General features: G+C 43.3%; 1 protein-coding gene across 2 annotated transcripts; it reads right to left on the bottom strand.

Annotated features, from left to right (window-relative positions):
• Positions 1-1,781: 1,781 nt before the first annotated feature.
• Positions 1,782-48,301, bottom strand: COL8A2 (collagen type VIII alpha 2 chain). Of its 2 annotated transcripts, XM_081334304.1 has the most exons (4): positions 48,165-48,301; positions 44,688-44,820; positions 24,766-24,946; positions 1,782-6,712 (listed from the first exon to the last, which is right to left on the bottom strand). In XM_081334304.1, exons 3-4 carry the CDS (start codon positions 24,923-24,925, stop codon positions 4,800-4,802), a joined length of 2,073 nt encoding a protein of 690 aa, XP_081190430.1. In that variant the 5' UTR covers positions 24,926-24,946; positions 44,688-44,820; positions 48,165-48,301; the 3' UTR covers positions 1,782-4,799. The 2 variants fall into 2 exon arrangements, with proteins under 2 accessions (XP_081190430.1, XP_081190431.1); XM_081334305.1 differs by lacking the exon at positions 44,688-44,820.
• Positions 48,302-61,567: the final 13,266 nt, after the last annotated feature.

Below are 61,567 nucleotides of genomic sequence, written 5' to 3'. Positions count from 1 at the left end.
ATTTAATAAATAAATAGATACTAAGGCATTTACTGTAGTATAAAGCAAAGTGAATTGGATGCCAGAAAAGGCACACTGGGTTGATCAGGTACACACCTTCCACTACACAGGTGGATTTGGAGATTCCTAGAGTGCTAGATTTGTTAGGACATAGCTGCTGTTAATCAAGCTTAAGCATTTGGCAGCTGAAAAGTGAAAGTCTCATTAGCAATCAGTCCTACTTGAGGTTAATATCACGCAGGGCAATCAAATTAATAAGCAGTTAAGAAACTATGGGGAATTTTAACAAACCTAATTGAGGCTAATGGCACACAAGGCAATCAAATTAACAGCTAATGGTCTATGGGGAGTTTAGCAGAGCCATTTCAATTAGGGAAAGGTGAAGGATTCAAGGGAAGGAGTTGAGAAGTGATTTATTTTACCCAGTCTTAAGTTATAGAAGGAGGGAAAAAAGGATAAAAACTCAATTGCCACAAAGCAAGCAAGTCTTATTGCTGCAGTTGAAAAGACAGACATGTGCACAGTTTGCCATTCATACACAGATGCATGCTAAATTGGACCATTGATACAGAAGCACTTTTGAAAATAACTTCTGGACTGAAGATGGAAAAAGGAAAGTAAATCAACCCACTCCCTATTGACACTGATGAAGTTACCTAGCTGAGTATTGAAACGTCTGCAAGAAAACAACCCAGCTCAGAGAGCACCAAGCACAGCCCCAAATTTACCTTTGCTTTGCAGCTGTGGAGCGCCTAAGCACAGTTTTGGTTCTCACAGATCGGGGTTAGATGGATCCTCCAACTGTCGTAGGGAAGAAGGATGGGGGAATCCTCTCAATGGAACAAAGCCACAAAGCTTGTGGCTCTCCTGGGCTTCCTGAAGGTGGGGATCTAGATCACTTCAAAGATCAACATCGGTGTGTGGCTTATCTCTCTGATTCTGGACTTATCAGATGAAATGGGCTGCTTTGAGGAATAGCTGCAACTAAGGCAATGTCAGATAGGAAATCTCAGCCCGAGAGAGGGTCGGAATGTGAGCAAGTGTTACCAGACTGGACCCTCTCCATTTTTGTTTAGGATAAAGGCTGGGAGGGGACAGGCACCTTCAGAGTTGCAGGATTCTGTTACTGTAACCCTATAATGAAAGCTGCTTTGGTGTAGTAATTAAGGCCCTGGACTAGGAACTAGGAGATTGTGAGTTCTAGTCCCATCTTGAGCACAATCCAACTGGGTGACCTTGGGCCAGTCCCTCTCAGCCCTCGGAAAGGAGCAATGGCACTCCAGTTCCCCTTAATTTCTCTTATTGAGGCAGAGAGAGATTCAAAGTGATGTTTTTCATTTCATTAAAAAAGCCTCCTTTCACAGAAGATTTCAGGCCAAAAGTATTGTTAGTCCATGTAGACCCGGGGCGGGGGGGGGGGGGGGAAAGGTGGTCAAGAGAATCATAAAGAGATTTTTAAAAAATTGGGACAAGCCAGGTCAGGTGTCTAGATTTGGCTTTCTCCTGGCCTGAACAAATTAATTACCAAAAGGTTGACTGCCCTGAAATTGTTTTTCACTCTTTGCTTTGATTAACCAAAAGAATCCCAAGGACTAGCCCAAGCGTGCAATCAAATCTGGCCTTTAACTAGAGAGATAATTGCATGACTGTTGGCTTGGAAGCCATCTGCTTTTTTTTTTCTTTCACAATGTATGGGCCTAAAGGTGGGTTGCTCTGTAGGCAAGTTGCCAAGATAGGTACCTATGTTTGCAGTTGATTACTGGAAATACAAATCTCTGTAAAATAAGATTTATTGAAGTTGGATCAATACAGTCAATTACTTTAATTTCGGTTCAGAAGTGAAGGCCAGTTTTCTGATCACAAAACAAGAGTGCATTTCAAAACAGATTTACTATGAACAGTGCATGTAACATAAGTATTTACAAAACAAAAAAATCCTCTATATAGTAGAAACAAAGATACTAGCACAATTTTTTTTTTGTTTAAGGACATCTCAATGGTATGTGAAGATGCAGGTTGTAAGGACGTTCCAGGCCTGCCTTTTCGGCGGATTGAAACTCATTTCCCACAAGTTCTCCCAAATGGGAAAACCCAATCTTTTCTGACAAAAAGATTAGATGCTGTATATGTCAACAAAGATAAACTAAGGATGGTTTGCTAATTAGCCTCCCCAGCCCACGCTTCATCGTCCTGCATGTGATGGCTGCTTTCTTTTTTTTGTTACGTTTATAATGCTTACATACAGAAAGGTCGTGCTTCGTATGAGAAAAGAATAACCAGGTTGTAAAACTTCGGAAACCTTTTCCCTATTTTTTTGAATTTGGAGAAAATGTTGTCTACTGACTCTGCTCTGGGTCCTGTCGGCACACAAATGAGAAATACAGGTAGTCCTTGACTTAACAACCATTCATTTCGTGACCATTCGAAGTTACAATGGCACTGAAAAAAAAGTGACTTATGACCATCTTTCGCATTTACGACCGTTGCAGCGTCCCTAATGGTCACGTGATCAAAATTTGAATGCTTGAATGCAACTGGCATGTATTTGTGACAGTTGCCACGTCCTGGGGTCACGTGATCGGTTTTTGCAACCTCCTGACAAGCAACGTCAATAGGGAAGCAACATTCACTTAACAACTGCTCCCGACCTTCGATCATTCCGCCGGGGCCTGAAGACCTGGCTCTTTGAGCTCTCGGGCCCAGGCTGAGGGGAAAATTTTAACTGGGGTTTTAATGTACAGGGTGAATTTAATGCTTTTTAAATTGGTTTTAACTTTTGTATGTTTTGATTTTTAATTCCCTGTAAACCGCCCTGAGTCCTCAGGGAAAGGGCGGTATACAAATGCAAATATTAAATTAAATTAAATTAACAACTGCAGTGTTTCACTTAACAACTGTGGCATGGAAGGTCGCAAGAGGGGGCAAAAATCCCTTAACAACTGTCTTAGCCTCAGAAAAGTTTGGGCTCATTTGCGGTCATAAGTCAAGGACTACCTGTATACATAGGAAAATAGATTTTATGTGCAGTAGAGCTATGCTATAAATAAATGATATTTCGGGCACCTAGAGAGAGCAAAAACCTGGATTTATGTGATTCTCTTCTGCTCTTGGAATACTTCATTGTTTTCCACTTCATATTTTGCTAAACGGTGACGTATTGTCTTTGAGCGAACGGGGGTTAGGAGTAGGACCGAAAGGCTGTTCTCCACAGGAAAATACACTTAAAACAAGAAGTCTAAAATTCAGCCTTTAAAAAAACAAGCCTCTAAAATTGGCCTCTGAATATTAGGCACGGAGAAAATGTGTCCCTTCAATTTTAGCCTGAGGGAAACCAAGGTGAAAATAAAGACGTTGCAAGTACTAGAGTGTGCTATTAGTATTACTGTCAACTTCAGGGATTTAGAAAACAACCAGATGGAATTAGAATCATTAGCCTGTTCTTCAGTTGTACCTAACCAGACAAATCAGTTCAAGGTTGCTTTTTTTTTTTTTAAAAAAAAAAGGATTAAAGAAAAAAAAAAGACAGTTGGTAGAATATTTTAAATAGCAGATAACCCAAATATTTTTATCCCCCAGCATTTTTCTTTTGCTGCTGTTTTTACAGTCCAAGGTGTGTTTTTCACTCTTGTCAACCTAGAATGTTTGTCAACAAATTCAGCCTTGATTGCAATTGTTGTTGCAGTTGAGTTGTTCAAATGTATATGTTTATAATAAATTTGAAAAACATACTAAGCTGTTCTGGCCATTTCTGGATCTGTAAAAAAAAATAGTGAATCAAATCCAGCTATATTCTCCATAATTTATGCAGAAAGGGATCCTTAGCGTATTTTTCATGTGCTACTATTGCTTCTGATGACAAAACCCTCTTTTTTTGTATTTAAAGGGTACAGATGGTTACTTTAAAAAAAAAACACTGCAAAAACCCCAAGGCTAAACTTCGCACCTTTTTAAAAAGGATATTGCACTACTCAAAATATCTTTTAAAACAGCTAATATTAAGAAAATATTACTTAGCACCACCGTGGAAATTACACTGAAGGGAAACCAAGAATTTGACTTTAAAACAAAGATATCATATATTTTAGGGAGTTTGCTACGGCCACCTTCGTCAACAATCTGCCCATTGTACAACTACTGCCTTACATCTGACGGACGTTTGACCGGTTTATTTTACCCATGGGCTATTAAAACGCATGATTTAAGGAGTCCTACTTTTTTCCAGTTGATTTTAGAAGTCTCTGTATGGCTTTGAAATAAGAGTTCCTTTGGCGTCCCTTTTCCCATAATAAACATCGAACGGGATGCTTTAAAGATACACAGAGCCTTGCGTAAAAGATGCTTAAAGCAAAGCATTTCACAATTTCATAATTCACCCTTCTGGGTCTTCGTTATGCCTCAGGCGACGACGGAAACCACATTTTAAAAGAGCTAAACAACAGAAGACGGTGCCTTTAAGCTGATTAAAAAAAAGAAAAGAAAATAAATCCCACAATGCTAAAGGTGACTGTTGTTGGCACAGCTTTCCCAACCCCTTCTGACTTTCAGGGGCCCCAAAGACATGATGGGCAGCATCTGTGGGCTTGCCATGCCATGCCGTCGTAAGGATAAATCAGATTCCGAATCCCCAGACGGTCCAGCAGCAACGGTTCTCTCTCCCGGATGCTCTCCTTGGCTGGGTCAAGGTGATCGTGGCTCGCACCATCCTTCCCAGTGACTTTCCTATTTTTTTAAAACATTTTTTTTCCAAAAAAGACAAGTTTATGACTCAAGGGGAGAAAGGAGCTACTCCCAAACAGCCGTTATGTGGGACAGAGAAGGAATCCGGAAAAAGAAGAATGGATGTATTCGGTGGAGTACAGACCGTTGGCTTGGTCTGATGGCATCTGGATCCAGACTTGGTCGTTTTCTTTGAGTTCGAGCACGGCGCTGCCCGACGCTTGGTCTAAATAGCCTTTTTTGTACTCGTCGTAAGTATAGGTGGCCGGCACGTTGTTTTTGTAAAGGGCCACCCAGACGTTGGTTCCTTTCACGTGGACGTGATAGGCAAAGTAATAGATGCCAGAAATGGGGCAAGTGAAGATGCCCGTTACTGGGTTATAGCCATTCTGCCCGTTGTACAAAGTCCTGTCGAATTTTACGGGCATTCCTGAGGCTGGGAAGGGTGAACTCAGGATGGCGGTGAAAGCCGGCAACATCTGGGCAGAGAGTTCCCCTCGCCCAAACTGGGGTTTCCCGGACTTGCCGTTCCCCAGCACTGCTCCCTCAACGTTTCCATCGGGCAAGTGGTGACCCTGATAATCTCTGGCAGGGGAGACTCCTGGGGCCCCGGGGGGGCCTGGGGGCCCCGGGAGCCCAGTGATCCCAGGGTTGCCAGGAACCCCCGGAGGGCCAGCAGGACCTATCATGCCTGGCTCTCCGACTCTGCTGATTCCAGGGGCCCCTGGGGGGCCAGGCTCACCTTTCAAGCCCATCAAACCTTGGGGCCCCATGGGACCAGAGGGGCCTTGTAAACCTGGTATTCCTGAAGGGCCTCTGAGGCCTGGTTGGCCCGGGATCCCAGAGTCTCCCTTTATCCCATGGGGCCCAGAAGGGCCTGGGGTCCCGGGAAGCCCCATGAAGCCAGCTTCCCCCTTGGGGCCTATTGGGCCAGGCATCCCTGTGGCCCCAGGGAGCCCTCTCTCCCCGGGAATGCCCGGCTTGCCCATAAAACCATTGGGCCCCTGGTCTCCCCGCAGGCCTGGGGGTCCTATAGGCCCACTTGGCCCTACTTCACCTTTTGCACCAGGGAGCCCATGCTTGCCTGGCAAACCCATGATGCCCTGAGGGCCAGGGCCCCCAACCAGGCCAGGGGGCCCCATCTCCCCTGGCTCTCCATCCATCCCAGGCTCGCCTTTGTCACCAATTATTCCTGTCACTCCTGGTTGCCCACGGTCCCCCTTTAAGCCAGGGAGCCCTGGTTTCCCATACCCTGTAGGGCCAGGCAGCCCGGGAAGGCCACGTAGGCCGGGTTCGCCCTTTGGGCCCAAAGGGCCTGGCAAACCCGGCATGCCAGCTACGCCGGGCAGTCCAGTGCCATCCACACCTGGAGGGCCACGAGGGCCCATGAGCCCAGGTTGTCCACTCAGCCCTGGTTCACCCGGAAGCCCCAAGTCCCCTTTGCTTCCCGGAGCCCCAGGCAACCCATCCAGGCCAGGTTTTCCAAGGCCGGGAGGCCCCGGGGGCCCTGCAGGGCCAGGTAGTCCCTCATTCCCTCGGGGGCCCGTCAGTCCAGGCTTCCCCATGCCATTCTCGCCCTTTGCTCCACGCTCGCCTCGCAGGCCGGGTTCTCCTTTGGGCCCAGGTTCTCCCCGGAATCCAGGGAGCCCCGGGTTCCCACTTGGGCCTGGTTTTCCATTCACAGAGAGTCCAGCAGGCCCAGGCAATCCCGGTGGCCCTGGCCAACCCCGGGGACCTTGCTCTCCTCGCAGGCCAGTCTCCCCTGCCGGCCCTGGCATCCCCTTCATGCCAGCCTTGCCCGGAAGTCCTGGAAGGCCCGGTTTCCCGATGCCAGAAAAGCCAGGGGGCCCAGCAGGCCCAGGTTGCCCATGAAGTCCTGGTTTGCCGGTGCCCGGTTTGCCTGGATAGCCTGGCGGGCCAGGTGGTCCTCTCGGGCCTGGCTTTCCTGGTGGTCCAGGTTCCCCCTTGAGGTCCATTGACAGCAGTGGAGGCATATCTGTGAAGAGATGAAAGACAGTCACTCAGGGCAGGCTGAGCATTTTGGCAGAAGTCAAGGCAAGCTTTGGCCTGCAGAGAGAGGCGGTCCTCAACTCTCTTCTTGACCCAGGAGGGCCCTTTGCTGCAAGTCTTGAGAGAATTTGCTGCCAAAGCAAAACTTTCTAGAGCAAGACGATTCTTCAAAAAGTTCTGAGGTCGTGGAAAATATTTAGAACCATTTTGAGCTCAAAACAGTGGCTTCAAGTGTGAAACGGGTCACAGGGACCTTATTTTATTGGAAGGTCCAACAAGGAGAAAACGTATGTAGTTCAAGATTGATCAGTTGGGTTCTTGATAGTCTCTGAACTCAGTTGTTTGATTGGTTTTGACCTAACCCAGTAATGAAACATTGGCAAGAAAATAACCAAGCTCTGAGAACATCAAAGACTCAACATATTGGAATTTTTCTGACACTGTTCTGATCTCAAAACATGTGGGCTTTAAGCTGAGAATAATCTTTTGAGTTTGAAATGTTTTACATACATAACTCTGAATTTGACGTATCTATAGACTTGAATCTCTCTCAGACAATTTGAAGGCTTAGCAAGATTTCTACATGGTGACATGACAACTCAAGACTCAACTCCCAAATGTCAACATTATTGGTTTCTCCATCTGTAAATGACAACATTCAGGAGTGTCACAAATTAGCTGTAGAAATCAAAGTCCCTTAAAAACAACAAGAATTAGCATGCCGGACAATGGTGTACAGAGGGGAATATTTTGTGTTTCTGTTCAGTAGTGCAAAATTGAAACTCATTTCCTGTAATGGCTTCTGTTTAAGAAACTTTTTAAAGAAAAAAATTGTAGAGGAATCTGAAGTTTCATTTTTTTCTAGGGAGAAAGGCAGGCTAAGCACAATAATAATAGCAACCATAATGATTTTATTTTTCCTTTTCCTTCGCCTCTGTATTCCTCTTAATCATAATGTTTCATTATAATGAATATATTATATCTTATGCTACAACTTCATAATGTTTTCAAAGGTTTGGCCCAGGCTAATTTTTAATCCTTCAACTAATATAAAACCACTTCAGTAAATCAAATGCCAACAGAAGGAGAGACTGTTGCCATTGGTGGAATTAAGTCCATCCAAGTTGGCATACGGAAGAGCTAAGAAAACTTTTAAAAATATTTTTTATGTAGGAAAAAGTCCCAAATGATCACTAAAATTATTTTTGGTTAGTGGAAATTTTGAGTTGAAACACTTTGCCCCATCTATGGCTCTAGTGAGGATCACATAAATATCCCCCCCAAAAAAAATCTTGGTCCATTTAAGTTCTTCCATATAATAACGCAGCCAAAACATGTAAGCTTAAGCAAGATTTTTTTTCTCTCTCTCTCATTTTGTGTTTGGAAAAACGCCTTCCCAAAGGAAATGATTTCAATATGTTCCTATGCTTTTTTGATATTTTAGAAAAGAATTCGCTCTCAAGATCATCCCAGCAGGGTGACGTGAGTGTGAAGGAGAAAAACACGTCAAATTTCAGAAGAACCCCATCTTCTGAAAAAGAATGGTGGACTTGCAAGGGCTGCATCCCAGAGTTATTGGCCAATTCTTGCCAAAGGAAAAAAAAAAAAAGAGAGAGAGAGAGAGAGAGAGAGAGAGAGAGAGAGAGAGAGAGAGAGAGAGAGAGAGAGAGAACAGGAGCAAAATCTGAATTTAGAATCTTCTAAATGCACAGGTGCATTTCTGTGATTCAGACTTGGTATCCTTCAAACGTGTCGGGTTCTGCTAGATTCAGTAGCCCTCATCCAGACAACCTTAGTTTGAGGAAATACGAGGAGGCAATATTAAGCTAGTTTCCTTTGTATCATCCTCATCTTTGGAGAGCCGTTCAGGTCAAAGAGCAAAGTATCGATGCTTCAGATTAAAAACCCAGTCGCTTTAGAGGTAATCCTCAAACGTACGACCACAACTGAACCCAACATTTTTGTTGCTAAGTGAGACAGTTGTTCGGTGGGTTTTGCCCCATTTTAATAACTTTTCTTGCCACAGCTGTTAAGTGAATCACTGCAGCTTTTAAGTTAGTAACCTGGTTGTTACGTGCATCTGGCTTCCCCGTTGACTTTGCTTGTCAGAAGGTTGCAAAAGGGGATCACATTTTATTTATTTATTTATTTTTATTTATTATTAAATTTCTATACCGCCCTATTCCCGAAGGACTCAGGGCGGTTTACAGGGCAGCATAAAATACAATATAAAAATAATATAGAATTAAAATACATTGAATTAATTAAGCCCAATTAAAACAACATTTAAAAAGCTAAAACCCCTTCAGTCCAGGCCTGATAGATCGAAAAACCAGGTTTTCAGGTCCCGGCGAAACGAACGCAGATCGGGGGCGGTCCTAAGTTCCACGGGTAAATCATTCCAGAGGGCAGGCACGTCCACAGAGAACGCTCTTCCCCTAGGAATAACCCGCCGGCATTCCCTAACCGGCGGTATCCTGAGAAGGCCCTCCCTGTGAGCCTTGGTGGAGCAGTGGGCTAATGCCTCCTTAAGTAACACCAGCTGCCTGCAATTAGTGCAGGTTCGAGTCCCACCAGGCTCAAGGTTGACTCAGCCTTCCATCCTTCCGAGGTAGGTAAAATGAGGACCCAGATTGTTGGGGGCAATAAGCTGACTTTGTAATAATGCCGCTTGGGGGTTTGTGTGAAAGCCCTAATAAGCAGGCATATACATAGAATGAAGGCTACTGCTAAGCTTGTAAGCCGCCCTGAGTCTTCGGAGAAGGGCGGGATGTAAATGGAATTAAAATAAAAATAAAATAAAAATGTGGGAGCGCACAGGACGAAGGGAGCTTGATGCCGGCAGCAGGTGTTCCCTCAGATAACCCGGACCCATGCCATTTAGGGCTTTATAGGTCATCACCAGCACCTTGAATCTCACCCGAAGGGCAACCGGAAGCCAATGCAGCTCGCGGAGTAGAGGTGTTACATGGGAGTACCGGGAAGCCCCCATCAGAACTCGCGCGGCCGCATTCTGCACATGACCCCGGGACGCCTCATCCTTCATAAATATGAGCCAGTTGCTAAGCATCTGAATTCTGATCATGTGAACATGGGGATGCTGCAATACTTCCAAGTGTGAAAATCGCTCATAAATCACTTTTTTTTGAACCGTCACTAACTGTTGTAAGTCAAGGACAACCTATACGCTGCAGGGATCCAGCTTTTTAAAAATCCTTACTGAGGGTTAAGCCTGCCTACATGATCACAGGGTGTTCCTTAGAAAAGAACCCACCTTCCTTGTTTTTATTACCACAGTAGCTGAGGGGAATTACTCTAAAACAGCATGGCTGAACCCTGGCACCTTGAAAAAGTGTGGACTTCGACTCCCAGAATTCCTTGCTGGCTGGGGAATTCTGGGAATCAAAGTCCACACATCTTCAAGTTGTCAAGGTTGAGAAACACAGTTCTCTATTAAACGATTCCCCATTGATTTGAAACAACCCTTTGCAAGGCCGTAGGGCAGGGGTCTTCAAACTTGGCCCTTTTATGACTTGTGGACTTCAACTCCCAGAATTCCTCACTCACTAACCCCTGCCCTAGGTCTTTTCTTTTAAATGCCGGGCATTTGGCAAAAATTAAAGAGACCCAAACAGCTTAAAAACTGCCTTCTTTGCTCTTTTCCTTGACAGCCTTTCCAAAGCAGGCAATCCCAAATGCTTTGGTGCTCTAGTGAGTTGGGGAGAGGTTGTTAAAGAAAGCCAAAATAAAGTTGATTGGTTTGAATTTGCTGGGATTCAGCCCAGGAATTAAAAGGCTTTATAGCCTTCTGAGATTGGAAGTTGACCATTGTCAAGCTACTTCTACAATTTTGCTAACAAAACTGCAGGGACCTGTCCAGGCAGTAGCCAAGAGTCAACCCTGATTCAAAGGCATTAAAAAAAGAAAGAAAAGAAAGAACCATAGCATTTGTATGCTGATCCCATCAGCCTACGGACAAGAAACGGTGAGTTCTAGTCCTGCCATAGGCATGAAAGCTACTTGGGTAAGTTTGGCCCAATCACCAGGCGACTGGGAGTTCTAGTCCTGCCTTAACCATGAAGCCTGGCTGAATGACCTTGGGCCAGTCATTTTCTTTGCTTAGCAAGGAGGCAAGAAAAAAATATTATATGCTCAAAAACGGAAAGGTTCTAGCACTATCCACAAGATAGGAAGGTGATGGAACTGGCAGACAATGCTAAATTGACTTGCTTGATTAGAGAAAAGATTTTATTTATAGCTGACTGGAAAGCCCTGATTTTTTTTCCCCCGTGAATTGGGGAGCCATTCATGTCAAAGAGCAAAGTATCAATGCTTCAAATTTAAAAAAAATATTGAAAAGTTATGAAATTAATTATGGCTTGATTAGTTAAGAAAAAGGTTAATACGAAGACTTTTTTTTAAAGCACATAATAAAAGGGAATTTTATATTTGTACTTATATTTGCTGTAAAGAAAATCGGAAGTGACTTCTTTTTTTAATTTCTTTTCCTTATTTCTTGTTTGCACTTTAGGCTTTTTCTTTGTTTTTCCCCCCTTTCTTTTCTTTACTTATATTCCTTCTTGTTAGCTTTTGCTTCCTTTTTTTAAACTTTAATTAAAAAAATATATATTGAAAACTAGTCTATTTCCACAGCATCCACCAGGTGGCAGTGTTACTCCAAGACAAAGACTGTGTTGCCCTTTTCAAAATCTCTGAATTGAGAAAAGATGGCCAGGTATAGCAGAAACTACTTTCCACCTTCCATCCCAAATAACATCCTTTATTTTATTGTATGAGAAGTGACCATCCATGTTTCTCCTGGCTAAAATGGACATATATATATATGACATAGTAGAGATTTATTTTTATTAGACATTTTAAGAAAAAAAGCAACAGGAATAAAAAGAGAAGCAAAAAGAATAAGAGAGTAAAATACAAATGAAGTTATGAATATATTTCATCGTTTTAAAAGATTGTGAATCCCTATTAAACTTTGAACTAAGAATGAGTAGCAGGAGCCGAGGTCCATATAAGACAAATCGCCAAATGAATGAGAATTAAATCCTTGGACATTTAGGAGCATAGGAAAGTCCTCAACTTATGACCAGTTGCTTAGCAGCCATTTGAAGTTATAATAAATCTCCCCACAGGGACTTATGACCCAGATTCAAAGTTCTGATGGCTGGCTCCTGGCCATGTGACTATGTGTTGGATGCTTGATCAGCTTGCATTTATGCCTCTTTCTAGTGTCCCACAATCACATAAGCATGTTCTATTATGATTTTACACACACACAGACACACACACCCAAAACAGGCATTTTCTTCTAGTTTTCGGTAAAACCACCCCATAGGAGGCCATTAGTTCACTTTATTTATTTATTTATTTATTATTGGGATTTATATGCCGCCCTATCTCCCGAAGGACTCAGGGCGGCTAACGTTCACTTAATGACCCCTGCTGCAAAAAAAGATTGTAAACTTGGGTAGGTGATCCATTTTACAACCATCACCAGTTAACGACTCTGATGGCCAGGCTTGCTTATGGTGATAATTTGGGGACTACCTGGCACTCTCTTTTTTGCCTTGCAGGAAAAATGCAATTTGTCTACCAGCTTCCTCCAGCTTTTCCCATCCTGGCCCCAGCTCCTGTCAACCTAGCAGTTCAAAAGCATGCAGATGCGAGTAGATAAATGGGTACCACTTCAGTGGGAAGGTAACAGCGCTCCATGATGACATGTTGGCCACGCGACCACGGAAATGTCTTTAGACAACGCTGGCTCAACAGCCTCGAAACGGAGATAAGCACTGCCCCCTACAGTTGGCAACGAATAGCTGAGTAAAATCCGCAGAGAGTCTTTTTACTTCCTAGTCTTTAAATTCCACCAGACACTGTGGAGGCAGAGGAATCCCAAAACTCTAAAGAAAAGTAGCAATGAGTAGGATTCAGCAGAAAGTAAAGGTGTAAAGGTGTTTCCCCTGTCCAGTCATGCTCATCTCTGTTTTTTAGCCGAAGGAGCCAGCGTTGTCCGAAGACCCTTTCCATGGTCATGTGGCTTGTATGAATGTACTCCAAGGTGCATGGAACACTGTTACCTTCCCACCGAAGTGGTACCTATTTATCTACTCACATTTGCATGATTTTGAACTGCTAGGTGGGCAGGAACTGGAGCGAATAACAGAAGCTCACACCATCGGGTGGTGTTTGGGTCTCAAGCTGGGCTGTCAGCTTTCCAGTTGACAAGCTCAGTGTCTTTAACCACTGAGCCATTGTGCCTCTACGATCAGCAGAAAGTAACAACGTCTAATTCTCAGAGAGAGACTCAGAATTTTTCCCTCTGTTGCCACTGGCAGGATAAGCACCAGCCAGGGGTGTTCTGCTTTTCAGTGAGGAAAAACCTACTGGAAAAAATAAACACCCTGGCATGGATAGATCCTTGAATCGCAGGCCAGCATCAGCCATTTTTTTCCCCCTTCTTAATCCTGCAGCACCGGAGTTTGTGTTGCTTTGTGATCTCCTTGGACAAGGATCAGATAAGAACTATGCCAGAACTGGTTCAGTGGAGCTTGTCTTGTGTAAAGGAGAAATGGTCTCCTTTTGTTATGTTTAAACTTTGATTTTCCTTTATTTTGTTTATGTTGGGCTATTGGGACCTGCTCAGGCCTTTTAAATGGGATTTTGTTACAGCTAAGAGTTGAGATGCGGAATGTGGAGATTTATGTATGTTAAGTAATGTTAACCTTTTAGGGCTCTGTTGAGATGTTTTATTGATAATCGGGTGGGAGATGACATGACTTATTTGATTTGATTTGCCTATTGTTCAAGAGACGGATTATGGGATGAAAAGTTTTATATTTCTTAATGAAGATGAGGAGCAGTGGTCAAGCAATTGTTTCCAGGTAATCCACAACTTACAACCATTCATTTAGCAACTGCTCAAAGTTACAAGGACACTGAAAAAAGTGACTTTTGACTGTCCTCGCATTTATGGTTGTCACAGCATCCCCATGTTCATTATGATCAAAATTTGGACACTGGGCAACCAGCATGTGTTTATGATAGTTGCAGCATCCCAGGATCATATGAATGCTATTTGTAACCTTCCCAGCCAGCTTCTGGAAGAAAAGTCAGCGCAGGAAGCCCAATTCATTTAATGACGCCCTGATTTATTGAACAGCTGCAGCAATTTGCTTAACAAGAGTGGCCAAAAGGACCATAAAATTGGCCACGACTCACTTAATGATGCCCAATTTTATGATCCCTTTTGACACTATTGTTAAGCAAATCACTGCAGCTGTTTAGTAAATCACGGCGTCATTAAATGAATTGGGCTTCCTCACTGATTCAGTTAATAACCACCTTGCTTAACAATGGAAATTCTGGACTCAGTTGGGGTTGTAAGTTGAGGACCACCTGAACACTTGCCATGATGGTGGAAAGTCAGTCTCATGGGAGGGAAGGTTGTGTGCTTGGGTATGTGTGCATGTGTGTGCATGTGTGTGTAGCTGTATGAAAAAATCTTTCTGTGCTGAGACATTGTTAAGTGAGGTTTGTCCCATTTTGTGATCTTTCTTACCCCAGTTGTTAAGTGAATCACTGCAGCTGTTAAGTTAATAACACAGATGTTAAGTGAACCTGGCTTCCCCATTGACTTTGCTTCTCAGAAGGTTGTGCTGTGGGCTGACTGAAAGGCTTTGCGGGAGCCTGGCCGGCGAGAGGGGAGTGGAAAGCTCGGACAGCTGCCGCCGGTTTGGGGTGGTGGGTGTAGACTGGGGGAAGGGAAGAAAAGGAGAAGGAGAAGTGGGTGGGGATGGTTGTTGTTGTTAGGGAGAGACCAGGTGAAGCCAAAGAGGATTGGAGTTTTAGGTGATTCCTCTCCTTTGGAGTAGTGGGAAGGAGAGGAAGAGAAAGAGAGAGAGAAAGAGTGGGGTTTTATTGCTTTCTTTTGCAAGGGGATATCCCGAGCAAGGGGAAGAGAGAGAGTGAGAGTGAGGAAGTTGCCTGGGGTGCTGAACCAGGTTTTAACTAGAAAGGAAGGGGGGAGGGGATTTGGCATAGAGAGAGACCTGGGACAACGGGTCCCGACAGAAGAGAAGAAGAAGCAAGCCGCTACCACTTGAGAGACCAGCAGCCATCCAAACGTTGATCGCTACCATCTGTGCATGCTGTAAACATTGTGGGGAGTTGCCCTGGCAGAGCGAGCTGTGACTGCGGGGTGTTGATTATCTCCGTGGTTTCTGCTGCTGCTTGCAGCCGGGCAGTTCTTTCTGCACACCCCTCTTGTTTCTCAAACGACTGCTACGGACTATTGACTATTATTGCTACGACTGCCTGAAACTGTTAAATACTGTTATGCACTGACCGCCGTGGTTAGGGGTCGGTCACCTTTGTTCCTGCAAACCCCCCTCTGACGACGAGAACTTGCCATCTCTTCACTCTGCCTGAGCCTCCGCTGAAAGTGGACATTCTGTCAAAGCCTTGAGAGTGCAGCTGTTGAGCGGGACTAAAGGGGGAGGGTTAGGAGGGCCTACGCATTGGCGGCCTCCGAGGGGGTAACTCTACACGTGGGGGCTCGTCTGGGATTCCCTACCTGCCCCCCTTTTCTTAGTTAAGGGAGAGATATGAGCCAGGGGAACAAAATGGACCCTAATGCAGTTATTAGGTGGTGCGAAGAGCAGAATAGTGAGGTGACGATGAGTGGTTGATGTTCCTGGCGAGGTTTGGTCAGAAGAGCGAATTTAACAGACATTGAGGGTCCTTGTCCCAGATCAGAGGGTGCATGTGATAGATACGAGGGCGTATCGGGATTGCCCCCATTTTTATGTACTGTTAGAATGGAAGAAGAGCATTCTGGAGTGCTTTCAGGTTGAAAAATTTGCAATTGACCCTTGAAGATATTAGAGCAGGGGTGATTTTTCCGACTGCATGGGGGGCACACCCTTGACCAAACCTTTAGGCCAGAAGAAAGAGAAACACACTTCCTTTACCCATGGGGATAACAGAAGGAGGGTCCGCACAGGCTGGGGGAAGTCTGACTTCCATTCAAAACCTGACAGGGGGCTATTGTATAGGGGCTGGATATAGGAAACTACGTACTTTCTCTGGGATGCAACTGTTGCCGGAACGGGAAGAGGAAGCCTGGATGGAACAGGCAATGCAAGCAGTTGAGGAATGGGATATACCGGATACCCAAAAAAGGCAACGAGTTAGAGAAAGTTTAAAGGGCCCCGTTGCAGAAGCTATTAGAAGTCTAACACCGAGTCGGGGACATTTTGCTGCGCGTGATTATCTCTCCTTGCTGAATGATGAATTTGGGTCTGCTGAGACGGTCTCTAGTTTATTGTTCCGGTTGGAACACACGTACCAGGAGAGGGTGAGAAGCTGTCTGAATATATAAGGCGGCTGAATAGATTATTATATCAGATGGTGGAAAGGGGGGGATTAGACCCAACCGAAGCAGAACAAGCCAGGATAGAACAACTCTCCCGGGGTGCTTTGGTTTTGGACCCGGTTTGGAACCAAATAACGGTTGAAGCTAGAGGGAGTGTTTGGGGGTATCATGAGCTTATAAGGGAAGTCCGGGTGACCGAGGTAGTAGAGGAGGCTAAGGAAGTGACAGCAGAGTTGCTGGTGGGATGGCCTTTAGGCCCAGGAGTAGGAAAGGTTAGGGAGGATGACGACCGGTTAACAGTGATGCAAGCTCAGATACTGGATTTAACCAAGATAAAGGCCTCCTGGACAGTAGCAGGTGTCCCACCCCTGAGTGGGGTTCGAGTTGGGCCAACTAATGGGGGGATGGGTTTGTCCGCTCCAGTTAATAGTTCGGCGAGACCAGTGGTTTGTTATAACTGTGGGAGTGTGGGGCATTATAGGTGTGTGTGTATGAAACCATATAGAAGATCGGGGAACTCAGCTCAGTCGGGAAACTGCCAAGGGCCCCAGTGAGGGAGTTAGCTGGGTGCCCGGAGATATCAGTCAGCCCTGACAAGGGGGATTCCCTGGGAATCCCCCATCAAAGATGGGAGTGACAGGAGTACACCCGTTAGTGAGAAAATTCCGTCGCTTTGAACTACCAGAAACTAGAGCAACAGGACTCCAGCAGCGGCCTTTGGGGAACCAAGTGCGGGTTGTTAAACCAGACACTGGGGCTCCCACTATTGGGGTTCCCCAGCAGTTAGTGGGCCCTTCTCCAATGGTGCCAGTGCAAATGGAGGGTATTTACGCTAAGGCCCTTCTGGATTCGGGTGCGCAAATCACCCTATTATATAGGGATTTTTATGACAGATACCTGATGTATATGCTGATACAGGAATTGGGTGATTTGAAGATCTGTGGCATCGGGACTGAAAAATTCCCATATGATGGATACTTGCCCATAAGATTGACGTTTGGGCCTCCGAGGGGGCAACGCTACAGTCGTAAAAGGGGATCTTATGATCCTGTCTTAAGTACCTGTCAGTTGCCAAGTGTCTGAATTTTGATGACATGACGGCGGGGATGCTGCAATGGTCATTAAGTGTGAAAAACGGTCATAAGTCACTTTTTTCAGCGCTGTTGTGATTTTGAACGGTCAGTAAATCTACTGTTGTAAGTTGAGAACTACCTGTTCATTTTTTCCTTTTTCTTTTTTTTTTGTACTATTTTTTTATCTCTCCTTTCCAAACTTTTAATAAAATTATTTTCAAGAAAAGAAAAGAAAAAAAAGAACTTTCCCATGTGGGGAAAAAGGTAGGCGTAATAGGAAATACACACGACCCATTTTGTGTTTAAACATGCTTTGATTCCAGATGCAGGTTTTAAATGCCAGCTAAGCCATTTGGTCCTTCGTTTATCCTGTCCAATGGAGTTTTCTTATTAGATGGCGCGATAAGGGAAAAGATTGCTTCTCTATCCCGTGACAGCTCTATAAACAGTGATCCAATTCTCAGGAACTCCTTGCCAAGCGTAGAATTTCTCAGGTTATCAAGTTGCTAAAGCAGGGAGCGCCTCCAAAGTCCCATAAATCAGAAGAAGCCTGCTAGCATCCTATCCGACCTACTTATTTTATTAAAAGGCTTTGATTCCTCATTTTTTTGATCCCATTTCTCATTTGGAGAAATTGCCCCCAGAACCCCATGCTTTCAAGCATCCAGATTTAACCTTCAACTCTGCAAATGCAGAATCTGCACAAAGCTGGGTGTCAGATCTCACGAGGCTTCTTTGTGTAACAGGAACAACCTTGTACGGAGTCGAATTTTGGGAGGAAATTGTATAAACAAGTCCTTGTCAACTTGGCAATTTTTGGATGTGTAGACTTCAACTCCCAGAATTCCCCAGCTGGGAACCGTCATGTATTTATGATGGGGAATTCTGGGAGTTGAAGTCCACACATCCAAAAGTTGTCAGGGTTGAGAAACAATGGTTTAGAAGGAGCTTTGCTTGTCTGTGGGTCTCCTTTTCAGTTGATAGATTGCAACCTGGTCCAATTTCCCCCACTAGGATGTTAGATCAAAATCTGAACCAGACTGTGTCAGATTAGAGGAAGTAATGTACGTGACCGATCTCTTGAAACAAAAATTTGGCTGTCAGGAAGAACGCAACATCTGTTGTAATAGCCCCATGGTCACATGATCAAAATTTGGAGGCTTGGCAACTGACTCATATTTATGACGGTTGCAGTGTCCCGGGGTCATGTGATCCCCTTTTGTGACTTTCTGACAAGCAAAGACAAAGGGGAAGCCAGATTCACTTAACAACCATGTTACTAATTTAACAACTGCAGCGATTCACTTAACAACTGTGGCGAGAAGGGTCGTAAAATGGGGCAAAATTCACTTAACGAATGTCTTGCTTTCAACAGTTGAGGACTACCTTGTAGAAGAAATTTAAGAGGCAAAGTTAATTCTAAAAGAGCTTATTAAAGTCTGGAGTAATATAATACAAAACAAACAGAACATCTTCTGTGTGATGGGTGACAGCTAAGTCAGCTTTGAGGATCAACAAATTTACTTGTGTTTTAATTCTGTTTCAGACTAACTAGGTCTCCCAAACAGCTTAAGCTAATTTAACACAAAGCGAACTAGTGTAATCCTTAAAAGGGGGGGGAAAAAGAGAAGAAAAATCTAAACTTAATGTCATCCAAACGCATTACAGCAGGGAATGAAAACTTGGACCAGATTGGCACTTTGGCAAAACAAAATAAATATATTTGAGAATAAATATATTTGATGATTCAGCAAAAGGCCATGTAAGGAACTGGCCGTTCAAAGACAATAAATGAGCTGCTTTTGCACAGAGATTTCCACAGCCTGGTGCCACGTGGAAATCCTCTTGTCCTACAGCTCAACCACAGGCAACCAGATGGAGAACTTGAAAATGGAAAGTAGTATAAATAATGGTTGTTCACCTCATTGGGTTGCATGAAGGAAACTTTTGGTAAGATACCATCATGAGAAGATCTGGCAGTGATCTTAGAATACAATAGAATGACAGAGTTGGAAGGAACTTTGGAGGTCATCTAGTCCAACCCCCTGCTAAGGCAGGAAACCCTATACCATTTCAGACAAATGGCTGTCCAATCTCTTCTTAAAAACATCCAGTGTTGGAGCATTCACAACTTCTGGAGGCAAGTTGTTCCACTGGTTAATTGTTCTGACTGTCAGGAAGTTTCTCCTTAGTTCTAGGTTGCTTCTCGCCTTGACTAATTTGCATCTGTTGCTTCTTGTCCTGCCTTCAGGTGCTCTGGAGAATAGCTGGACTCCCTCTTCTTTGGGGCAGCCCGTGAGATATTGGAACACTGCTATCATGACCCCCCTCGTCCTTCTCTTCATTAGACTACACATACCCTATTCCAGCAACCATTCCTTATATGTTTTAGCCTCCAGTCCCCTGATCATCTTTGTTGCTCTTCTCTGAACTCTTTCTAGAGTCTCAACACCTTTTTTACATTGTGGTGACCAAAACTGGATGCAGTATTCCAAGTGTGGCCTTACCAAGGCATTGTAAAGTAGTACAGTATTAACATTTCACATGATCTTGATTCTATCCCTCTGTTAATGCAGGCTAGCACTGTGTTGGCTGTTTTGGCAGCTGCAGCACACTGCTGGCTCCTATTTAAGTGATTGTCCACTAGGACTCCAAGATCCCTCTCACAGTTACAGATCCCTCTCACAGTGATCTTAATGGGGTCGTTCAGGATTAACATTTCATCTGGCAGTCAACTCCAATGGAGTTGGAAGAGGAAATGGTGATTAATTTCCAAGTACAGGTAGTCCTCTATAGTCACTTAGCAACTGCCTGAAGCTACAACAGACCTCCCCCCCAAATTGTTTACAACCCAGATTCAAAGTTTCATTAGTCACACAGTCTGCATTTTGGGGCCTCGGCAGCTGGCCTGCATTTATGGGTGTTTCAATGCCCTGTGATCACATGACCACAATTTACAGCATTTGGGCTGGAAACTGGCAAAAAACCCCACCCATATACCTTATAGTCAGTGATGGGATTCAGCCAGTTCGCACCACTTTGGCAGAACCAGTAGCTAATTATTTGTTGCCCAGGCGCAAAATGGGCTTCCGGAAGCAGCATCCACAGAGAGAATGGTTGTTCACCTATTTGAATCCCACCAGTGCTTATGAATGAATGAACCTTTATTGTCAAAGTACAACCATGTATACATTGAGATTGGCTGAGCCTCCCTTCGTGCCCCCACCCCCCAACTTACAGTGACACAAACCCTCCATCTTATTACACCATGTGAGCTAATTGCATAACGCGCTGGCCTCACAAGTCAATTATGCATAATTCCAGATTGCCTTGCAAGCCCGATGTTTAGCAGCTCTATATGTGTGTAGGCTAATTTAGCCCCTTGCACTACACTGTGCACACTCATCCATACACACATTAATCCAATCACCACACACTAGTACCGGGAGCTCAGGGCCGCTGCGTGTGAACACGCCGCCATCTTGTGGGGGGGGGGAAAAAGTGAACAATGGGTTCACTTAACAACCGCTACAAAAATCATAGTAAAATTGTTCATGGACATGTGGTGACCCACCTAATGACTGTCACAACTTATGACCTAAATTGTGGGTTCAATTACTGTTGTAAGTTGAGGACTACCTGTGAGTGGAAGTGGGCTCTTCAAAGATTTCCCATGTCGTCACAGAATTTACACCCGTATTGTAGATAATCATGTCTTGCACATCAAAATTGTAAACGAAACATAATATTGATTGGATCATGTAGGCTTAGTCTATGTTTAATCCTAATTAAAGGGATGGGTTTGCAGAGTTGAATGTCCTGCCTGTTGAGCTATCTTTTTGGCAAGTTCTTGGTGCACAAACGGTTAATGATTTCATGTGCCATAAAACATTTCTTCTTACTGATAGTATGTTTCTAGTCTTGGAATTGTCCAAACTGACTGGGATGGATTTCTTTTCTCTGGCTATAACGGCACCCAAGAAACGCCAAACTTCCTGTACTACCGTATATACAATCTGGTGGTCATGGCACCAAGCTAGAAAAGGGAAGACGGTGAGTTCAAGTCCCACCTTAGCTATGAAAGCTGGCTGGGTGATTTTGGGCCGGTCCCTCTCTCTCTTAGCCCAACCCACCTCACAGGGTTGTTGTTGTGAGGATAAAAGGAGGAGGAGGAGGAGGAGGAGGAGGAAGAGGCAGTGGCGGGATTCAGCTGGTTTGTACCAGTTCGGCAGAACCGGTAGCTAATTTTTTGTTGTCCAGGCCCAGAGAACCGGTTGTTCACATATTTGAATCCCACCACTGGGAAGAGATAGTGTTGGATATGTTTGCTGCCTGGAGTTATTTGTACAAATAATAAAGGCAGGATACAAATAAACAAAGCAAATAAATCAGTGTAAACTTCTGGCCTCTGGGTTCCTATGCCTCTCTCTCCAAATTATGAATCCCAGCAAAGTTGATGGTGGGGGTTGCCCCTTCCAAAGTCTAATTATACAGCTACTACCAGAGATAGGCTCTCGTTTGTATCCAGAGACGGAGAAATAATAGTCGTCATTCTGAAGTCGCTCCCAGGTCTTTCTCCCGGCAGGACAGAGGAACCTTATTTCTTAAGTATAGATAGCTGCCAAGTTATGCCAGTTAAGCCTTATACCAGCAGCGGATTTATTTTCAAGCTCAGCGACTTCTAACTACTTTTTCTTTCCCCATCAACGGCTTTGTCGCACGATAGAGGAATTAATGACAGGAATCAGCTTCTATCTTAAGAGACAATTGGAATGCCGCATCCAGCATTTGTCACATCCAGCAACTGTGTCTGGCCAAAATGTTTCCTGGGAGATTAATCCAGCTCTAATGATTCCCTTTGTATTTCTCCTCACCCAGGAGGATGCGATGGCTCAGGGGTTGGTTAAAGAAGCCGAGTTTGGAGACCTAAGCATCTGGGTTCGAGAGCTGAGATCCACGACAGGGTGAGCTCCCGTCCCTTGCCCCAGCTCCTGACCACCTAGCAGTTTGAAAGCATGCAAATGCGAGTAGGTGAATAGGCACCACTTTGGTGGGAAAGTTACAGCATTCCATGCATCTTTGGCATATAGCCTTGCTGGTGTTGTGATTCAGGGTCAGCCTGTGGGTTCGGCAGTTGGGTCGGACGACTCAGAGGAGGAGGAGGGGGGTGTTGAAGAGCTTGCTGATGATGGCCTTGAGGCTCCGCAGAGCCCTCAGCCAGGCCCCTCCCACCTGGTCACGACGGAGACCCAGCTGTGTGAGCCTGACAGCGTGGATGAAGATGACCCACAGCTGGCCCTGTTCAAGGACGCCCGACGCAGGAGGCAGTCAATCAGGAGTAAACAGAGGAAGGCAATGGGGCACCTCAGAAGGAGGCAGAGAGAGGCCACGCCCTGAACTGTATTTAAGGGGAATGTGTGGGAGGGCTGGTTTGCTGAAGGCAACCGCTTGGATAGTCCTGTTTCATAGCTCCTGTTTCATGGTTGGTGTCTTGTCTTGCTCTGTTTTATGTTAATAAATTTGGCAGGCTTTATTCCAGCCTCTTGCCGTTTGTAAAGGGGTTGTCCCTGCTTTTGCTGCAGGGCCGGTAGCAGGCTGGTACAGAACAGTTGGCCACATGACCATGTAAATGCTGGATCCATTGGCCAAGAAACGGAGAGGAGCACCATGGCCTAGAATCAGACACGACTGACAGGGAAATCTTTACCTTTATCTAGCGATTCACCTTTGTAACAGAATTCCTCAGCCAGCCTTGGCTATCTGAGGAATTCTGGGAGTTGAAGTCCACAAGTCTCAAAGTTGCCAAGTTTGAAGACCCCTGACTTAAATCATCATCCTTGCATGAAACTGTTCTTTTCCTCTATGCCTTCTTCCTCAATAAATTAACAAAGCGCCTTTCTGCAAGATCTTTGAAGGCAGGAACCGTGCAAGAAATCAGCATGGGTGAAGACAGACTTTGGCCCTTCATCTTGAAGGCCTGGGTCCACTGGGAGTTAGATCAGATGGTCAACCTTGACCGTATGGTTTTAGGTGAAAAGTTCATCTAAAGTTCATTGTCAAGAAGGGGGAAAATGGCTAAATTCCAGAAAACATGGTAGGTGGGCCAGTCAAAATTTTCCTGTACAAGCAGTGAATAGCCACCATAGAATTTACTGGCTAAGACAGGTAATCATGTCTGTAAGCAGTGTTTTTATGAGAGAAGCATATTACACAGGCCGTACAGTCTTGCTATGTTTAACCTGTAAAATCCTATTCAAAGGCAGAACTGTTGAGGCTTGTTCCCAGGCTCCAGAGTTGAGTCTACTCAAATGTAGCTCCTTTGTGAGGTAAGCAATTGTCCACTTGCAGATTAGAGGGTAAGCTACGTTTTAAAGTTGACTTATTTTCTTCTTATTTAAAAGTGACTAAAGTCTGGGAATTGCCCAAACTGGGGTGGGGATCTTTTTGAGCATCACAATGCATTCTAAACCCTCCCTGTTCTTTTAAAACATGCAGCCACATTCTACGCAGTTAACAATTTTTTCCCTGATTGCACGCTACTTATTTAGATGGTTTCTTTTTACAACCACTAAGGAGGCTTTCATCTCTTTAATTTCCATTTATGCCCCAGACTTCTTTTTCCTGGCAACTGTCAAGAGAGAACAACTAAATCACTCTTGGAAACTTCACACCAGACACTTGTCATTCCTGGATAATCACTGCTAGAGACACGCATGCTTGCGACTAGATTCACGAGATAGACTTTAACCAATTACTGGAAATGGCCCATTTTGTGAATTTGCACACAACACCTAACCAAAGGCCAAACGTGGATTCTGTGGATATTTAGATTGTTACCTGACCTGGATAAGTTTATCATGTGGATACAGCCACCTGCATAGGGACAGTTTCTTTACCAGGTCACTTAGAGCTAGCATCTGCACTTAAGCTATTTAAAAAACATAGTTAGGTCTAGACTTGGCTAACTTTTTTGTGGCACAATATGTTATTCAACGAATAGACATGTGTTTCAATTCTCATTCAGTGAAGTCTGAAATGGTATAAGGTCTCCTGCCTGAGCAGCAGGTTGGACTAGAAGACCTCCAAGGTCCCTGTTATTCTATTAAGTGAGCAATCCAAGGAGTGAGTTAATCCAGTAAATGTGCTACGTGAATCTGACCAATGTAATTTCTTCCTATCCTTTGGTAATTCCCAGTTGGACCTCAAACTGTCCCTTGGTTAACCTTGGTTCCCACTGTAAAAGGGAAGGGATTGTTGTAAATGTTGTGGGAAACAGACAGCAGAGGCTCGCTCAAGATATTGTTTTATCTCCCCTTTATCTTGCTGGAGAAAAACCAGACAGACATCTTTAAATGTAATTAATATATCTAAGGCATTTGATCAGATCTGGCAAGCTTTTCAGAGCAGTTTACTGTAGCACACACTCAGATGAGAAACACATAAGCCATAAAGGATATCTCAAAACACACAGCTAAAATAAACAGGGTTAACATGATAGGCTGAATTTCTTTCCAAAACAAACTCTCCTGTCCTCTCTCAACGTTGGCCTCCCTGCACACATTGGGCGCCACTTACCTACGTACTGGCCTTTACCTTCTCGGAATGGAGGGCCAAGTGGGCCTTTCACCACCGGCTGCATGTACTTCATCTGCGCATAGCCTCCTCCGGGGCCCCCTCCAGCTATTGCAGAGATTCGGATCCCCACCAGCAGCCACAGAGCCACCTCATGGAACATGGTGCCTTGCTGAGAGTCTCCCTGTAACCAAAAAGAAGAGGGCAAAGTTACTTGAGGGAACCTCCAAGGGATTATTGAAGGCTCATGAGCCAGAATAAAAGTGGGGAGAGGTGTGTGGGGAAAGGGAAGCTGTTTCTAGAGCAACGCTTGGCTTTGGTACCCCGTCTTGGTCTCTCCTCAGCTGTCTGGCACATCTAAGCATTGTCAACCCAGCTCTTATCCTGTCCAATCATGGGTCACTTCGAAATTGCCACACAAATTCTGAGGTAAAAGATTAATCCTTCAGGCAGGCAATAGTTTGGCTTCAAGCATGCCATGAATGTTGTACCAAAACAACTGCCATGAGAAGCTTTATGGATTCATAAAATGAATCCATAAAGGATTCATTTAGGGTGGGGGGTCTCCAACCTTGACCACTTTATGACTTGTGGACTTCAATTCCCAGAATTCCTCAGCCAGCATGGCTGGCTGAGGAATTCTGGGAGTTGAAGTCCACAAGTCATAAAGTAGCCAAGATTGGGGACCTCTTCTTTAGGGAGAGCCATGAATACCAAAAAAAAAACATGTATTATCTTGACTATCTCAACTTTTTCCTTGCTTTCTGGGCAGGTTGACACACTTTCAAAATAAGGGCTGGGCTACAGTAACTTAATTTGCTATCAAGGGGCTGAAGCTTTACAGAAGGAGATCCAGGTTCAAAATGAGAATAAATTTCTTGATTACATGAGCTATTAAGCAGTGGAAGAACTAGTGGAAGAGCCTGAGCAGAGGATTGGATGAGGAACATCAAAGGTCCCTTCTACCCCTATGACATCATGATTTTCTAAAAACTTTTATGGGATCCATCCATCCATCCCATCCACCAGAAGAACAAAATAGAAACATATACACTAAAAAGAACCATTTCAACCTATAAACAAGGTTGAGGCCCCAATAACACTTATGCTCATCCACCAACTATCAGATGCCAGATCCATCAACCTCCTGGCCTTGGTGCCTGGGGAAAAAGCCAGATCTTCACTGTTTTCCTGAAGGCCAACAGGATCAGACCATCCGTATCTCTTAAGGGAAGCTATTCCACAAAGCTATTCCACAAGGCTGGCACCATGAGAGAGAAGGTAGATCTCCAAGCATGTCTACTCTGATAGATCTGGTAGGATAGGCAGAAGCCATTGGGGGTAGGCAATCCCACAAATAACCCAATCCCATTCCATGTAAGGTATTAAAGATCACAACCAGCACCTCCAATTGCACCTGGAAACCTGCTGGGAGGTCTTGGTCAGTAGCAAAATCCTCCTGTGTTCTGAACCAGCTGCAGCTTCCAAATCCTCTTCAGTGGCAGCCCCATGCACATCCCATTGCAGTAGTCCAAGCAAGAGGTGACTAAGGCATGAGAGACCATGAGCCCTCATGGAGCTCATAAGCACTTGTGCAAATGCTGAAAGCACATGCAGATACCCAACTTCCCAAATCTTCTCCTTCCTCAAATTTCAATAAGGAAGAGAGCTTCTCTGATCCAAACAACAAAGAAGAAGAAAAAGATCAATAAGAAGAAATCTCCGAGGATTCTGGGAACTCCTGTGTTGCCTTTGCTCATTTCATACCAATAGTCAGATCATTCCCCTCAACAGGGCAAACAAGGGGGTGGATTCAAAATGAGGGCATCTGCCCTCTCCTGCCCACCAACTTCTCTTTTTATGCATCTTCTGAAGATTCAAGGACCCACCCACCTCTTGCCTTCCTTTGCAGAAGGCACTCAACGGATGAATAAAAGCTCATAATTTCAGCACATTTCTCTCCCTCCCTCCCCTCCAGTTGCAATGGACCATAACTCCCATTATATCTCAATCAACATATCCCTGGCACACCCAGTTGGATGATTATAGGAACAGCAGCCAAGAACATCTGGGGAGCACCTGTTTGGGCAAGACTGTGAGCAGTTGGGATACATCTTGAGTGCACAGCAAAACTCTGGAAGATGTGGCACAAAGGGAAGCTTGTAAAAGCAGCTTTGAATCAGGGGTCCTTGATGCCCTCTCAGCCTGATGTTTTCTTGCAGACAATTCATTACTCAAACTAAGTAACATCATCAGGTAATGAAATGTCTGTCAGAAAATAACCAAGCTCAGAGAGCCCCAAGGGCCCTTCATTTCAACCCCGAGCTACAAATATTCTCCTTTATTGGTAACTTTGAACCAGGCCACTCGTTTTAAATGAGGCTTTAGCACAGACACTCTGAAAAGCCATGTCTCCAAAAACACGGCTCCAGTGCAGGTGTCCACCTTGATCGGAGAATTAGAGTAATCAAGGAAAGCGAAGCGGTGCTGAACAAAGGATGCCATCGTCTCTCTGACTCTTTTCTCGGCTTTGGAAGGTTTCCTTAAGATCTGGCTCTCGAAAACCTCTCCCCTTCCAAAACTCAGAGCTCACTCTGCTGCCTTTGAAAACCTTTGGCTCAAAGGAAGGGTGTGAAAAAAGTCCCCCGCTGCGTTTGGCGGCTTAAAAAATGAATATGTCAGAGGCACAATTCTCTGGCTTGGAGTCCTGCCAGAGGCAGTAACTCTTCAATGTGGTGCTTCTTGAAATGTCAGTGGAAGTTTGTTTGGTCAAGTGCTTATGAGGAATCTTGATGGTTTATGATGCTTCATAAGACGAGCTAAAGGGCCCACTTGTGTAAAATTAAAAGGCTTTCCATAAACACCGGTTTCCCCCTCAAACAACATTTTCCAAAGCAGAGCTTCAAGCAAGGGCCTGTGTGAAGCAAAGGAGAGATTATTTTCTGACAGGTTTAATGACACAGAACACCCAAAAGTGCTGTGGACTAATTGAACCGCAATCGCCATTAATGAAAATTAAAGTCTTCGGCCCTTTCCTGCTTGGGAGGGAAAGAAGAGAGCAAGTTTTCCAGGAATTGGTACTGGAATTTCCTGAGCTGCTTTTCTTGAAATAGCAGTGAAGTGGGGAGAGAATATGAGAGAGGAAGAAGGATCAGCTTGAGTCAGGGGGGTGGGGGTGGGGGGGCTGCAGCGGACAAATACTCTACAAAAAAGGGATTTGAACACTGCCTGGGTTTGGCAGGTCCTTAAATGGATGTAAGTAATAGTGCCGTTTCTTGTCCTGAGCTGATAAGATTTCCAATGCATCTTTTTTTAAAAAAAAATATTTTTATCATTTTATTTAGAACAAAAATACAAAATACAAAACTCCATAAAAATCCGAGAAGAGATAAAAGAAAAAGAAAACACAAAACAGTACATTAAAAAGGGGTGCATCAAAACAACAGCAGCACATTGTACACATATTATCCCCTCTAGTTGAATACTGGTTAATATTAATAACTACAATTAGTTCCCGCCCCTTGCGAAACAGGCCCTTCCAAAATATTTAAACTATTACATCTGTTAGCAACTTGTTGACTTCTCTCCCATATGTTATATTAGTGACAAAATAGTTAGCAGGAAAAACAATTACGTGTATAATAAAACAGAACAAAATTAAAATTTCTAACCTCTCTGTTAATAAGCTGTTATTATAATCTAGTACAAAATTTACCAATTCTTCAACCCTTCTGTGCAAAATTAGCTAGAAAGAGGGAGGTTGCACCTATCTACAGTAATCACTTGGATAGAATCTACCAGTGTGTGGGGTGTGTGTGTGTGTGCTTCCTTTGCCTCTCTATCTTCAGGGAAGACTTATCTTCTGTTCCACATCCCCATCAGTCTGTTACCACTTACATCATGGGTCCCCAACCCCGGTTCGTGGGCCAGTACCGGGCCGCGGCAACCGGGACACACAAACAAGTAAAGCCCCATCCACGAGATGCAGGCAGCACACAAAACCACGCATCCTTCAGTCTGGAAAAACCTCCCTCCACAGAACCGGTCTCTGGTGCCCAAAAGGTTGGGGATCTTTGACCTATATTATCTCTCTGGCAGAAGCTGGGACGAGTAGAAAAAGAGGGACCACTACGGTGGGAAGGTAACAGCATTCCGTGCGCCTTTGGCATCTAGTCATGCCGGCCACATGACCACGGAGACGTCCTCGGACAAGCGCTGGTTCTTCGGCTTTGAAACAGAGATGAGCACCGGCCCCTAGAGTCGGAAACGACTAGCACACATGTGCGGGGAAACCTTTACCTTTACCTTTTTTTATCTCTCTGGCAGGCAAAAGCCTTCGAGTCTGCTGGGCAGATAGAACATCCTTTGGCCACAGCACTTTCTTTTTCTCCTATTCTTTTTCAAATATTCCATTTCTCTCAATATTGAAGCAAATGTGGAGTCCCAGGTGCTCTCTGAGCTTGGTTGTTTGCAGATGTTTCATTACCCAACCCGGCAACATTATGTATGCTGAGCACTGATGCTGAACATGGATGATGTTACCTTGTCGGGTACCGAAATGTCTGCAAGCAAACAACCAAGCTCAGAGAGCACCAAGGACTCCATAATTCCTGATATATATATATAGCTGAAGCCACCAGCCTGAGGATGACGGATGAGATTTCGTCGAAATGTTGCCCTGATACCTCCAATTCTACGTGGGGAAAAACCCGAATGACCAAAGATCTACATATATATATATATATATATATATATATATATATATATATATATATATATATATGTGTGTGTGTGTGTGTGTGTGTGTGTGTGTGTGTGTGTGTGTGTGTGTGTAGATATAGATATATGTGTGTGTGTGTGTGTGTGTATATTCTCTAGTATTGGTATTAAATACTAGAGAATATATATATATATATACACACACATATATATTCTCTACTATTGGTATTAAAGCGAATGTTCCTCTATTCATCCATCCGAAGTGATGGGAAAGAGAACACCCTACTGAGTGAGCTGTCAGCCCACCATCACCAGCTCTTCAGGTCAGGCCAGGTGAAGGAAATCAAAAATGCTGATTCAAGCTTTTCCCCAAATCTATCTGACCGCCCTCTGTACTTCTTTAATAGATGTAGGAAAAAGTCTATTTCTGCAGCTGAGATCTCTTAATATCCACCTCTTGGCCCCATTTAAAGAAAACCCCATTAAACAATCTTTTATAAAAAAAACAAGAATTCCTTTCCCAACTCCCATATACGTAGATCAAACTGAGTGAGGTCTCCCCCCCCAAGGAGGGAACAGAAGCGAATATCACACTGAACCTGGTTTGCTTCTCCATGAAATATAGCTGGTGCAAGAACTGGACAGCTTTTCAAATACAATCCAGCCTGGCTTTCCAGCCTGGCCAACTGCAGCAGAGATGTGCTTCCTCTTCCTTCTTGCACAGAAGAGTTTGCAAGAATTTAAAGAGCTGCATATTCATTTGCTCTGCAGCACCATTGCTAGGATTTGTATTGAACTGGGTTTGTCCAGTGTAGTGAAAAGAAGGACTAGGGGGTGATGTGATAGCAGTGTTCCAATATTTGAGGGGCTGCCAGAAAGAAGAAGATCAACTCATTTTCCAAGGCACCAGAAGGCAGGACAAAATAAATAATAATAATAATAATAATAATAATAATAATAATAATAATAATAATAATAATAATGATGATGATGATGATGATGATGATGATGATGATGATGATGATGATAGTAATGATAGTAATAGTAATGATAATGATGATGATGATGATGATGGATGGAAACTACTGAAGGAGAGAAGCAACCTATAATTAAGATGAATTTTCTACCCCTGGGAACAATTAATCAGTAAAAGGGCTTGCCTTCAGAAGTTGCGGATGCTCCATCACTGGAGGTTTTCAAGAAGAGACTGAACAGTCATTTGTCCAGAATGGTATAGAGCAGAGGTAGGCAACCTTGGCTCTTTTATGACTCGTGGACTTCAACTTCCAGAATTCCTGAGCCAGCATGGCTCAGCTTGGAAACCTCTCCCTTTCCCCTCAGCATGGCTGGCTCAGGAATTCTGGGAGTTGAAGTCCACGAGTCATAAAAGAGCCAAGGTTGCCTACCCCTGGTATAGGGTCTCCTGCAACCCTGGTTTTCTATTATTCTGTTAAAACAAAAGTCCAGCTATCAAGAATGAAACTTTAGCAGCTACGTGCCTTTTCATTTCATTTTGGCACTGGTTTGCTCTCCAAGCTTGTTTCATTTTAGTTTCTGAACGTTTCGTTACCAGACTAGGTAACATCATCAGCAGGATTTTATTGTCCTATTCCTGTTTTGCTTATATATGCCTTGTGTGCCTGTGTGGTCAGTTGGTTGTGTGATTTGTTGTTTGTTTGGAGCTGTATTTAAATTCTGAGCAGCTGGTTGGTTCTCTTGTTAATTGGATGCTTGAATGTTCTGGCTTCTTATGAGTTCATATGCTGGATCGAATACAATATGCTTGTTTTGTTTTGTTTTTATCTTGATTTAGATCCAGCGTGTGATCCAACCACTCAAACAACCCATCAAGAAGAGAACCAATCAGTTGCTCAGAATTTAATTATAGCTCCAAACGAACAACCGATCACATGACCAGCTGACTACACTGGCACACAAGACATATATAAGCTAAAGAGGAATAGGACAAGAAAAGTCTCATAACGAAACGTTCAGAAACTACATTGAAGCAAGCTTGGAGAGCAAACCACTGCCACAATCTAAAACCCGAGTTACAAGTATTTTCTATTATTTCAGGGTTATCAGATAGCTGGACAGGCGTAGGAGGACATGGACAATTGAAAAGGAAGACAATTTTGCAATTGGTAAATTGCAAAAAAAAAAAAGTACTTGGCCCTCCATGTCAATGAAATTATTTTTCCAGCATTGGCAAAAATGATTTTTCCATCTCAGGAATGTGCCAGAGCCAGTTAGGAGGCAAAAGCCATCAGCATGTAACGGCTTGCATCCAGAAGTTGTAGATGCTCCATCACTGGAGCTTTTAAGAAGAGACTGGACAGCCACTTGTCTGGTATAGGGTCTCCTGCTTCGGCAGGGGGTTGGACTAGAAGACCTCCGAGGTCCCTTCCAACTCTGGTATTCTGTTATTCTGGGAAACCCCTCTCACAATCAACCACCATGGAAATAGGATGCTGGATTAGATGGGTTTTGTTGTTGTTTTTTGCCTGATCCTAGAGAGATTTCTTATTCCCCTGAATTGTTATGACAGGATTACAACTTGGAAGAGCAGAGCTCTGAGGTAGGTCAGACCAGGAAACAGGCACAGCAAGGATTAAAAAAGTAAAGGTTCCCCCGCACAGGCGTGCTAGTCGTTTCCGACTCTAGGGGCCGGTGCTCATCTCCGTTTCAAAGCTGAAGAGCCAGCGCTTGTCAGAGGACATCTCCGTGGTCATGTGGCCGGCATGACTAGACACCAAAGGCGCACGGAACGCTGTTACCTTCCCACCGTAGTGGTCCCTAAGGATTACAGGATTGCTATTTACTATTGTTGGTTATCATTTATTTATTAGAGGTTTACCCTACCGTTATTACTTTATAAGTAACTTAAGGTGGTGAACATTCACAACACGGCTTCATTCTCTTATTACCTCACAACCACAGCCCTGTGTGACTGGCCCCAAATCACCCAGCTGGCTTTCTGCCCTAAGACAGGACTAGAACAACAGAAGTGTTATTATTTATAGGCTATAACAATAGAAATATTCTCTCTTAGGGTATAACAATAGAAGTGGGACTCCAGACGTCGCCATTTTAAGATTTGTGGACTTCAACTCCCAGAATTCCCCAGCCAGGATGCTTTATAGTTTGCCTGCCAATCCCAAACATGCTGAAATTGTCACAGAAATCTGCATGGCAGCCACAGGGTTTTTTGGATCTCTCTCTCGGGGCTACTGGCTTTTTCCTCGTAGGCCACTTCCTTCCCCATCTATGGAAATGGGGGACTCAGCCAAATACATCAATGCCAAGGCAACCTGGCAAATTGTCAGATGGGAATCTGGCAACTGACTCGGTCTCTGGGACGCCAAGCCTTAGCTCTGTGGAAGTTTATGAAAGGATGAGATGGAGAGACGAGATCCGTCTTGAACTCTGGCAGTCTTCTGACTTATCCCGGTCCCCAATAAATCCTCTTCAATTGACTCCAAATAAAATAACCCTTGACTTTCATCGGCTAACTTCCTGAGTAGCTTGGACTTTGAACAAGGGATTTAACCATCTGTTCTCTCTCTCTTTGTGTGTGTGTGTGTGTGTGTTTGTGTGTGTGTGTGTGTGTGTGTGTGTGCGTGTGTGCACGCATGGGGAGGTTGTATGGTGTCGACCTTCTCCAATTTCGGAAAGCAAAGGAGGGCAACTGCAGCTGCCAACAGCAAAACAAACTCTAGCTTGGTCATGGAGATAGATAACCAAGGATAAAGTAGAAGGGGTAAAAGAATAAGAACTCGGAGTTCATTAAGCATCATAGCAGACCCAGATCCCATGACCTCATTTCTTTTGTAGCTTTCTTTGGTTCAGTCACTTCCTACAGTCTTCAGTGCAGGAGTGTCTGGAGAGGATTCAACACAACAATGCAGACAATGCTAGAACCACATTGTCAAAGCCACCATTTTTATAGAATAAAAGGCAAATTGAAAGAAAAAAGGGGAAGGAAGGAAGGAAGGAAGGAAGGAAGGAAGGAAGGAAGGAAGGAAGGAAGGAAGGAAAGGAAGGAAGGAAATGTGAACGACGGAATCAAAAGGGAAGGAAGCAATGTGAAAGACAGCAGTCCAATATACCTAGAAAACCTAGGGTATGGTGATGGTTTGATGGATGAATGGATGGAAGGAAGGATGGAAAATGAAAAAGAAAGAAAAAAAACACCTAAAGTTAAGAATTACATGGATGAATTCCAACCTTCTTTTCAATAGATAATTACAGTCTTTTTATCCTCTTAGATATTATACGTCCCTCCAGCCCCTCATTTAATCCACATCTTTCTTGATCCATAAATCCATAAATCATCCTTTCATCTCTTTCTTCCTTCAGCAAATGTCTGTATGAGGGGTCCACAACCTTGACAACTTTAAGACTTGTGGACTTCAGCTCCCAGAAATCCTCAGCCAGCATAGCTGAAGTCCACAAGTCTTAAAGTTGTCAAGGTTGCGGACCCCTGCTCTGAAAAGCCTCCCTGCCTGTTTCATAAGTTTCCTCAACTGAAGCCAAAATTTCTGTGGCTACGTACGGAGTGACTTTTGTTAAGTGAATTTCACCCCATTTTAACGACCTTTCTTGCCACAGTTGTTAAGTGAATCACTGCTGTTGTTAAATTGTAACCCAGTTGTTAAGTGAAGCTGGCTTCTCCATTGAGTTTGCTTGTCAGAAGGTCACAAAAGGGGATCAGATGACCCTGAGACACAGCAACTGTCATAAGTATGAGTCAGTCGCCAAGTATCCGAATTTTGATCATGTGACCACGGGGATGCGGCAATGGTTGTGTGAAAAACAGTCCTGTGTCTCTTTTTTCAGTGCTGTTGTAACTTCAAACACTCACTAAATGAATTGTTGTAAGTCGAGGACTATCTGTATGCTCATTTATTTAATTCTGGTTCACCTTCTCCAATTTCACCTTTCTGTTAGTAATACTGTGTTCTTAAGCTTTTTTTAAAATGTATTTGAGAAATTATACACCATTCTCTGTATCACAGCTACTGCCACTTATGCCATTAAGCAACTGACCAATGTTGCAAACAAAAGTAGCCATAATTCATGTGTTTATCCATAACTTTATAGTCATTGGCAGCCATCTCATAAAATGCTTCACCTTGCTTCCAAATTGATTCATTTTCTTGATATATTTTTTTTATTTAAATCCCATTTATATCCCGCCCTTCTCTGAAGACTCAGGGCGGCTTACAAGCTTAGCAGTAGCCTTCATTCTATGTATATGCCTGCTTATTAGGGCTTTCACACACACCCCAAGCAGCATTATTACAAAGTCAGCTTAATTGCCCCCAACAATCTGGGTCCTCATTTTACCTACCTGGGAAGGATGGAAGGCTGAGTCAACCTTGAGCCTGGTGGGACTCGAACCTGCACTAATTGCAGGCAGCTGGTGTTACTTAAGGAGGCATTAGCCCACTGCTCCACCAAGGCTCTTTTAGCCACTCCAAGTGACCACCAAGGACAGAACTTTCTGCAACAAAAGCGGTTTAATCCCCTTTTTAAAAAGTCCTTATGATCTCTTGTAGCAGTGATTCCATAAGTTGACTCATTCAGGTGCTGATTCCGAGGATTCCCTCCCTAACAGAAATTAGCTTTGGTTGCCTATGATTTCCTTAGTATCCTCCAGTCAAAAATCTTGTAATTACCTTTTTTTAAAAAAGATGAGCAAGATGAAACAACCCCACCTCCCCCCCCCCAGGTCATATAACAAGACAAACATAAAACAAGCCTATTTTACTAGTTGCAACAGAAATTTACATGACTTTGGGGGATATGCTGTTGGCTCTGTGCTGGCTCTAAAGTAGTTTATCTTCAGTCATTAAATGTAATTAAATCATGGCTCTCCTTCTCTCCCCTTCAAAAAGCAAGCATAAAACAAAATTTAATAGAGAAATCCACGGCCTCCCCAGCCATACAATAACAATAAAACTATTCTGCTGAAACACAAAGCTGGAAACACAAGGGGAGATGTGGAAAATGAAAGGAGTGAAGAAACTTGACCAAGGGTCAAGCTTCTTGACAACCGTTGCGTGAAACAAGGAAGATTTAAGAGGCTAAAAGGATTGTAGCCAATCTGAATTTACTACCTTATAAAACAGATTCTCTTCTTCTGACTTACTCTCAGAGCTGCCCAAAATCAGGCCTTCAAAACAAACAAACAAACAAGCAGTTCTCACCCCAATGGAAAGGATAAATAACACAAAGGCACAAATTGGTTTAACCAAGGCAGCTCAATGCACAGCTGTTGCATTCATCCATGTCTAAATTTTGATTCATGCGTACAGTAACATTTCCGTATTTAGAATAGAATAGAATAGAGCTGCAAGAGACCTTGGAGGTCTTCTAGTCCAGCCCTCTGCTCAAGCCTCTTTTTAAAAATCTCCAGTGATGGAGCGCCCACGATTTCTGGGGGCAAGGTATTCCACTGGTTAATTGTCCTCACTGTCAGGAAGTTTCACCATAATTCCAGGTTACTTCTCTCTTTGATCAGTTTCCAACCACTGTTTCTCGTCCTTCCCTCTGGTGCTTTGGTGAACAATTTGTGTGTCTTAGGTCATTTTCACATCACCATTGTTCCCAACTCCCCTGTCTGTCCTCAGATTGCAGTAGCTACAAGACCACAATGCTATTGTACAATAGTAGCTTGGCTTGCCAAGGTACCAGCCCTGATATAGGACAAGCTTGCGTGCTTCCAACACCTTGGAAGCACACAAGCTTGTTCTATATCAGGACTTCACACCAGAGAGAAAGACCAGTGGCTCTTCCTGCAGCATCACCCAAGGCCCCCTCTCTTTCTGGAGCTGCCTGGCAAATGGGAACTGCAACCGGGAAGGATCAGAGCCATCAGAAATCTGACTGCCTACACAAAGCACCAGCTCGTCTCTCCACAGAAGTGGTACCTATCTATCTACTTGCATCAAACATGCTTTCGAATGGTTAGATCAGGGCTCTTCAAACTTGGCAACTTTAAGACTTGTGAACTTCAACTCCCAGAATTAAAGCCAGGAATTAAAGTTGCCAAGTTTGAAGACCCCTGGGTTAGGTGGACAGAAGCTGAGGTGAGTGATAGGAGCTCAACTGTCACACAGAGCTAGGACTTGAACTGCCAGAACTGAGATCATCTCCAGCATCACTAAGCAGCTGCACCTCTTCGAAATAAAAACAAACAAACAAACAAAAACATTGCTTTTGGTAGGATTTGTCCCAAGTCTGAACTGGCCTAAAGAATCATACAAAAGTACCCTTCTGTTTCTCAACCTTGGCAACTTTAGTATAAGTGGACATCAATAGCCGGAACTGGGAGTTGGCTGGAGAATTCTGGACTTGAAGTCCACATATCTGAAAGATGCCAAGGTTGAGAAACACTATCTCAGAGCATTTTGTCCCAGGAAGACTAAATGGAGAATGTTTCCCAGGGACACCTCCAATACTCCAAGTTATCCCTTAAGACAGCTATGTCCATATCTCTCCTAATGGCTAAAAGTAAAAAAAGAGCTAAGAGTCTCTATTTAATATCCATATGCTTGTCACCAAGAAAGGAGAAATTATGCTTTCAAGCAAAGAAGCCAACAGCCTTTTGCATTTTACCTTTCCTTTGCCAAACCCATTAAATTGGTGCTGACAAAAATTGCTCTTCAGAGAATGAATTCCTGCAGTTACAGGGCTAACAATTTAATGATGTTATCCTCCTTAATATTGGAGGGAAGAGGAAGAAGGAGACGGAGAAACAGAGGAGAGTTAATAAGCAGACAATGACCAGATCTGAAGCTCCCACAAAATTCCCTGAATTAAAAAGGGCTATTATACAAAAGATTTAGATGACCAGAAAGACTGGGCAGGCATGTGATTAAAGCTCTATCCATTCTTATTAATCTTGCAGGAGTTCAGGAAAGGACAGCTGGATGAAGTATTTTACTTTCTCTATTGTCCTGCACACAACTTGACTTACACCAGTGCTGCACAATCTTTTTGTCTTGAGATCTTCACCAGCCTCTTGGCAATATACTGTATATATGGTCCTAACCTGTAGATGCCCAACTTCTCCTTTGATCAAGGGTCAACTGAGCTCAGATGACATTTCCCTAGCAAGCCCAACTCTCAATAGCCAGGCAATAAAGATTTATGAGTCCAAGGTTTTGCATTTCTTCAAATATAGCATTTATTCTGCAAGCTGAGTTCTCCTACTGTTTTCATAACACCAAGTCTCTTTCCCTCAGGCGTACAGGATATTTATACAACTCAAGCTCCGTCGAATTAGAATTCTCCTGATGGTTCTCAATGAAGAAGGAAATTGAAGAAAATTCCATGATCACTTCGGATTTCCCCCCCCACACTCCTGAAGAACACTTTGGAAAAGAAAATGTGGTTTTATTTTTGCCTTCCTCTTTATCAAGACACAAAGAAATGCAACTTCCTAAACAACCCTGAGACTCGTTTTTTTTAAACTCACCTGCCTGTCTTTGAAATGCCTGTTTCTTCAAGTTCAGTGTGTCTTCCACTTTTATTTCCGAAACTCCTGAACTCAGCCTGAACACTCTCATTGTACTTTGCCAAAGTGTGACGTACACACCCACTTACATATTCCCTCTAAACATCCTTGCACTCCATCCCAAGACAAGGGGTCAATTTATGCCTTTCATGAGGTTTTTTTTATAAACAAACGAGGGCAGCATTAACCACACACTTCACCTTTCTTGTTTCGCCATATGAACTGTGGCAGATTCATGATTTTTCATCTCATCCTGAAACGAGTTTCCTTCACGTGCTTCGCATGTCGAGCCAGCAAGAACCATTCATTGGACTAGAGTGAGGAACAGCAGTTGGAAAGCTATGAATGAAATGTCTAATCTCTGAATACTCAATTTTCTTGCCAGTACACAAAAACTAGTTGTAAACTTTTTAATCCCAGCCAAAGAGCTGTATAAATGCAAGAAAAGCCAAAACAGGATACTAGCCACAGAAAGAAGTCACTATTTTCAATCATGTTTTTTTTCCATTAAAGGAGGGAGCAAGCTTCCAGTCCTCATGGGTGCGGAAAGAGCCTTCAATGATTGTGGCAACAGCTGGTAGAATAGATAAGGCATTGCAAATTCATATTGAACCAGGCATTTACCATACTTAGAGCAAGAAGGATAAAATTCTCCAGTTATAAAGACATTATTTTTCCATGTCAAGCTTCTGAAAGGAGACAGAGTCTGGCCTGCAGAGTACTGAATAAAGTAGTACAAACTTGATTTAATTCCATAGGCATTCTCACTCAATTGTTCATTCAGTAGTATACATATTAAATACAATTCACTTATTCACTCTCCAATTGGGAATTCCATCATTTCCACCACCACCCCCAATCTGCCAATGAAAACTATAATTTTGTAACAATTTTTGGAGATCTCAGGGGTCTGGCCCAAGATTTTGGGGAGCTACATACTATTCTAGAGCAGAGTGCTTCAGTTTTAAAAAAAAAACTCCAAGGGATGTATTTGATCCCATTGGTGAAAATAGAGAGTCCTGCAGTCAGGTCAATATCTGGGATAAGTGTGTATTCAGCACATTTCAATAAGAAAAATGATTGCCATTGGGCAATCAGCAAGAGGCCCACAATTATGTCTCTTTGCAGTGTTCCATGGTGACGTGACTGTGATTTACCTTTTTTTTCAGAAACCAGAATTTACTTCGTTTCCAGCAAAAGAGACTCGATAGCAAACAATGGGTTCACTTAATGATCACAGCATCTGCTTGCCCACAGGATTCACTTAATGACCACCACAAAAAGGTCATAAGATTAATCTTGGTCATGTGTTGACCAGGTTAATGACCATCACAACTTACGATCCCAATTGTCTGCTTGGTTATGGTCTATCTGTAAGCACTGTAGGAGATTCTTCTAGGAACTGTGATTGTTTCTGCCTCTACTGCACTTCAATTTGCATGAGGTGTCTATAGCGGTGCCTAGGCGCGGACCTGATTTCCACACACAAAAATATTTCCTAGATATACACTAACACTCTGAGAGAAAAGAAAAATAATGAACAAAATACAGAGTAGGAGAAGCTACCAGTAGGCATGCTCTTTAGCTCTTACAACACATCACTGACTGCCATCTCTCTGCCTTATGCCTGGCCCAGGAGAGAAGATGTATTTCACTACGCATAAAGTTCTCCTTTGCTAGCGATCTTCAAAACACGGGCTGGCTGGTCACCTGTCAGAGATGCTCCGATTTTGCAGTGACTGGACTAGATGACCTCTAAGACTCCCCTCCAACTCTATAACTCTATAAGAGACACCATAGGAGTCATCTGGGATTGTGTTTGCATTTGTGTGAACTCAGATTCACTGTAGGTCGTTTGTCTTGACCTGTGGGGTTCAAGGGATGCCTGCATCAGGCAGGAAAGGCTGGCCGGCCTTCAGCACCTTGGATAGCTCCAAACAGGGGGGGGAATCCTCCAATGCAACTAATCCTTTTATCTTTCTTGGATCAGGTTTTCTATTCTTTGACTCCACCCCTTCAGAGAGCTTTTCCAGGTAATCCTCGGGTTACAATTGGTTGCTTAGCGACTGTTGCAAGTTAGGGTGGACCTTCGTATTTGTGACCCCGTTCCAAAGTTCCAATGGCTGCCCCCCCTGCCCCACATTCAAGAGACTGCATGTTGGATGCTCTGCAACTGACCCCCTTTTCTGGCCATCTGTGGCATCCTGTTGTCATATGATCATGATTTATGTTTTTGCTGAAAACGTGTTTATTTCCAATTTTTGGCAAAAGCAGCCCATTGCAAACAATGGGTTTTCCTAACAACCGTGGATTCACTTAATGACCATGGTGATTCACTTAATGACTGCTGCAAAAAAGGTCATAAAATCAGATCACTTACATGATGACTCCCTTTACAACCATCATGACTTACAACCGTAATGGGTAGGTTCCATTACAGTAGTAAGTTGAGGACAGCCTATAAATTACCAGTTAACTCAAATTAAAATTTCAATTTCAGCACCCATAAGCATAGGTTGAAAGAATATTGTGGTCACTCTCACAAAATGAATGCCATGAAGGGAGGGGGCGAGGCTGTTTGCAAACAGTGACCAATCACAAAGCCACCATTTGCCAGGACACAAAAAAATTCCTCTTCCATGGAAATTCAATACTGCCTGAGCTGACCTTTTTTAGGCAGGTAGTTACACTTCCAAACCGAACTCCAGAAGCCTTCATTTTTATTTTCCAAGATGGCAGTGGGGCCTATGTGATGATCCGGAGGCATAAGGACAATCTATCAAGGGGCAATATAGAGACTGGAGCATAACATTTCAGTGTAACATGTTAAAAATGGAATCCAACTTAAATTAAAAATGGGGCACGATGGCTCAGTGGTTAAACATACTGAGCTTGTCAGCTGGAAAGCTGACAGCCCAGGTTTGAGACCCGAATGCTGTGCAACAGGGGTGAGCTCCCGTTCCTTGCTCTAGCTCCTGCCCATCTAGCAATTCGAAAGCATGCAAATGCAAGTAGATAAATAGGTACCACTTTGGTGGTAAAGTAACAGCATTCCATTTATCTTTGGCATATAGCCGTGCTGGCTACATGACCACAGAAAGTATTTTCAGACAACGCTGACTCCCTTGCCCAAGAAATGGAGATGAGCACCACGCTCTAGAGTCGGACACAACTGGACAGGGAAACCTTTAACTTTTACCTTAAATTAAAAACAGCTCCACAGATGTTATTTGTTCCAGTCATCTATTCAGGCACCAGATGAACCCAGGCTAAGTTAAAGCACAAGTAGCAAGATCTCATTTCGTCATATAATGTTATTAAAATTCAAAAATATGAATAAAAAGTAAGCAGGAAAAGAAAGTAGAAAAGAAAGAATCCGACAAAAAGCAAGATAAAAGTGCAAAGAAAAGAAGAATGGAAAAAAGTAAAGAAAAAAAGGTATTCCAGTTTTCTTTGTTACAGATATAGATTAAAAAAAAACACCCCAACTCTTATTCTGAAATTAATCATAGTCTACATTACCTCTCTAATTCCATAAAATTCTAGTCGTCAAATCCCAGAATCAAAATTTCATTTCTCTCAGGATCTTGCAAAAAGTCCAAAAGTGACTCCCACTTAGAAATAAAATTGTCAATGTCTTTGATTAAAAGTGTCAATTTGGCCAACTCGGCCAAATGACGTGACCTCACAATGCACAATGTTTCCTCCTCCTCAGGGAAGCGGAGGCATGGAGAAACGCCAAACCCAACAAGGTTGGATTGTAGGTTTCTTTTCATTAAGAAGGGAAGGAGGAAGAGATTTGCACATATAGGTAGCCCTTGACCACAGCTGAGCCCAAAATTGCTTTCCAATATGCTGAATTTTCAGGAATCCTTTACTTTGCCAAACAAACCTTCCGTTCAGCTTCCTTGCTTAATACATGTGCTCATTGTCTCTCCCATGTAGCATTGCCCAGGGAACATGTGTAGCTTAAGGAATGTGAATATATGTGACCCGGGGTAATGTTGCAGGATCCAATCTGGGTTGGTCACCGGGACCAGAGGTTTCGTCTTCCGAGCTTTCGGACCTGTGCTGGAGCCCATCCTCAGGGAAAAGTTCTCTCCATCCCTGAGGATGGGCTCCAGCATGAGTCTGAAAGCTCAGAAGACGAAACGTGCAGGCCATGCCTACCCCAGCTCCGCAAAGGGGGGAAAAAAGTGATATGTCACATGACACAATCAAGTTTGACCCCGGTCGGTGCTCTAGTCAAAGGATCCTGGGCTGAGCAGAAGATTGGTTTGATGGCCTCTACAATGTCTTCCTACTCTACGATGCCATCTTTGAATCCTCCATTGGGAGTCTCAGATAAAGTCCACCTCCCCCAAAAAAGACTGTTTAAAGAGTCCCCTATTCAACCAGACTTGTATCTAGTTTGACCGATAAACTTGGAAGCGCCAAGGCTGCATGTTACTAAGTGGTGGAAATAGCAATCCCCCTTGTGCGTCTCATCGGCTTGGAACCCAGCCAGTTTTCAATCAGGCTAAGCTCATTATAGAGTTGCTGGTGGCATCCTTCTTTGCTCTGAGACTGAGTCCTGCGGTTTGGAGCACCTTCCTCCAGGGAAATTGGTTTCAGGCGAGTGTAATTTTCCAGGTACAAGGTCACGGGTGGATCAGAGTTCTGGGCTTTCATGCTCAACCATGGAGAAAACTAGCTGGATGCCAGTCAGGTTTTTCTTTCTCGACTTAAGAATGACATCACAAGACAGTAGCAGGAATCAAAATAAGACCAGGAGAAATTATACAAAACAAGGGGGTTTTGTTATCTGGACCGTCACACGAAGACGTGAAGAATGGTCATGCCTGGTTAATGTCAGGAGGAAACAATCCATTGCAGCCAGCAGAAGAGAATGCAGACCTGCTTGCTTTTCCTATAGGGGTAGTCCTCCACTTACAACAGTCCATTTTAGTGACCATTCAAAGTTACGACAGAGCCGAAAACAGGGACTTATAATCGTTTTTCGCACTTGTTGCAGCATCCTCGTGGTCATCTGATCAAATTCCAGATGTTTGGCAACCGGCTCATATTTATGACGGTCGCAGTGTGCTGGGTTCCCGTGGTCCCCTTTTGCGACCTTCTGACAAGCAAAGTCAATGGGGAAGCCAGCTTCACTTAACAGCCATGTTACTAACTTCACAACTGCAGGGATTCACTTACCAACTGTGGCAAGAAAGGTTGCAAAACGGGGGGGGGGGGAGGGGACTCTAGTCTGTCCTGATTAGTCTTTATTAATATGTAGCCGTATTGCCCTCTTAGGCCTCATGGCCATGACAAACAGAAGTTTACTAATGACTGCCATAGCTGCGATGGAGAACTTTCATGGAGAACTTCTCATATTCATGAAGGAGCTGCTATGCTGGGTATGGAATAATAAAGACTAATAAGGACAGACTAGAAAGGTCACTTCCTATCTCCTCTACTTCCCCAGGTTGTTTTCTACATCACTATCTCCATGCTTTCTTGGGCAAGCAGAACATCTCCCAAGAAATGACAAAGTCATTTTTATTTCCTTGCCATGATTATGGGGTCCATGCAGGGTACAAAGGTGCCCTTGAAATAAAGACGGATCTGGAAATGAATGCTATGCTTTCCAATATGCTGAATTTTCACTGATTCCTTCAGGAATGCTTTACTTCGCCAAACAAACCTTCTATTCAGTTCCCTTGCTTAATATTCCCCAGATAGGCTTGGTTTCAATTGCCAGAATTCCCTAATCAAATTGGGGAAGCCTGGTGTATGTCTTTTGGGAGACAGTGAAGGAAATCACCAAGCGATCCTAATGAAATTAGGAAAAAACAACCTTCCCTTTGTGATTGAGAGGCCACCTGTGTTATCCGCCCCAACAGAAACCACACTGTTCCCATTTTAGCATTTCAAAATGTTTTGCAATGCGGTTTGAAAGCCAGAGAACTGTGTGCATCTATGTATAATTGTGCTGTGCAGACGTGCACATGCACACAAACAGAGATATATCAGCACACATGGGCACAAAGGACACACACATTTTCCTGAAAACGTTCAGTGCAATTTTTTTAAAAAAAATCATGAAACTGAAAAACTTGTCCAAATGATTGAACGAACGAACAAATGGGAATATACCCTATTTGGCCTCAGCAAATGGCTGCATCAGGAAACTAAACAAAACAGGGTCGGGTCAGGCCAGGCTATTCAGCAATCCTGGGAAATTAAAACAAAACCCAAAATAAGATCATTTCCATATTGCATCTTGTTTGGGCTGAATATGTCTACATGCATATAACTGGGTTAGCAGCAGTACAGAAATGTTCTTATTTTGGATTTTGTTTTAATTTCCCAGGATTGCTGAATAGCCTGGCCTGACCGTGTTCTGTCTAGTTTCTTGATGCAGCCATTTGCTGAGGCCAAATAGCGTATATTCCCATTTGTTCGTTCGTTCATTCATTCATTCATTCATTCATTCATTCATTCATTCATTCAATACAAGGATCAAGTCCAGCTTCGTACAGAGTCAGATCAATGGGTCAAACCATCAAGCTTAATCTCTCTACTTTGATAACTGGTATTTTTCTAAAATCAAGCCTGGACTTCTTATAAGCCAAACCAATGTGTAACCCTCCAAGTAAAGTATCTTCCTGATAAATACCAGCTAAGCAAGTGGCTTTACCTGAAGTCTTGGTACAGCAAGACCACGTGCAAATGTTTTTCAAATGTTTTCGAAGTTGAGTTTCACAGCATCTTTAAGGGTCTTTCTGGAAGCCTGTTAAAGGCCATGAGACCAGGGCCACAGAGTCATCATCCTAGAAGGGAGCAAAAGAGGCATCACATGGCAGACCTGAGTGGACTCTTGAGTCTCTGTGAGACTTTTACAGGAGGTTAAAATAATGGGTTGTGCCCCATTCCACTGCAATCACAGGAGAAATTTCTTAATAACATCTTCCATTTTTTTTATTGAGGCCATTCAGAGTATGCTGCCTCCACTTTTTCCCAAGGAAGCAGTCCAAATATAAATATACCCCATTCAGAAAAATCCACTGAACTTCACACCGAGTAAGAGTAAGAGTAAGAGTCTCAATGAATGTTTGGACTACAACTCCCATCACCCTTATATATATCCAGAAAGATATCTGCCACAAAGAAGAGAGGTGGTGGTGGTCAACCTATTGTCCAAAGCATCTGGAGGCAAGACAAAAAGCAATGAATGGAAACTAATCGAGGAGAGAAGCAACCTGGAATTAAGGAGAAATTTCCAGACAGTTAGAACAATTAATCAGTGGAACGACTTGCCTCCAGAAGTTGTGGGTGCTCCAGCATTGAAGGTTTTTAAGAAGAGACTGGACAGCCATTTGTCTGAAATGGTTTAGGGTTTCCTGCTTAACCAGTGGATTGAACTGGAAGACCTTCAAGATTCCTTTTAACTCTGTTATTCTGTTATTAAGAATCTAGAAGGATGATCGATGCGTCTGCTTTTGATTGAAAGTTTCAACAGGAACAGCATTTATCTGGAAGGAAGCTAAGCAGGATCAGGTCTTGTTAGTGCTTGGATGGGAGCCAAGGGAAATTATGGCTGTATGGAGATGGTCAAAGCATCCCAGAAGAGACCAGTGGTAAACTATTTCCACACTATTGCAATGAAAGTGACTGTAACATGTCCTTACAGTCGCCAAGTGTTAAGCTCAGCTTGAAGGAAACTTGACTTTAAACAAGGAAAACTGGGATTATAAACAGCATAGAACAGACCTCTGGGCAAAAGTGAAGAACAGACAAGTGATTGTTAAACTGCGGACCATTTGTTCTCCTTGTTACAACCATCACCACCAGAAAGCTCCATTCGATTGCAAAGTGTACCATTTCTTATAACGACCAATATGATGTATCTGTTGAAAGCCACCCTAAAACAGCCAACACCAGATGCTTCTGATCTGAATTTAGCCAGGGCAGACAATGGTGAAGTCAATAATGCTGGGATCGATCCTGAACTGGACATTGCAAGCAATATCTTTGTATGTTCTCTGATTCTGCTCTTTCATGCTCCTTCCTTTTGTGGGCATCCTGGCAAGAATAAATGGGTCAAAAATCCAACCACCTGAACGTCCCACTTCAAAGCTTCTGTCACCTTCAACCTATACAGAAGCCAGATTAAGGCTGTTCTCAGCAGCAATGGTGCGAGAATGGTTATTTATCCCTTCCAGCAGGCAACACTGCTGTGTGCCAATTTTGCTGTGAGGGTAACCTGATACGAGTCACCAATCATTTAGTCAAGATCACAAGCTGTCTTGCATCTCCTGGTCCCTGAAGGCTGGGGAGGAACCATTCCCTCTTCTCTAGTACGACAACTCTCCACAGCCAACTCGTCACAGCCAACTCACCGCGGAAGAACTCGCCATGGGACAAGAGTTACATTAATATTGACGAAGTAGTGGAATAGAATCATTAAAGAAAGGATTCTAAGGGAGGGACAAAAATGAAATGGGAGTGACAATTATTTTAAATTTTAAATAATTAAATCGAAGCGTCGAATTGTCCCACAGTGAGTTGTCGCTTGTCGAGTTGGCCGCAAATTGTCCCATTCCACTTGGAGTTGACTTTGGAGAAAATTAGACAATTGCAAACCCACACACACATTAAGCTCGGGAAAAGAGAAAGCCTGACTGAATGCTTCTTTCATTCTTCTTGCATTGTAACGTGAAGGAGATCAGTTTCATTTTGTTTTCTTACAGTTTCTCTGTTTCCTGGGCTGCTTATTCAACTGTCCCCCTCGGTCTAGTTTCTCCATGGTCACCTCCTTTTGCTCTCTAGACTTGACAATGTTTTCTAAGGCCTTTCTATTTTAGGCAGCAAGACCTCCTTACTGTTTCCAAGCTGATTCCCAAGACCTGGATCAATCTGAATAGCATATATAAGGTAAAGGTAAAGGTTCCCTCGCACATGCGTGCTAGTCGTTTCCAACTCTAGGGGCCGGTGCTCATCTCCATTTCAAAGCCGAAGAGCCAGCGTTTGTCTGAGGACGTCTCCGTGGTCATGTGGCCGGCATGACTAGACGCCAAAGGTGCACGGAACGCTGTTACCTTCCCTATTTTTCTACTTGCATTTTTACGTGCTTTCAAACTGCTAGGTTGGCAGAAGCTGGGACGAGCAACAGGCGCTCACTCTGCTACGCGGCACTCGGGATTTGACCTGCCAAACTGCCGATCTTCTGATCGACAAGCTCAGCGTCCTAACCCACTGAGCCACCGCGTAGCTTTGAATAGCATATATAGCTAAGTAAATATCACCATCATTTTAGCCATTGTCTATTCACTGCAGGATGAAGGCTTCTTCCCCATGTTTCCAACCTGTACGGTCCTGAGTTTTGTTTTACCAATTGGGCCCACAATACTTGCTGATGTTGTCCATCCATCCTGTTTTAGGTCTCTTTCGTGGACACTTTTTATCAATATCTAGCTACATGTATAGCTAAACAAATGGCTGCTGTCCCTTGTAGACATCCCTGCAAGAAACATTCATTCCTTACCAGGGTATTGGGTTTCTATTTGATAGATCCTAATAGAGATAAGAGGGACGTGGTGGCTCAGTGGGTTAGGATGCTGAGCTTGTCGATCAGAAGGTCGGCAGTTTGGCGGGTCGAATCCCGAGTGCCGTGTAACAGAGTGAGCGCCTGTTACTCGTCCCAGCTTCTGCCAACCTAGCAGTTCGAAAGCACGTAAAAATGCAAGTAGAAAAATAGGGACCACTACGGTGGGAAGGTAACAGCATTCCGTGTGCCTCTGGCATCTGAGTCATGCCGGCCACATGACCACGGAGACGTCCTCGGACAAGCGCTGGCTCTTCGGCTTTGAAACGGAGATGAGCACTGGCCCCTAGAGTTGGAAACAACTAGCACGCATGTGCGGGGGAACCTTTACCTTTACCTTTAATAGAGATATATGACTTCTTTTTCACCAAATCTTACTGCTCAGTGTACGAATTTGTTACTTTGGAAGACCCAAAAATATCTGGCACTATTTGACGGTCCTTGAATCTCTTAAAAGAGATCCTGTTAACCTGGCGAACTCTGTTATTATCTGGCAGCTGTGAAAACAACTTGTAACAGACACTGGTTGTAATGTCAGCAAACTCACAGCCGTACCGCAAACTAACTTACTTGTTACTTGAAATGCTCAGCAGTTCTGATTTGAGAAGCAGAAGCAGAGGAGACACACCTAGAGGGCATACGGGTCCTCGATCTAATTTCCTGTTGTCCTCTGCAACCAAATTGACTCAAACATTTTCTGGTCGGCTGTTTGAAAAAGAAAGAAGGAGAGAGAAAAGGAGACATCAAAAAAGTGTAAAGAGAGAAAGGATAGGTGGTTAGAATTTCGAGCAAGGGTGACAATAAACGAGAATGTTTGTAGCTCAGGGTTGAACTGTGGGGTCCTTGGTGCTCTCTGAGCTTGGCGGTTTTCTTGCAGACGTTTCTTTACCTAATCAAGGTGCTGATGCTGCAGTACTGATGATGTTACCTAGTTTGGGTAATGAAGTGTCTGCAAGAAAAAAAACCAAGCTCAGAGAGCACCAAGGACCCCTAAAAGAGCCTTGGTGGAGCAGTGGGCTAATGCCTCCTTAAGTAACACCAGCTGCCTGCAATTAGTGCAGGTTCGAGTCCCACCAGGCTCAAGGTTGACTCAGCCTTCCATCCTTCCCAGGTAGGTAAAATGAGGACCCAGATTGTTGGGGGCAATTAAGCTGACTTTGTAATAATGCCGCTTGGGTGTGTGTGTGTGTGAAAGCCCTAACAAGCAGGCATATACATAGAATGAAGGCTGCTGCTAAGCTTGTAAGCCGCCCTGAGTCTTCGGAGAAGGGCGGGATATAAATGGAATAAAAATAAAATAAATAAAAAATAAAATGTGACAATAAATGAGAGGTTCCTGTACTGGACAGAAGGAAAGGAGGAAGCAGCACTACCAAGACAATGGCCATACAAGAGGGGCTTGAGGCCAGGTCAAGGAAGTACATGAATACATGTCTCAGACAAGCCCTTCCCTTGATCACAGAAGAGAAAAGGGAAGGAGGAAGAAGTCTATTCAGGTATAAAACTACAGGCAGTCCTTGACTTACAACAGCTCATTTAGTGACCGTTTCAGTTACAACCAGCACTGAAAAAAGTGACTTGTGACCATTTATCACACTTACGACCTTTGCAGCAGCCCCGTGATCACGTGATCAAAATTCAGATGCTTAGCAACCAGTTCATATTGATGACCGTTGCTCCGTCCCAAGGTCACGTGATCCCCTTTTGCAACCTTTTGGATGAGCAAAGCCAATGGGGAAGCCAGATTCACTTAACAACCGGGTTACTACCTTATCGACTGCAGTGATTCCCTTAACGGAGGAAAGAAAGGTCATACAATGGGGCAAAACTCACATAATGAATTATCTCCCTTAACAACAGAAAATTTGGGCTCAATGGGGTCGTAAGTCGAGGACAGCCCGTATATGTTACTATAGATATAGGTGAGGAGACACGAGAAGTGTTTCCTAGCCTAGTTTTCCAGAGAGTAAAATTTTAAAAAAGGAGGAGAAAATACGTTCAGGCTGGCAAGATTGATGTCAGGTAGCCCAGAGTCAGAAGCACAGCTAGCAGTACTATCTTTATTGTAAGGTTACATTAACACAGTCTTGCAAATCTGAAAGTATTTCCTTTTACACTCTAGGAAACTAGGGGGGGGGTCCCATCTGAAATGCATCCTTGGTGCTCCCCCACCACCCTGCTTCTGGGATATCTTTTGCGTGAAGGTTACCTAGTCCTCCAACTTTTCCACCTGTCTCTCAAGGTCATTCCCACACACCATTATACACCATCCCTCGTGATGAAGTGGGAAACCTCTCCAGGTAAAGAGGCAAGGAAGACCCATCATGGGAATCAGCATGACAGAAGATTTCAAAAATGTTGTAGTCTAGGGGTGTCCCCCCCTTCATGGATTACTGCCTTGTCGTGGCGAAGGGGCTTGCGTAACTCAATGAAGCTATGAGCTATGCTGTGCAGGGACACCAAAGACGGACAGGTCATAGCAGAGAGTTCTGACAAAGTGTGATCCACTGGAGAAGGAAATGGCAACCCACTCCAGTATCTTTGCCATGAAAACCCCATGGACAGTACCAAAAGGCAAAAAGATATGACACTGGAAGATGAGCCCCTCAGGTCGGAAGGTGTCCAATATGCTACTGGGGAAGAGCAGAGGGCTAGTACTGGAGAAGAGCATAATGCCGGGAAAGGTTGAGGGCAAGAGAAGAAGAGCCTTGGTGGAGCAGTGGGCTAATGCCTCCTTAAGTAACACCAGCTGCCTGCAATTAGTGCAGGTTCGCATCCCACCAGGCTCAAGGTTGACTCAGCCTTCCATCCTTCCCAGGTAGGTAAAATGAGGACCCAGATTGTTGGGGGCAATAAGCTGACTTTGTAATAATGCCGCTTGGGGTGTGTGTGAAAGCCCTAATAAGCAGGCATATACATAGAATGAAGGCTACTGCTAAGCTTGTAAGCCGCCCTGAGTCTTTGGAGAAGGGCGGGATATAAATGGAATTAAAATAAATAAAAATAAAATAAAAATAAATAAAAATAAGAAGGGGACGACAGAAAATGAGGTGGCTGGATGGAGTCACTGAAGCAGTAGGCGTGAGCCTAAATGGACTCCAGAAGATGGTAGAGGACAGGAAGGCCTGGAGGAACATTGTCCATGGGGTCGTGATGGATCGGACACGACTTCGCAACTAACAACAAAAGGGGTGTCCACCCCAGAACCCCAGGGCTAAATAGGGCCCTCACAAGTCTTGGATGCAGCTCCCAAGTTCCTGTCAAGGGTCTACCAAATGCTAATTATTAATAAATCAGCAGAAGAACATAACATGCCCAGACATTGTATTAATTTATAATAATTATATTCTCCACAGTTACAATTATTTCACATTTATATTTAGTTGGAATTAAGTGAAGTTACATTCCCTCCTCATCCCGTCACTTTTTGGCCAATTTCACTAGTACGAGAAAACTACTACTAAAAAAAAATCTCATGGGGACGGTGAAACAGTATGTTCTTCTTTGCTTGCCATTAATTCTGTTGGGTGGACCAGCAACAATTCTGAAATTGTCCAGAAAGCATATTTTACGTCATTACCACTACAATCCCCTCCTAGCAATAGCATCCATCATTTTCATGACCCCAGGAGTCTTCTCTAACCAAAAAATTGCACTTGAACTAAAACTCCCATGATTCCCAGCCAGAACAATTTTAGCCCAATTTGCCAGAAGTCATAGCAGTGATCGACCAACATTTGAAAGATACCAGATGCTTTTGTTATTGACAGGGAAGTCTAAACTAGAATCACTTTGGGTAGTCAGATGAGCAGCGTATACATTTAACAAAGAATAAACCTGGATGCATCCTTGAAAATTGGGCAAATACCCCAATTTCCGCATAAGTTGTATCAGAAATGTCCAAAGAGAAAGGCGCTTCTCACTCCCTTAGTGATTCTGGAAACCATTTCAGTTTTGAAAAATTCCTTTTCTCCCTCTTTCCATTGCTCATGGCATTTTCAAAGACTAACCCACAGCAATGTTTAAGTCAAAACTTTCCAGAAAATGCAACAGTACATTAAAGTTTCTGTGGTTTTGGCTGATACCACACAGGGCAGCTAAGCAACAGTCTTGCAAGACCAAACCCAGCATATTCCTGTGAAGGGGGAATGTGCTAACCAATTCCTTGACCTGGAACCTCAGCGGAATATTAAAGTTTTGGCAGGCACACCTGGTATTATGGACCGCAAAGAAGAATTCATATCCAGAAACAAGCACGTGTCTGGCTATCAGATCCTCAACCACTGTCACACGAGAAAAAAAAAACAACAATAACGCTGGTTTGTCATATTCTGTTTGCTAAACCTCCATAATGGACGATTTGATCCTATAGCATTTTCTAACAGGGTATGCAACATCTTGAGGCCCACGAAATTCCTTATACGCTCGGGCATAAATAAAAAATTTTTTTATGGAGGGGTTCACCAATAGGAAACAGAGAGGAGAGCAGGGGGAAAAAAACTCATCATCTGGTTGAACAGCTCCTTTGTGACTGGTCAGGTCTACTTTGTTAGGTCTCCCACAGTCCAGGCAATTTTCGAGTTACCACTGTAGCGAAGCCTATTCATCATGGTCATAAGTCATGATAGCTGTAAAAAGTGCCGGTCATGTGAAAGCTGGCAGCCTACGTTTCAGAACTGAGCTCCACACGATGGGGTGAGTTCCTGTCCTTGCCAGCGCCTACAAATCTAGCAGCTCGAGCATTGCAATTTGTTAATTTCTGGAGGAGTTCTTTGTCTCTATCTTATCCTTTTTTTAACGGTTTAGTTTTTATATGTTTTATTTGTGTGTTACATTATTGGTATACAATTATACTGTTGTTGTTTTTTTTTAAAAAAAATATTTCATGGCCCCTTTTTACTGCTTATGTTTTGAATTATTCTACCTTTTCACAATCTTGTTATATATTTCTTAAAAGGGCTAAAGTTTAATTTCACTGCCAAAAATATAAAAAAAATTGCTTGAAATGTTAATCTTCCATGAACCAGAAGAGCAACCACATCCCTTCTTTTGGCCATTTCTCCACCCCTAACTGTGGAGAAGACATCTGACTCCAAGCTAAGTAGCCAGATCTTCACATGATGGAAGGCATCACTTCTGTGTTGGACACTGGAGCAAAATAACAGAATAATAGAGTTGGAAGGGACCTTGGAGGTCTTCTAGTCCAACCCCCTGCTCAAGCAGAAAACCCTATATCATTTCAGAGAAATGGCTGTCCAGTCTCTTCTTCAAAACTTCCAGTGTTGGAGCATTCACAACTTCTAGAGGCAAGGAGTTCCATGGATTAATTGTTCTGACTGCCAGGAAATTTCTCCTTAGTTCTAGGTTGCTTCCCTCCTTGATTAGTTTCCATCCCTTGCTTCTTCTCCTGCCTGTCCTGCAGATAGTGTGGTTCTTGAAGCTTGAAGCAGAGGACCAGGCAGATTGCTCAAACCTAGTGCCCATCTTTCACCAATTCACTTCCACCTAATTCTTGAGTCACCAACCTCTTGGATGGCTCTACCTTCCTGCTTTGACAGGAGATGCTTTCCGAAGGATACAAATCAGGCTGGAACGTGCAGGAGGAAACTTTTCTTCTTAAGTATTTTAGAGGGAGGGCATCTATCTTTATTAACTTTGGCATAAAAGGGGCTGTATTTCCCTCCCTCTCTGGAGTGAATATTATCTCCCCATTCTACCCACACCCCAGTGCTTTCCTCTCCCCTCTGGATGCTAGCTACTGCTAAAGGTAAGTTCTCTGTGGACATTTGAGAATCTTGTTTTCCAAGCATGATGGATTGCAAGAATTATAGAATGAAGGCTATTGCTAAGCACATTTGATTTGTGCTTAGATTGTAAGCCGCCCTGAGTCTTTGGAGAAGGGCGGGATATAAATGGGATTAAAATAAAATAAAAAATAAAATTATAATCAGCTCACTAGAGGGGAGACTTCATATTTTAGATGCCTAAAGCAAAAGAATTGGATTGACTCATGAAAAGCCTACAGTATCTCTCTTTCTCTTTCTCTTTCTCTCTCTCCCCCTGTTTTCTCCTGCAGCATAGATGGAAATAAGATTGAGCAGATCTCCTCTTTCAAATGCCTTCATTCTGTTGGCAGTAGGAAAACCTGTGGGGCCTATGGTACTGAAAATGCGCAAAGGAGTTCATATGCCATCCTTACATTCCTTAAGACAAGAGGTGGGCACTATATCCCTGTAGCACTTAAATTATTTGTAACCAAGCCAACAGCACAACTTCTTCATGGTGCCCAGCTGGGACTCTTCTCCAGTTTTGTACCATTCAAACTTGTTCAGTCCAAATGTCTGTGATAGGCTCTTCAAGTCTCAAACTGTGTCTCTGATGCCATCCTGTGATTAGACATTTGCCTCATGAAAGTGGAGGGTAGAGTTTGCATGACTATACTCAACTATTGGCTCAAACTATCCTTTTATTCCCTTGTCCTTGCCCCATTTACTATGAGTGATGACTGTCAATGCACATGGGGAAAAATGCAGTGGCAACTAAAATCTCATCCTCGGGCTCCTCTTCAGGTCTTCTACTCAGCACGGGGTATGATCAGGCCAAAGCACTCATCAAATAGTGTGTAGCCAACGCAGAATGCCAGTTGGACCTAGCCAGCTCCCCAACCTTGTTTCCCATGTGTCCCCAGGTTTTAATATTTGATTTCAATTATGTTTTAATTGTAGATGCATAGACATATTTTTATGACTGTAAGCCACCCAGAGTTATACTATGGTAAGATAGGTGGCCAATAAATTTTATAAATAAATAAATAAACCATTATTGCCAGGGAATCCAAGAGGAACTATGCCTCCCCCAGCATACTTAACTAAATTTGAAGTACCTAAATACCTCCAAGTCCCTATATTACAGTGATAATCATACTAACTTCATCTCACCATTACTGCATAAATACCCAGAGTGCACAGGGCAATCCCGCACCTCCCTGTTCCTTGCAGATACGAACCCTGATACAACAAATAACATTGCCAGAGTTAAAATTCATCGGGTGATGACCTGGGTCATAAACTAGACTTAATGAATATCTAGTTCACCACACTAGAGTGCTCTGCAATTTGACAGATGTAATCTTCCATATAAGTGGTGGCGTAGTGATGAAGATGCTTGCCTCCCACTCAGAAGGTTGAGAGTTCAATCCTAGGTAGTGGCAGATGTTTCTCTCCTAGGTCACAAAGAAAAACAAAAATCTGCTGCAAACTGTGTGGCATCAGGAAGGGCATCCAGCCAGTAAATGCTCAGCTCCATCCAGTCACCCCATCTCTACCACAAATTAAGGGATTACAGGGTCATAAAAAAGGAGTCTTCCATATACTACTTTCCTCTCCTCTCCTCTAAGATTCTTTTAGAATATATATATATATTCTAAAAGAATATATATATATATATATATGATTGCTAACAAAGAATTATATCAGTCTCCCTTTAATTCTTTGTTAGCAATCCAAAAAATTTACACACACACACACACCTGTGTGTGTGTGTGTATTCTATATGTGTGTGTGTGTGTGTGTGTACACACACACACATAAAAATATATATTTATTCTCCCAGAAGAACGAAGCTGAAGTCACCAGCCTGAGGATGACGGATGAGATTTCGTCGAAACGTTGCCCTGATACCTCCAATTTTACGTGGGGAAAAAAACCAAATGACCAAAGATCTACACACACACACACACACACACACACACACTTTATTTTGATTTTATATATACTTTCTGCTTTAATATATCTTCTAGTGTTACATACTTTTTTAAAGTTGTGCATCGTCTATGCTTCTTAATTGGCTGGACTCCACCCTCCTTGTGTTGGTCTACGATCATAATAAAAGATTTGATTTGACTACAGTATATCTAGTTTACAAATTTATCCAATTTAACAGTTATTCTTCCTCTCCAGAAAATTCTGCACCTGTAGGGGAAGCTTCTTAAAAACAAAAACCAAGTGTCTTAGACGTTTCCTCAGATTACAGCCCTTAAGTCTTTTGGGGAAAGACAAAAACCCGGATATCTTTTGAACATTTTCTGAAAGTGATTTAACAAGGTTCTGAATTGGCTTTCAAGGGCACCACCAAACAGGAAATTGGTCTGGTTCTTGCTGCACGAAATGTATAAGCCCGGGTGAGGCTGTGTATAACCAGCCACCATTTTTGGTGTGTTTGGGAGAATCTCTGTGATCAAATCTGCTGAAGATTTGGCAGCCCAAAGTTCCATAACTTTGAGGCAGGAACTACACAAAAGCAGTATGGTAAACCCTAGCATAGGTATAAGATGTTTTCCCAAAACACAAACTACTCGCTGGTCCAAGAAAAACATGGAATATACAACTCCTACTCCATTTGTGGTCTCGCCCACTTTGCCCTTGGTACCACAAAAGAGTTTATGGGTGGCCACTGGACACAAAAGCGTTGTCTGCTCCTTCCAAAGCCTATAATTTACCAGCCATGTCTGAGGTTATGAAACACATTACGTAAAACCAAACAAACAGCAAGAGTGTATTGCAAGTGCATTGACATCATGAATATCCACAGGAGCGTAACCAGGAATTGAATAAATTCATGATGGGCAATCTTGAAAATTTAGCATTACATCTGGGCTTTGAGCAGCAGGCCACCAAATGGTTGCCAGTTGCAGGGAAGAGAACATGTCTCCACCATCATCTTATGAGAGGCCCAAAGGCATCATCTGATTGGCCAACGTAAGCCTTGGCCTGATCCAGCAAGGACATTCTTAAATAGGTACTCCTTGACCCAAAAGTGCTTTTTCAAGAGGCAACTGGACTTTCTTGTTTTTCTTTGAAGATGTTTCGCTTCTCATCCAAGCTTCTTCAGAAGCGAAACATCTTCAAAGAGAAACAAGAAAGTCCAGCTGCCTCTTGAAAAAGCATCTTTGAGACAACTCTGACCTGGATGATGGAGAATCCCCATAGACAGGTAATCCTTGACTTAAGAGCACAGTTGGGACCAGAATTTCCATTGCTAAGCAACTCAATTGTTAAGTCTGATTTTACACCCTTTTTTTTAAACATGTTTCTTAATCACTGCAGTTCTTAATGAATCATGTAGCTGTTAAGCAAATCCATTTCCTCCATTGGCATTGCTTGCTGGAATATGGAAAAAGTTCAGAGAAGAGCAACTAAGACAATTAAAGGCCTGAAGACTAAAACATATGAAGACCGGCTGCAGGACTTGGGTTTGGCTAGTCTAAAGAAAAGAAGAAATAGGGGAGACATGATAGCCATGTTCTAGTATCTGAGGGGCTGCCACAAGGAACAGGGGGTCAGGCTGTTCTCCAAAGCACCAGAGGGCAGGACAAGAAACAATGGTTGGAAACTGATCAAAGAGAGAAGCAACCTGGAATTAAGGAGAAACTTCCTGACAGTGAGGACAGTTAATCAGTGGAACAGAAGTTGCTTCCAGAAATTGTGGGCGCTCCATCGCTGGAGATTTTTAAAAAGAGACTGGACAGTCACTTGTCTGAGATGGTATAGGTTCTCCTGCTTGAGCAGGGGGCTGTACTAGAAGACCTCCAAGGTCCCTTCCAGCTGTATTCTATTCTAATCTGGCTGGGAAGGTCGCAAATGGTGATCACATGACTCCAGGATGCTACAATCGCTATAAATACATGGCGGTTGCCAAGCACCCAAATTTTACTCATGTGACCGTGGGGATGCTGTGATGCTTATAAGTGTGAGGACTGGTTATAAATCCCTTTTTTTTAGTGGCTGTTATAACTGCCGACGGTCACTGAATGAATGATTGTAAGTGGTAGACTACTTGTCTTCTTTCGCACACAAATTCAAAACTCTACATTTCAAGCAGGAATATTATATTATTAAGTTGGCAATTTTAAATATCAACCTCACTGGAATCCTTAGCTTAAAAATCTACAAATTACAATTTTGCAAAATGTTATGCCCAGCTTTAAATTAAAAATAGGAACGATGGCTGCAAAATCAGTCAATGGTATTGGAAGAGGGAAAACCAGATGAGAAGATGAGAGAGAAAAAAAAACCCAACACCAAATATTTCCCTGTATTATTTCTGGTTTAGTCTGCATAGATTCAATTTAGGTCAAAGCTTTTAGGGAAAATTTTCCTGGCAGCTAGAAAACTGCTGTAATTTAACAGATCATGTCGGGTAGTATCATAGTTGGTTATTTATGGTGAGACTGAATTGTGCCTAAGCAACCTTGCAGGAAAGCTTTAGGAATCGGAGGACATCTTATCTTTTAGATTGTTAAAACCAGTCTAAATGTACCCCACCCCCACCCCAAACCTTCCTCTTCCACCAGGCCTCTTATGTAAGATGCTTTACAAAAAAGCAGGTAAGGTACGGATGTTTTCATGTACCTTGTGGCTCTTAAATAGAGATTCTTTTCCAGCCTTCCCTGACTGCAGTTACCATACAGATGTGTGAACTTCAGAATCCCCCAACTAACATCAACCCTACTGAGAATTTTAGCAGTTAAAATCCACAGCGCTGGCAGGTGTCCAGACTAGGGAAAGCCTGTTGCATGTAACCATTTTTTGTTCTTCCTCCCTGCAGTCTTAAACTGCCTGTCTCCCACACGCTAACCTGCTGAAAATAAAGCTGGATTAGGAAACCCCTTTTGGATTTGAACTTGTTCCTCTATAGTGCTCAGACTGAAGGAGCTACTTGGATAAGCTGTGAAACATTTCAAACCAAAAAAAGAAGACTCGTTGCCATGACTCAGCTTTCAGATCTTTCGACTTGGATGACTGAGAATCAACAGGAAACTCAGAATATAGTTAACACAGCCTCCCAGTTGGTGGATCCCCCTGCATCTTTTGCCCTCTCCCATCTATGTCAGGAAATTAAGCACCAATTTATTTCCATTATGTCAGCATGTCAGTGTCAGGCACCCCAGGAACCAAAAAAGACACATGGAATTACCTCTGAGTAGTTTCCTTTACTGTTCCTCACCTATAGACCGAAATCTTGCCAAACTAAAGCAACTATTTGCATCCCTATAGATATACTCTGGGAATTGCTAGGGAGGAATGTTTTTAACTTTGTTCCTCCTGACCAATCTTTCCTCTTTGCTCTCTGGAATGCAGCCCCTTCTTCCTGGGAATCCAGACCTCATTCTACCACAGTCTAATGTCAGCAGAAACTTGTAAGATTTTGTTAATGTAAACTTACGATAAAGCAGAGCTTGTATATCAAGTTGTGCTCTTGTCTAGACCACCTTACCAGACTGACATCATTTTTTGCAAGTCTGAAATACATTTCTCCCCTTTACTCTCAAGAAACTAGGGAGGACTGTATTGAAGGACTCTCTTTTCTGGGCTCAGCTGCCTCTTATCCAACAGTTCCCCAACTGTGGCTCCTGTCTACCAGGGTCATTCTCGAATACGCGTTCATCATTGTCAGCAAAGTCAAGAAGGTGGCCCTGATGGTGTATCCCATGACACCCATAAAGAACAAATGAAGTTTTCCATTGCTCTGCAACACCTATCATCTAGATTTATTTTTTTTAACCATGTCCTCCATGTCAGGAATGTTTCTCAACCTAGCAATTGTAAGGTGTGTAGACCTCTAGCATGCTGGCTGTGGAATTCTGGGAGTTGAAGTCCACACCTCTTACAGTTGCTGAGATTGAAAAGCACTGCTTTAGATGGTCTTCCTCATAGGCTGGGGACAAGAAGAAGGCAAGATTATGGAGCCCAGCTGAGTATTTCCAAGATGTAATTGCATATAGTGAGCTATACATGGAGAACGATCCCTGGGAATTGTGCCACTCCTCAACCCCATGATTGGAGTTGCATTACTTTGAAGGACGGCCAGATAATTTAGCCACCAAGGTAAAATAATCACATGAAATAAAGGCCGACTGCTATTTTGTCATCTTAACAATACAAGCATTGTTTACTACCCTGTGTTTAAACTAGGATTGCTCCCTAGTAAATATGCTTCCGATTATAACTTTCTTGAGTATTGTTTGGGTCTGCTTTTAATGAACACTGATTTTTCTCTTTCATGTCTTATGAACTGCAGTCATTTGTTTTTGTTTTTGTTTTAAAAAAGGGGTAAGTGACTCAATGCATATTAAAAAAAATCATTTAGCATATAGAAGAGCTGAACTCATTGTACACGGCTTTGATCTACTCAACTCTGCTTTGGCAAAAAGTGTTGTTTTTGTAATGCTTTGGAAAGCCAACATAGAGACCAATGTTTCAGAGAATGTCAGAGGAAAACTGGGGCAGGACAAATGTGGAGTTGATCAATGCAGTTTCAAAAGACCAGGGGAGGGTGTGCCCCTTAATAAACCTGTAGGCTTTTCTCCAGAATGGGAAGCTTGGCACGCTGGCATTAAGGCAGTGTCAAAAAGTTCATGCGAACGAGCTACCTGTTAGCCCAAAGAAATGAGATCAGACAGTCTGCCTTGATGGGACATTGTCAAAGGCCATTTCCAAGCACTTTGGCTTCCAAAGATATTTTTTTTTTAATCCCATTTATATCCCGCCCTTCTCCGAAGACTCAGGGCGGCTTACAATCTAAGAAGCACAAATCAATGTGCTTAGCAATAGCCTTCATTGTATGTATATGCCTGCTTATTAGGGCTTTCGGGGGGGCCCCCAAGTGGCATTATTACAAAGTCAGCTTATTGCCCCCCACAATCTGGGTCCTCATTTTACCTACCTCGGAAGGATGGAAGGCTGAGTCAACCTTGAGCCTGGTGGGACTCGAACCTGCACTAATTGCAGGCAGCTGGTGTTACTTAAGGAGGCATTAGCCCACCGCTCCACTAAATTTTGCAAGCTTTTACAAACATCACCACCATTCCGTTTTTCCTTCCTTCCTCTCTTTCAGGGTTTCTTGCTTTTGAAGACTTGACAAGGCCTTCTGCTCTTCTGTGGACACCCCTCACCCTGCCATAATTTCAAGATCCATTGAAATACCAGAGGGTAGCATTAATCAGAGAGCAAGGCTGCCAGGTACATATTTTGGCCAGACCAACAATGCATGCCAAACCACAGGTATTTTCTGGGACGGTTCCTGTTATGAAAGCTCTTTTTTTCCCCCATAAAGATTCTTTCTTGCTGTAGCCCCCACTCCTTTTATTATCTCTGCTTTTTCCTCACCACTTCCCTCCCTTCCCTAAGGGGGTTCTTCTTTTCCCAAGATGTCATTCGATTGGCTACTTAACCTCGCTCAGCTATAACATTTTGTGATACAAGGAAATGCATATGCACTTCCAACCTCAACCAGGACTGGGACCCTTTGGTTCTAACAACTAAAACCAACCAACAACCAACGAAGCCTGGGACAGTTAACAATTAACCAATGACCCACGAAATGGGAGGATGTAATGGGTCACATTATAAAGCATGTAAGAAGTACACAGACATCAGAGCTGAATTATATTGGTGTTATTCATTAAATCAGTATTTCTCAAACTTGGCAACTTGAAGATGTGTGGACTTCAACTCCCAGAATTCTCCATCCAGCATCTTCAAGTTACCAAGGTCGAAAAATATTGCATTGAAAGATGGACTGATCTGGATCTTCTTCAAGATATTATACTTCCAGCCACCTGCTAGCCTGTAGATTTGATGTTAGCACTTTGTTCTTTGCTAGGTTTGAAGAGAAAGTGATCACCTTCTTCAGGGCCATTATAAAGTCCATCATTGAACGGATTGTCAAAAGTTGAGAATTACTTGTACATGCCCATGTTCATTTCATCATGTGCAGATTGTTTTTCCTCCAGAAATTCAAGGTGGTCCCTGATTTATCCTTTTAATTTCACAGTCTTCTTACGAGTAGGGCAGAATGGGAGATCATGCATACTGCATGTTTGCGAGTTATGCAAAGGAACTCTGAGTGTTGAAGTCCACACGTTTTAAATAGCCAAGACTGAAAAACACTGCTTCAAGACAGCTTACCCAGAG

Source organism: Vipera berus (assembly GCF_964194415.1).
Source record: "Vipera berus genome assembly, chromosome: 9".
Lineage (NCBI taxonomy): Eukaryota > Metazoa > Chordata > Lepidosauria > Squamata > Viperidae > Vipera > Vipera berus.
Note: the sequence above shows the minus strand (reverse complement) of the source record. Positions and strands in the feature narration are given on the sequence as shown.

What these genes read in the sequence shown, in the direction of transcription:
- COL8A2 (XM_081334304.1), bottom strand. Translation starts at nt 24,925, where the DNA reads ATGTTCCATGAGGTGGCTCTGTGGCTGCTGGTGGGGATCCGAATCTCT. An exon ending in AGGTAAAGGCCAGTACGTAG is followed by an intron (nt 6,713 to 24,765) that starts GTAAGTGGCGCC and finishes ATCTCTTCACAG; the next exon opens with ATATGCCTCCACTGCTGTCA.